This window comes from Chenopodium album, chromosome 11 (genome assembly GCF_948465745.1).
Source record: "Chenopodium album chromosome 11, dcCheAlbu1.1, whole genome shotgun sequence".
Lineage (NCBI taxonomy): Eukaryota > Viridiplantae > Streptophyta > Magnoliopsida > Caryophyllales > Amaranthaceae > Chenopodium > Chenopodium album.
The window spans coordinates 22,792,302-22,864,390 of record NC_137844.1 but is presented as its reverse complement, the minus strand read 5'-3'; the positions used below and the strand labels follow the sequence as shown (position 1 = coordinate 22,864,390).

The 72,089-nt window shown below is 36.2% G+C and overlaps 3 protein-coding genes across 3 annotated transcripts in view; 2 read left to right on the top strand and 1 right to left on the bottom strand.

Annotated features, from left to right (window-relative positions):
* The first annotated feature begins 13,817 nt into the window (after window positions 1-13,817).
* Window positions 13,818-19,154, top strand: LOC145568742 (uncharacterized). The gene is made up of 5 exons (XM_081628160.1): window positions 13,818-14,458; window positions 15,484-15,639; window positions 18,238-18,336; window positions 18,465-18,626; window positions 18,775-19,154. The coding sequence occupies exons 1-5, from the start codon at window positions 13,922-13,924 to the stop codon at window positions 18,904-18,906; spliced, it is 1,086 nt and encodes a 361-aa protein (XP_081484286.1). The 5' UTR covers window positions 13,818-13,921; the 3' UTR covers window positions 18,907-19,154.
* Window positions 19,155-20,236: 1,082 nt separating this feature from the next.
* Window positions 20,237-20,764, top strand: LOC145566453 (protein FAR1-RELATED SEQUENCE 5-like). Its single transcript, XM_081625869.1, has one exon. It carries the CDS (start codon window positions 20,237-20,239, stop codon window positions 20,762-20,764), a length of 528 nt encoding a protein of 175 aa, XP_081481995.1.
* Window positions 20,765-68,238: 47,474 nt separating this feature from the next.
* LOC145568741 (uncharacterized) overlaps window positions 68,239-72,089 on the bottom strand; it is a 5,460-nt gene continuing 1,609 nt past the window's right edge. Inside the window, exons 2-8 of the mRNA XM_081628159.1 lie at window positions 71,988-72,089; window positions 71,608-71,710; window positions 70,031-70,131; window positions 69,777-69,951; window positions 68,839-69,009; window positions 68,640-68,740; window positions 68,239-68,432 (exon numbers count right to left, since the gene is read on the bottom strand). The exon at window positions 71,988-72,089 is cut by the window's right edge and continues 95 nt beyond it. Coding sequence (XP_081484285.1) covers window positions 68,355-68,432; window positions 68,640-68,740; window positions 68,839-69,009; window positions 69,777-69,951; window positions 70,031-70,131; window positions 71,608-71,710; window positions 71,988-72,089 — 831 coding nt within the window. The 3' untranslated portion in view covers window positions 68,239-68,354. The remainder of the gene's footprint in view (window positions 68,433-68,639; window positions 68,741-68,838; window positions 69,010-69,776; window positions 69,952-70,030; window positions 70,132-71,607; window positions 71,711-71,987) is intronic.

The window sequence follows — 72,089 nt, the reverse complement described above, 5'->3', positions numbered from 1 at the left end:
ATAAAATAAAATATTTTGAAAATATGATTTTTTTTATTTTGGATAAAATCTTTTATTTTAGGATAAAATCAAATCTTGCAAAAGTTGTTATATTTGATATTATCCATATTTAAAATTGTTAAATTGGTAATTATCCATAATTAAAGTGGTTAATTTTGGATAAGATTGATTAGGATATTCTGAGCATATTCCAAAAGGATAATTATTGATTTAAATAATGTGATTATCCCATAATTAGATTAGGATAATTGATTTTAAAATTGTTTGATTGGCTAATAATTAGGATAGAATCTCCTAAAGTTGTTAGGATAATCATGGAAGATTAATTATGATTTATCTTTCTAGATTAAAATAAGATTTGATTCTATCTCATGCCTAAATTAAAATATATGATATTTTATGATTGGTCATGAATAATATATGATATTATCTAATTATGATTTAAAATATATGATATTTTATGATTGGTCATGAATAATATATGATATAATCTAATTATGATTTAAAATATATGATATTTTAGGAAATGCGTTGCCTTAATTATGAACCATTCGATGTTGTAGTTTAGACAAGCATGTTGAGTGATTTATTATATGGCACTTTTATAATATATGATATTGTGTTGCTGTATATATAGACTAGTATGACCCATAGATACTAAAATGCGATATGCGCATCGTGATGTATTTTTGTAATCTAAAATACGGTCTGCGTACCGTTAAGTATTTTTGTAACTTTTATTTAAAGTAAATAGATTAGTTATTTAAATAGTGTTAGTCCATAGAAGCTCATGAAGTGAAGGCCCAAAGGAGCAAGGTGGATGGAGATCCATGATAATTCAAGTAGGAGCTTTTCATTTCTAGTTTTCTTAGGACTAAGGGGCCATACTATGTCATATTTTATTGCATTAGTAGATTATGCATATTAGATTTTATTTATGTTGATTTATGATGTGCTAGAGTTCACTAAATGATCACAACATAAATGAATCTAGGTCCCAGTAATATTGAGATTGCTTTTCCAATTAGATACCCAACAATCCTTCGATCGTGAGTGATGGGTCGGCCTCAGCAGAGTGTCACTTGTTATCTTGCGTAATTTGGGGTAGATCACGTTCTACATATTTAATTGGTTATGCTCAACAAGGTTACCTAAAGCGTTTAGAACCTTGAAGCAAAGGGTAATAATTAAGCATGTGATGGTTAATTATTCAACCAAGAGTTACAAGAGTTGTAATCAGTAAAGAGTTTACTCACCTTGAAAATGTAATTCTTGATGGTAGGGCCTCAGTCCGGTCAACTATTACACAAATAAAGGATCTTGGAATCACTTAAAATTTAATTGGGATCATTTAATTATTGAATAAAGTGCTTTAAAGTTACCTAATTAATCGTTTATGGTACTTTAATGTTAAATTAAACATATTTATTAAACTTTGCCTTATATTGACATAGATGGGTAGCCGTAATCACAATGACAACAATATTTACAATCTTTGACCATTCCTTGAGAAGGATCGGTTGACAGGAGAAAACTTTTCCACTTGGGAAAGAATGCTAAGGCTCGTTCTAAAATCTAAAGGTAGAGAGGATGTCATTGACACCCCATTGCCAAGACCTCTGCCAGAAACTGCAACTACGGCAGAAGTCAAGAGGCACAAGGAAGCTCATGATAGAGTTGTGCCATCACTTGCTTGATGATTGCTACCATGGAACCTAGTCTTCAAAAGCGTTTTGAGGATCAGGATGCGTACACAATCATGCAAGAACTCAAAGCCTTGTTTAAGAAACAAGCAAGAGTTGAAAGGTACAAGCTGCGTCGTGAGATTCTGGATTGTAGAATGGAGAAGGGTGCCATAGTTCATGATCATGTTTTCAAAATGATCGGCCTTATTTAAAGTATGGAGAAACTGGGGCACCCATACAGTGATGAGATGGCAACAGACATCATTCTCTACTCACTCCCAGAAAGTTTTAACCAGTTTATCATGAATTTTAACATGACTGCGACTACAAAAACTATGAATCAATTGCACGCAATGCTGGTTAGTGCTGAAAAACAAATCCCTAAGGAACCTAAGAAGGAAGTTCTTATGATTCAAAAGGGAAAGGGGTTCAAGAAAAGGGGGAAAAAGGCTAATGCCAAGAGCAAGGGCAAGCAAGTTGCCAAGGCTCCTGAGAAGCCTAAGGCTAATCCAAGACCCAAAGCTACAAGTGAAAGTGAATGCTTTTACTGCAAGAAGAAGGGGCATTGGAAACGTAATTGCCAGAAATACCTTGACTTCCTCAAGAAGAATGGAGCATCAACCTCAGGTATTATGTTATAAACATTTTAACTTTCACTTAGGTATATGATACCAAGTTGTAGTGCTTAACATTATTAATGTTGTGCAGAAGCTGCAAAGAAGTGAGGCTAGCATGAAAATGGAGCTTGAAGGTGCATAGAAGTGTTTAAGTGGCCAGAGATAGCTTCATAGTTTTAATTTCTGAATTTTTATGATGATTTTAGAACAATTTCCAATTTTGATGAGACAATATTTCGGTTTTCTTTTTTGAATAATGAATTGTTTTTACTTGGCTTGGACAAGTGTTGATCCATGACCAAGGTGATAAATTGTTTCCATTTTGCTAGATATGAGTTATTTTGTTTTATGACATTGATATAAGTAGATCACAAAAGCAAAATTAGATGATTTAAAGTAAACTTACTTATAACAAAGTAATATTAGGTCACATAAACCATTTTGCACATCCAAAATTATATTGGGTGGACTCTTATTCTTATATGATTATGAATCACTTGAGAATTGGAAGCCATGCTTGATAAGGTAAGATGACCAAGTTGCCTTTTAGTTGAAAGGGTAAAAGAGCTAATGACCTTTTGGAACACAAACATATGATGTGTGTGGACCATAAGTTCAAGAATTAGCAAAGAGATTTAACTATTTATTGCTTTTACTAACGATTTAAGTAAATATATTGATAATTACTTAATGAAGTAAAGCATGGAATCATTGAAATGTTCAAAATTCCAAAATGAAATGTAAAATCAATTTGAGATAAACAATTTAAAACCACAATATGATTGTTGTGATAAATATTTAACTCAAAAAAAAATATAAAAATAAAAAAGTAAATGATCATCAAAAAGGGAATTGTTGAATTAGTTCACAATCTAGAAACATTACATTTAAAGTGTATGTTGAAAAGGGAATCAAACTTTTCTTGCCATGGTTCTATCCTAGGTTAGCTTTAATGATTTACAAATATTGTTTGAGGATATGAGTTACAACAACAATTGCGAATATACTAAACAAAAAACTTAACCAAAGTAGTAGAAAAGATGTCATAAGAGTTATGATTTAGAAATGTTCCAAAAGTTATCTTTTCTAAACAGGATTAAGGGTTATGAAATCAATGTAAAATGTTTACAAAGATGACATAATGCACCCTAAATCAGACAAATAGTTCTTCATGGGTTTTCTCATGGAAACTAAGAGGAATTATTCCTACAATCGCGTAGAAACAAAGTGTTTGTTGCTCGCGATAATGTCTTTATAGAAAGAAATCTCTTCCTACAAAGCCAAGTGGGAGTAAATTTAGATCTCGATGAGATTCAAGACAAGCAACAAATGGATGTGGATAACACTAGATAAGAGACGAAGGCATATGAAATCAGCTAATCTGATAAACCATGTGTCGAAGCAAGCTAATTCCACTAGCGAGGCTTCTATCGTCCCAACTTGAATGAAAGGCTTCAAAGAGTTGAAGAGAATAATTCTATTGTTGCTCATACCTATTGTAGGATCAAAACAAACAGTTTGTTGAAATTCTGAGAAAAGGTGGATTCTAAAATTTTCCTATTGGAATGGTTAGAACCCATGCCCTGCAAGCAAGCTTTGGATAAGTGCCAACTCAGGAAATGGCTTAAGGCCATTAAATCCAGAATGGACTCCATGTCTGTAAAGATGTGTTAGTCCATGATAGTCTTACAAATAGGGTCAAACCTATTAGATGTGTAAGCCTATTCGGATTCTTCTAGTGATTACTGATTTCGATTACGAAGTTTAGCAATGGAGAACAAAATCACCTTCATGAAATGTTCTTGATGGATGGTATGTATATGATACAACCTAAGAATTTTGAAATCCAGAATTCACAGAAAGTTTTGCAAACTTCAGAAATTCATTTAATGGATTGAAGTAAGCATAAGGGAGTTGAAACATTCGTTTCGATTAGGCAATCAAACAGTTTGATTTCGTCAAAGAACGAAAAAGGAATCTTGTAGAGACAAGAAGTTTAGTGGGAGCAATTGGTCTTCTTGGTCATGTATGTAGATGACATACAGTTCATATGAAATGACATATCAATGCTTGAATAAGTCAAGCAGTGGTTAGAGAGTTGTTTCTATATGAAAGACTAAGAGATGTTGAGTACATATTGGGAATTAGGATCCATGAAGTGAATATTGAAGAATGATTGGACAACATCGAGAGACTTATGTCGATAAGGATCTTGACAAGTTCATGAAGCAAGACTCTAAGAGAGGATGTTTTCCCATGTTTCATGGTAGTACGCTCAATAAAACTCAGTGCTTTCAAAAGCTAATAGAGTTGAGTTGTATGGATAGTGTACCTTATGCTTTTGCAAAAGGATCCATTATATGTGACATGATATGTACAAAGAAAAATGTTACATATGACTAGTGCATGTGTAGCAAGTTTCAAGTAAATTCAGAATAAGCGTACTGAAAGTTGCAAAGAGAAAATCCTTAAGTACTTGAGAAGGACTAAAGGAATTTTTCTAGCTAATGATGTTAAAAGTGAATAAGTTGTCAAAAGGTTATATGGATGCAAGTTTACCAAACAGGTAAGATGACTCTAGATGTTGATTTAGATGCACATTCGTGTATGTATGAAGAAGGACAGTAAGCTTGAAAGAGTTCAAAGCAGAATATTGTTGCATACTCATTGTCAGAATATGTGTTTTAGCTACAGTAAGAGTAGTTAAGGAGGAAATTTTGATCAAATTGTCTTGTGACTAAAAGGACACGTTTGCCAAAACAAAGGAGTCAGGGTCACATCACAAATCCAAACAAATAGATATGAGATATCACCTCATTTATGAGATCAATGACAAGCGGAATGTTGTGATCTGCAAAGTTTTATTATGAGTGAGAAGTCACTAAACCCCTTCCATAGACTAAGATATAAGAGTCATATTAAAGACTTGGATTGAAGCAAGTTATGTAATTCAAGTTGTATATGTTTTGAGAAAACATATTACATAAGGAATGCATATACTTGCAGAATTATGTTTAAAATAGAAATTTCATTTCTCTTATTTAATTATGGTTTTGGAAATTAAATAAAATGTCCAAAATAATTATGGATTAATGGGCTCATCAGGTTAATTTATTTAAATGACCTGGTGAATGAAACCCCACAAGTGAACAAAATTCATATATTATTTAAGTTCCTAGTTCGAAATCATTAAAGTGGACATAAATGATTTCAATAAATGGACTAGCATGTAAGATTGATTGGATAGCGCAGTTTCATGGGCTATAGGGGCATAGTGATGCTCGGTCAATCACTTGGATATGCATGAATGATGCATGATCGAACTATTGACCTACTTTGAAGTTCAAGTATAGAGCTTCCGGATATATTAGTGGATTCCTTTAACATGAGTGGAACATTGATTTCATTCAATGATTGATTTGACTATGGTACACTCAAACGTCTACCCGTAACTGGAGATTATAAAGTGTGTTTCTCGGTTAATTCAAAAGTTGAGTGGGAGCTTTGGTTGCCACAAGATTGGATTGAGTCTACCTATTAAATTAGGAAATGTGTCATGGTCGCTTGAAGAGGGAGAATTCAGAAAATACGTGGCCACGTTCAAATGCATTACTCAGTAATCATTTGGTTTTGTAATTCTAACTCAGATTTCGAGAAACGATTTGTAGATTAATATGTTCTTGACTTGTGATGCAATCATATTATCAAATCGACACATATTAACTTAAGGAATTTGAATATTGCACACTTGTCTCAGACAAGTGGGAGATTGAAGGATTTATGTCTTCGTCATGTGCAATTACTAGATATATAAATGGATCAAATTATGGAGATAATTAAGTTCGGACATTTGGGTCGTCGTTTTATCATAGCTAGAGGTACTAACGATCTTTGGGATAGTAAAATAGCCTAAAGCCCAATTGGACGGATCTTATAAGGTCACATAAAGAGTCTAGATCAGGCACGAGAGGACAAGGCCCATGATGGGCCTCATCCTCTAGTATGGCCGGCCACATGGAGTGGATTGAAGGGTTTTGGACTTCTTAACCCTAGTCTAATTATAATGGGATTATAAATAGACTAGGTGCCTAGGGTTTGCTAGTAGTATGCAATTATCTGATCAGTGAGAGATCAGACCCTAATTAGCAAACACGAGACCAACCCATCTCAAACTCTCCTCTATCTCACGTCTCTCTCCTCCTCCCTTGGCGCCAGAGTGGTGATTCGTGGTGGTGGTAGATCGTGGTGGTCGGTTAGTCTAATAAAGGTGGTGATCGCGGTTTTCCTCAATCACTCGACCAATCTAGTATTGGTGGACGGCTTGTTCGAAGCTTATGGACTAAGTACAGGAGCAACGCTTGGGGCTCTATTCTCTCCCTAATTTTTCAGTCAAATTGCTACGTGGAATTCATGCTTCAAAGGTATGATTATGTGTCTTGTGTGTTATGCATGTGTTCTTGGGATTAGGTACTTTTATGAATATGATTCATGATTTTCCGCTGCGTAGTACCTATAAACTCCTAAAGATAGAGCACAAGAGACCCCAAGGGACTATGCAATCATTGGAAATTCCTGGATGGAAGTGGGATTGTATTTCAATGGACTTTTTGACTTGCCTTCCAAAGTCAAAGAGTGGAAATAACACCATTTGGGTAGTTACAAAATCTACAATGTTCATACTAATGAAGGAGACTTGGAAGATGGAGCAACTTGCAAAAGCTTACATCAAAAATGTTGTGAAATTACATGGAGTTCCAAAGGATATTGTGCCTGGTAGAGATTCCAGGTTTCTACCAAAATTCTGGAAAAGTGTACAGGAAAACTTTAGGACAACACTTAAGATGAGTACAGCGTTTCACCCTGCCACAGATGGACAAACCTAGAGAACCATTCAAACCTTGGAGAACATGTTGAGAGCTTGTGTTATAGACTTCCAAGGGGGATGGGCATAGCTTGGATTTGATTGAATTTTCCTATAATAATAGTTATCATGCGAGCATAGGAATGGCTCCATTTGAGGCTTTGTATGGAAGAAAGTGTCGTAACCCCATTTGTTGGAATGACATAAGTGAAACAATGATTCTAGGGCCTCAAATGATCAAAGATACAGTGAAGCAAGTAAAGGAAATTCAAGCTAAAATTCAAGTAGCTCAAGATCGCCAAAAGAGCTACGTAGATTTGAAGCGTAGAGAAGAAGAGTTTGAAGTTGGTGATAAAGTGTTGTTAAAGGTGTCACCAATGAAGGGAGTGATGAGGTATGGAAAGAAAGGAAAGCTTAGTCCAAAGTATATTGGTCCATATGAGATACTGCAAAGGATAGGCAAAGTAGCCTATAGGTTGGCCTTACCTATGGAGCTAAGTAAAGTACATGATGTATTTCATGTGTCTCAATTGAGGAGATATATCCCTGATAAGTCTCATGTGTTACAACCTAAAACCATTGAGTTAGACTAAAGCTTAACCTATGAGGAAAGACCCGTCAAGATTCTTGACAGTAAAGTGTGTAGTACACGCAATAAGAATGTTAAGATTGTGAAAGTGTTATGGTCTAACCAAGAATATGAAGAAGCCACTTGGGAAGCCGAGGATGAAATGAAAAAGAATTACCCAGAGTTGTTTCAGGTATGTTGAGTTACGGGGACGTAACTCGTTTTCTTTAAGGGGGTAGAATGCGGTAGAATTTCGCGCTTTTTCCCTATATTTTTTTTAGTTATTTTTGTGCTTTTGCACAATTTTAACGAGTATTTTGAGTAAGAGACACAAAAAGGTAAAGGTATGACAAAAAGTACAGCAATATTATACAAAGTGAGGAAAAAGTTTGAATTTCGTTTCCCAAGTTTCGGGACGAAACTTCTTTTAAGGGGGGTAGACTGTAATACCCCGTATTTTTATACGTATTCTATTTTAAATAAGTATTTTGTGGGGTATTTAAATAATTTGAAATAAATTATTTATGGCATTTTAATTATTTATTTTAAATAAGTTTGGAAATATTTTATAAGGAAAGTTTTATTTAATTAATTATTTTATTAAGTTGGGATTTAATTTAGGAAAGTTTTATTTTAGTAAAGTTTTATTAGGAAAGGGATTAGGAAAGATTAAAAAAAGGAAAGTTTAGGTAAGAAGAGTTTCTAGAGAAAGGGGTATAAATATTCAACACTTTGGCAAATTAAACTTTGCCCAGAGTGGAGAATACCCAAGGTAAACTTTCTCTCCCTTCTCCTTTATTTTCTTTTTCTTTCTTTTTCCCCTTCCCCTTTTTCGGCACTCACCACCGCCGTCCACCACCAGCAGCAGCTGGCAGTAGCGGCGGTGCCACCAACAGCACAGCAGCCGGCAGTAGCGGCGATGCCACCAACAGCACAACAGCCGGCTGTGGTGCTGTGGCTGTTGTTTGGCCACCCTCTTTCGAAAAAAAAATTATTCTTTTTTATTTCTCTTTTGTTTAATCCTAGATCTAATTATAAATTATGAGTTTTGTGATGATTTTATGATGATTGGTTTTAAGTATGGTGCAAATTAATTTTCAGATTTTAAATCTAATTAAAAAGCCCCAATTTTTGAAACCCTAGATTTATAAATAATTGATTATTGAAGGAATATGATTTAGGGTGGTTTAAACCTTTAATTTAAGGGTTTAAAAAATATAATTACAACAAGTTTTCATGAAATAATATTGCTGGAATTTTTGTTAATAAGATAAAAATTAAGTTTCTTGAAGGGATTTTGACTATTCATTAATTGGGATTAAAGTATGAGGTTTTAAATTAATTTTCATCTTGTTTTAATTAAATTATGAGTGGTTTAATAAGAGTATATATTGCTGGAAATTTGTTTGGAGTAGCTTTTAATGCCATATTATGATTTTGGTTTGTAAGAGAGTTTGAAGTAAGTGATTTCTATTAGTTGTGGCGATTTTAAGATCATATTCAAGGTACATTCGCGTACTTATCATATTTTTGATGATGTAGTAACATGCTAGGCTTGATTAATTAATCCTAAGTAGTATCATGCTAGATTATGATTGAAAATTGTAAATTGGTTGATATTGGTGATTGAATTATGAAGCATGATTTATTTGTGATAGATTACTGAATAGAAATAATTATTTTGGGCATGTTGTATATGAACCACACTTTTATTTATGGCGTGATAAAAAAGCATGTTTAATTAAACTACATGTTTAATTGAGTTTTGAATATTGAGAATGAATATTATTATGGTTCATATAATTTTATTGATGCTTTAAGCATGAGAAAAGAGCTATTTAGTGTCTTTGAATACGGGAATAAATTATATGTTGATGCCTCATTGCACTTAAGGTGTTTTCAACACCGAAGGATAGGATTTGTGGCCATTATGCGTTTAAGGTATCTTTGACACCGAAGTAGATTTAAAAAGGGTTCAATATTAAATATTATGTTGTCACTAATTACTTAAGAATTAAATTGGTATGCTTGATTGTTCGAATAATTATTCTGATTGAATGATTATGGTTTGAGAGTCATCACCAAGTCTAATAATATGTAAATAACGTAAAGTGAAAGAGATTATGCACCAAAACTCTTGAACGTATATACCTTGAGTATGAACATATGGGGAGTTCTGGGGTTTTATATTTAACCATAACTTCTACTGGGAGTACAGGACGCTGTATTTTCCTTTTATTATTATGCGCAGGAATTCCGCCATTTACGAGTGGTTATTTTATACTGGCACAGTTAGCTCCCGTGCTACTACCCCTTTATTGTGGCAGGTTAGGGGGGAAACCCGTTCGATGCGTAATCAAAACTAAATAAATTATTTAGTTACTTAGTTGAGAGGTCTTGTTGTATGTTGTGTGCTTGTAAACAGGTATAACGAGGTAAGTTGTATGTTGATAGGTGAAAGCATGTTAGTGCGTTTTATCTACGCTTATGTACTCAGTTTTGCTGATTGTGTGTTTGTTGGCCTTGTCTTTATCTTGGCCCTATGATGACCCATTTTTAATGGAGAGTAGTGGAAACAAGTACAGAAAGGCATTTCAAGTGATGAAGCATATTCATGATGGGTATGAGTGAAGAGCGAATTATACTAGTTTCCATAAGTCTATGATTTGTTTACTGCTTTCATTATTTTATTACATTATGTTTGTGAGACTAATGCAAAGGTTTTGAATTGGTTCAGTTTTGATAAGGGCTATAATGGTTCCAAGTTGTAGGTTGACTTTGTTTTACTTTGGTTTGACTTTACTTCCGTTGGTTGACTTTTTAAGTTGAGTCGTTTTAAATGTTTTTAAAGATAGTCTTCCGCTGTTTGTCTTTGATAGTTGCCTTAGCCGTTTTCACGGTGGCGGTAATGTCTTAGATTTTCCTATTTTGAGTTTTAAACAGAGTAAAATAGGCATTTTAAAAGAAAGGAATTTCTAGGGTGTTACATTTTGGTTATTTCCTAAAAAAGGTTTTATTTAGAGTAAAAAGAGTATTTTAAAAGGGAAATTGCTAGGGTTTTACAATCAATGTAGGATAATTAATAATTACATGTGTTGATTCAAAAGTCTGTTTTTGTGTTATTTTGTATTTGAAAAGGTATATAAATTTTTTTACGGCTATTACACCAAATGCCACCGAATACTTTAATAATTCAGCAAATGTCATCAACATTCTCAAAATTCACCAAATGCCACAGAGTTTTTACAAAATTCACCGAGTGCCATTAATGACTAACGGCCGTTAACTCTGTTAGTCATTAGAATTAAACCATGACACATGTCATGATATGATATGATTGATTTGGGGGTACTTTTCTCGATTTTCATGACGAAATTTGTTCGGTAAAGTATGTTTTGGGGGTTATTCTGATCCTTTATGAGTTCAAATGAAGCTCAGAATTAGCAAAATAATAACGTAAAATGCCCCGTTTTGTGTGTCGAAAAATATCTAGATTAATGAGTCATTATTTTTTAACCATGTAAATTGATCGGGTAAGGTTTTGGAGGTTATTTTGACCCTTTTATTCGACATAAAATTAACGTCAGCCCCATTTTGCAATTTTTACGATAAAAAATTACGATCTTAACACGCAAAATAGGCGTTTACATTAATTTTTTGCCAATTCCGAGCTTATTTTGGACCCATAAAGGGCCCAAATGACAGCCAAAACCTAACCTGGAAAACTTATATATAGTTAAAAAAAACCGATACGCAAATTGAGATATTTCTTGACACACAAAACGGGGCATTAATGTTATTTTTTTGCCAATTTTGAGCTTAAATTTGAACCTAAAAGGTTCAAAATGACATTCAAAACTTTACCCTGTCAATTTTCATGTTAAAAAACTAACAACTTACTAATCGGGATATTTTTTGACACACAAAACGGGACATTTACGTTATTTTTTGCAAATTTCGAACTTAATTTGAACCCATAAAGGGTCAAAATAACCCCTAAAACTTTACCCGAATAATTTCGTCACAAAAATCGAAAAAATTACCCCCAAATCAATCACATTATGACATGTGTCATGATTTAATCCTAATGACTAACGGAACAACCGTCACTCATTAATGACACTTGGTAAATTTTTTAAAAACTCGGCGGCGTTTGGTGAATTTTGAAAACTGTAATGGCATTTGGTGAATTATTAAAGTAGTTAGTGGCATTTAGTGAAATAAATATATTAATAATTTACAAAATAAAATATTTATTTTAAAAAAGAGTTTAATTTTTAAATTATATATTAATAATCACAAAATAAAATAAAAAGTTTTTTATTTTTTTAAAAATGTTAACAATTTTTTAAAAAATGTGGCTAAACCGCACCAAACCGCATTCGGTTTGGTGTGGTTTGAAAAAAATGCAAACCGCGGTTTGGTGTGGTTTGGATCCAAACCGCACCGCGAACACCCCTAATCCTAACAAACTTAAACTAAGCGAAACATGATCTCCTAGATAAATCAAATTGAAGGATCAAAGGTTGGATGCTTAATATTTTAAACATGGTAGGAAGATACACCTTAAAAAAATCAATCCTAAATACCTATCCAGTACTTGCTATGCAAATTACTCACCTTCATTAATAATTATCAATGAGTTCGAAAAGTGATGTAGGAATTTTCTTTGGAATAGAGTAGATGGTTTCTGATATATTCTTAGAACTAGTAGGAAGGTTATTCGTGTTCCTATTAACAAAGAAGGCTTTAGAATTAAAAATTTAAAAAGATTTAACCTTGCTTTTTACAGCAAAGTTAGGTTGGAAGATCCTTAATCAACCTTCAAAACTTTGAGTTAAAATATTAACTACAATATACCTTAACTACAAGAATTTTATAAACAACATTAATCCTAAGAAAAATGATTCACCAATTGGGAGAGACATACTACGTGGTCAAAATCTTTAAATAAAGGAATGATCATAAAATTGAAAATGGAGAAGACACCTTTATTAGCAAAAGGGATTTTCTAAACCTAAGGGAGCACCTTCAAATTACCTATGTGTGTGTATGTATGTATGTATGTATGTATGTATGTATGTATGTATGTATGTGTGTCTAAGGATTGGAGGGGTAACCCTAATCTGTCTATCCATGGTCTACTTAGCTGAATTCTTTGCTTCTTTAAGCTTTGAGATGATTTAACACTTTAATTTTGAGCTTGAAAAATGATGGTTGGGATTTATATGGCTTATTTGAATTTTGAAGAGCATATTTGAATTTTGAAGAGTGTATATGAATTTCGAAAGACAATGAAAGGAAAACAATTATCAACATATCTATTGCACCTAATCCCCAACCAATTAAGACAATTGCTTCTCATCGTTGAGCACCAAAAGACACAATTTTGGTGTCTATAGTATGTAGCCAATAGCATAGGCTACAAAGTGGTTTGGATAAATCGTGTCATAAGTTGTAAATGGATTCAAGTATAACAAGTCACAGTTTAAAACAATCCATGTTTAATGGGGTGTTTTTTTTTTTTTTTTTTTTTTTTTTTTTTTATTGAAACGGTTTCAGGCGAAATCAGTTAGAAAAATTTAGTTTTGTTTGAGATTTCAAGTCATCAAGCTTCGAATTGATTACATGTATAGTGGGTCATAAATGATTCAACAAAAATCCAATTTATTCTATTTCAAGTAAATATAATCCGTTAGGATTAAATTTCAATTTCCAAATAATAGGTTGTTAATGGTTTAATTCTTGTCAAATCGGAACAATAACACGCAATTTCACAAGTTCAAAATAAAATTCAACATTTGACGGACACAACACAATATACATGTAGACACAACACAATATACATATTCCTTTGTCCCTCCCTCCCTCAGTCCCTCCCTCCCTCAGTCCCTCCGAGCAAAATACAAATACAGTCCTACACTCGTACAGTGGTACCCTGGTAGTCTGGTACTGTATATTGATACACAAAAAGTGGACATAATTAATTTTTAATTACCAAGAACATGGAAGAATATCAAATAATAACAAAAATTAATTACACACCATTAGTACAACTTCTTCTTTAAAAAAATTTCCCCTAAATTCCCTCCCACTCAATCCATCCATATTCCATTCCTCCCTAAAAAAAGCAACACTTTCCCCTCTCTTTTCTTTTTCTCTCTCCAGAACTTGCAAATTACCATCATTCATGGCTGCAATTTCATCTGACCACACAATTGCAGACCATCTCAAATGCCGTAAACCCAGAAATCATCATTCATCAGATCCAAATAACCCTCAAATGCCTTCAATTATCCAATCTACTCGCTGTAAATCCTCCATTTCTTCCCTATTACTCTCTACTTTTTCAACCAACCATGAAACCGCGAAATTCACCCCCAAAACACGAAGTTTACGGGGTTTCGGGTGCGCGGCTCGACCCGAGGTTACCGTCCCCGGTGTTATAAGGTCCTCGGCTGATTGGGAAACTAGCCGACAGAATAAGAGTGACAACAACAACAATAACAGTTGCAATAATAATAACAATAGTAAGAAAAAGAAGAAGAAAAATGGTAAGAAGAAGAATGTTCAACAATTGCAAGGTGCTTTAATGGAAGACCCAATTGGTGTTCAAGATTTATGGTGTGGTGATGCTTCTGCTGCTGCTTCTGTTGATTGTGTTAGACCTCTTTCTACCAATTTCAACCGTGGTAAAATTGATCTTGATAAATTGCAACATAGAGAGGTTATTATTTTCTTTTCTTGGGTTTTTCTTGGGGCAGATTGATTCTAAATTTTGATAGATTTTGGGTCTTGGGTTTCTATTTTTAAGCATCAATTTTTGTTGAACTTCTTTTTTTTTTTTTTTTTCTTTCTTTTATTTATTTTTTAAAATAGAATTTTTGGTGAAGTTTTTTGAATTAAGTGATTTTCCTATAATTTTTTTAAAACCCTGAAATTTGAGCCAATATTCGTGGAAGATGATGACATAATGTAGCCGGGTTAAAATAAAATTCCTTCCTTTATCTCGAATAAATTCTTTCCCTTTGGACCGCAATTTCTCGAAACAGAAAGGAATTTTAGAGACAGATGATATAAAATTTTAAAGTAGAGGAATTCAACATTAACTATGCGAAGTAATAATGTCGAGAATTTGTTAAGACTTACGAGTACTAAAGTAAATTTAAAACCTTTTTGTGCGTAATAATTTGTTTTAATCTCTTGGATTAGATTAGATGAAATTACGGGCATAAATTCTTAAATATATTATTTTTGATTCGAACTTTATACCTTAAGATTGGTGCTGCTTTTTGTCTGGGAAGGCGGAAGGCATATTTTTATGTAGTAGATCATTTTTTTTATCCTTTGTTTGATTTCAATAATGCTAAGATAGTATGTAGTTTTCCCATCAATTTGTTGGGATTAAAATAACATATATAAATTGGATGGCCAAACTTAAGTCTTCTTCTATTTGTCTTAACTGAATAACTGATTAGATTAATTGGTTTGATACAACGATACGCGTAAAATGGTGCTAATTTAGGAATTAATGATACAATCACACGTTGGTTGAGTTTCGGGTATTCTGAAATTCATGTTACTGAGGAGAGTTTTGGCCTAATTTGTACATTTATTTAATTTTTATTGCTAGTTGTTCGCTTGAGTTGTATTACTGTCTTTTGGTTCGATTTCTAGCCAGTATCATTTGACTGTGTTTGACTACAATCTGTCGTTAATTCGTTGTATATTTGTCTACTTGACTACTTGCAGAGAGCCTCTTATAATTCTAGACAAAGAGTGAGTGCTGAGCAATTCTCTGCTCCGGGCCTGGATTCTGCCTTTTATATTCCCCCTTTTGGGCCGGATGTTTTTGAAGCCCGTTACTACCATCATTTGCGTAATCGATCCCCCGAGGGGCTAGCTGAGGTTTGTTTATATGGTGCTTATATGACTTTAGTTATCAAATCTACTTGTGGTGAATACCTCTGGTTGCATTGTAGGTTAACCTTTATGAAAGGCAAAACTTTGCTTAGCAATTTAGTAATAGATTTTGAAAGTGCCAATTCATTTGTTTGTCAAGTGACTTTTACTTGATGATGTTTTAGGCTTTTAGGTATGATTTGTCCCCTAAACCAGAAATATAATTTCATGTGCACCGTCTATCATTACATTAGTGTCCTGTTTTTTTTATGGTATTTTTTCATGAAAAATTATATATTTCAGATTAATCTATATTAGGTGTAAAGTAATAATCCACCAAGATCTGTCTTGTTGTTTAAACATAAAACTATAGGGCGTCCCAGTTATCATTGTTGACCCCAACCCTACAGTCCCCTTCACAGGATTTGTTTGGTACAACTAGAAAATATTAGCCTATATTGATTTTAACCATATGTATTTTTTTCGCTATATTATATGGTAAATGTTATAATCCTGCTGAAGTACTTTCTAAGATAAAATATAGAAACCTAGTTATAATATTATAACGCGACACTCACTTAACTTGATTTAAATGTGACCAATTATCTTATAACAAAGTCCATAGTTGAGAAAGCACACAAAGTTTAATTTGAAAGGATTTTTATAATATGCTTATGGGCCTCTCACCAAGTATTTAGCCAATTGTTTACCTTTAAGCCCAAGAAGAAAGAGTGGTTTTCTGTAAAAAAAAACAGCATTGTCTAAACTTTTTCCATTATAAAAATTGAGAAGATTTGACCATAAAAATCAAACATATCCTCTGATTTAGAAATGGGATGTCAAAAGATTTAAAGTTTCAATTTGCCAATTCTAATTGCTGATTTTAGTGCATAAAAGCAGGTAAAGTGGACTTGACTTTTCTCTTGTTCTCAACCTTGAAAACCACATCTTCATCATAATGCCCTTAATTCTTTATTTCTCTAAAGATTCTGTTTTGCTTGGGAAAACTATTAATTACATTCAGTAGCTTGCTCGTGAATTTATGTTGCTACTTTAGACCATCACTCGAGGGATTAAATAATGATTTGTTAGGCAATGTCTTGATTATATCCTCATGTGGTTGGATGTTTATAGTGTCACAGAATCATTCCTCTACTTATAGCAGTATATTCTAATAACTTATATTGAGAGTTTGACTTTTGTGGGTAGCTACCTGAAAAGTAAACAATAATGTGTGAAAAAAAATGAGAAAGTTATGGATGCATTATGGCCATTATCTATGCTTAGGTTCTAGCTGAAATGGAGGACAATTTACTAAAAACAAAAATGGAATTACAGTGTTCTATTTATGTGTAATCTCTGTTAACCCCTAGAAGAAAGGAAAAAAGAGAAAAAAAAAAAAAATTGAAAAGAAAAAGCAAGTGACTAAAAAATTTGAAAAATTTAATAAAAAGCTGCATGGATTCTAATAGATTTTTTATTTCCTGCTTCACATAAGTAGTCCCCATGGCTGTGATCTATATTTCCTAGAAGATTGAATGGAGCTCTTTATTTATTTAAATTTATTTTGGACAGTTGAAGATATTATTGAAGTAACAAAACCAACACAGTTAAAATGGAGAAAGGAACCTTGAATTCCCGTTTTATTGACTTGATTAAACAAATTCCGATATTGTATGGTTATTTGGTGTAAAGAATGTCGTCCCAGATGTCCCATCCTTTGTTTTTCTTTCTCTCTCTTGAATCATGATGGTCGTCAAATTATATAGACTAAATGAGTCAGCTACATTGCATTGGCCCAGAAAACTTATAAAGTTGTCGGGTGTTTTGTCATTTGAAGAAAAACCCTCAAAATTTCAAGCTAGTCTTCACTCCACCATTTTGTTAGAACACTATGGTCACAATCATCTTTGTTCTCATTCCAACTTGATGAAGTGATTGCTAGATGGGTTTTTAGAACTACGCTTTGTTGATATGGATTTTGGAGATGTGCTATGATAAATAGCTTGCTGTAAACTTATTCTGGACCCTGGCTTTAGATACAAAATAATTTAGAAAGAGATTGATAAAACATAAGATCTACTTTAGTGTTCCTATAGGAAGAAAAATTAGTATATTAATTAAATTTATGGAGAAGTTGGGTTGGTGGTCTTCATCTTGTACTTCTGTAATTCATTGGCTTTGGAAGATTTCATATCAAATAATATTTGAGTTGTACTTTGAATGGGAAATGCCTGATGTCATAGAATGATTTTTTTTTTTTTTTAATTGAATCTTTGAGGTCTCTTCATTTATCTCCACTCAGCAATTCCAAAAGCCAGAAAATATACATGTAGCTCTTAGTGGTTTATTTATTTATTTATTATTATTTTTTTTAAATAATAAATTTTATGCAAGTAGTATTCAACCTGAAGTCTACTGTGGTTACTCTTTTTCTAACCACCTATGATGTTTCTGTACTGACTACTGACTACTGACTGCTGAATCCTCCCATTGTTTTTGTGCTACTTGTTAGTAATTAAAATTGAAGCAACTTATGTTTCAAAATATCATGTTGAATAAATGTGACACCTGACCAAACATATGGGTATGTTGTGTACACAGATCTTAATGTTTCAAAATGGTCTGTTGACGGGCAGAAGATCAGGTATTGCTGATAGATACCGGGATTTGAGACTAGATGTTGATAATATGACATATGAAGTATGACTATCTTTTCTCATTCCCTTGTGATCTTGTCATTGCTTTTCATTTTCAATTAACATATAGGCACGAGTGTGGTTTCAGTTTTGCTTATATGTTGCTACCTATCTTTCTGATGGTCCAAACAGGAATTGCTTGAACTTGGTGATAGAATCGGGCATGTGAGTACTGGACTGGGAGATGATCAGATTGGTAGATGTCTCAGGAAAACCAAGCTCTCTATCCTAAATGAACTTCCATCACAATCCCACATATCTGCAGACATAGAAGGAAAATGCAGCATTTGTCAGGTCAGTTTGAAGTTGCCACTACATAATGTTAATATCTCACAATCCGTTCATGTCATTAAGTTAAAATAACTGAAAACAATAACAAACCCTAAATACGATAGTCACATGAAATTAAAGTTGCAAGTTGTATTTGCTGTCAATTATGCAGGAAGAGTATGAAGCGGAAGAAGAGGTGGGGAAACTGGAATGTGGACATGCTTATCACTTGCATTGCATAAAGCAATGGCTTGTGAGGAAAAATGCTTGCCCTGTTTGTAAAGCTGAAGCATCTTCTCTTTAGGATTCCGAGTTGGTTATATTATGTGATTATTGATATTTTCCCATTTGTATAGATTTAAATTTGACGGTCATTGCATAGTAGGATAGTGTGTTTATTGCTGTGTTGTGAGTTTGTTGGCTGTTCAGAAGCTTGGTTTCCTACTTCAACCGATTGGGAAACATTATCAAATGGGTTTTTTTTTCCCTCTTATATTTGTCTTCCCTGCTGAGAGATTCATGAGCTACATTAGAGAGTTTTGTTTTGTGTTATTTGATCCATAAATTTGCTGATTTGGCCCATATTTATACCTTTGTAATTCTGTTCGATTTCATTTTGGGTACTGGAGGTTAAAATTGCATTTGCTGAGCTGGTATGATATTTGGAGTGAATTATTAACACTGTTGGGTTGAATTTCCCAACCCGAGCTAAAAAGTAATGACTAGTATGAACTGATGTTCAATGATAAGCAAATCGACAATACAATTAAGTAATTAACCTAATCTGCTTTTTCGTACACAAAAAAAAAAAAAAAAAAAAATAAAAAAAAAAAAATAACATGCCTTTTTTTTTTGAAAAAAAAAAAAATTATTTTTAATTTTACTGGTAAGGACAAGATATTCTATTGAACCAACATCTTCATTGGTCAACCGGCTTAGCTATATAAATCAACGCTTAAGAGTAGAGGAAGAGGGTAAGAAAATACTCAACTCCCAACCAAATATAGGTAATGGGGCGTCCGGATCCTCTAGAGTTGGAGGAAAACTCTACCATGTAGAGTTGGGCTTATCACAGCCCTCCATGCATATCAACGGTTATTATCACTCAACCCTCCTTTTACTCCCAAAAACAAAAGAAAAAGAAAAAAAAAAGCAATTAGCGGTTACCGAAGTCGCCTAATTAAATTGCTTAGCTTATTTTCCCATCAAATTTTCAGCAACAGGATTAATTATTTTCCCACCAAAATCTTCACTACTTTGATCCGTAATACTATGAACCTATATCTCCACCATTGTTAAGCAAATTATTTTTTTTTAAATTTGCTTCCCCAACTTTTAAACCTACAAATATACCCATTAAAAAAAATTAAAGCAACAATTATCTGGCATTGACAATAATTCAAGTCGCAACATTTGATCAAGAAGTCTACAATTTGTGATTTTGTGTTTTCATTCAACCATTGCAAGTAAGATGAAATTGCTCCAATATATGCCCTATTTTAATTTATATTTCAATTGAAAAACTTCAATTTTTTTATATCTTTTTTATTTTGACGCTTTAACTTATTTATAATTTGAATGATGATCTTTAATGATTCATACTAATAGCAACAATAAAATTTATTTGTCTTAGAATGGCCAAAAGTAACGACGAAGTAGAAAATTGGGTTCATCGGGTAGGCGTGGAATTTGATTCGGTGGAGGATGCTTGGAATTTTTGGTTACAATATGGAGGGAAGATGGGATTTAACGTTCGTAAGCATTATGAGAACAGAGGCAAGGATGGACAGGTAACTTCTAGGAGATTTGTTTGTTCAAAAGAGGGTTTTCGTCAACCTGACAAGCGAGACCACTTGACAACCAATTTTCGAGCTGAAAGAAGAACCGGATGCAAGGTCCGGATTGGTATTATATTAATTAGATCGACAGGAAAATACCAGGTTCATGATTTTGTATTCGAACACAATCATGTACTTCATCAACCGGAAACTAGCCACTTGTTGTCGTCGCAGAGAAAAATTTCTGAAATACAAGCTATTGAAATTGAACTTGCGGATGATTTCGGAATTCGTCCTAGAGTAGCTCATGAGTTCATTGGTGCTTATGTGGGTGGATCTTCTAATCTTGGCTACACTCATCAAGACCATAAAAATTATCTATGAAGTAAGCGCCAAAGAGATATGATGTATGGGGAGGCAGGAAGTTTATTAAAATACTTTCACTTACAAATAGTGGAGAACCCTTCATTCCAATACTCAATTCAACTGGATTGTGAAGAGCAAATAACAAACATATTTTGGGCTGATGCAAAAATGCTTATTGATTATGCTTTATTTGGAGATGTAGTTGCCTTTGATACTACCTTTGATACAAATAAAGAGCATGGACCACTTGGTGTATTTGTTGGTTTTAACCATATCAGGGAGACAACAGTTTTTGGCGCAGCTCTTTTATACGACGAAATAGCTAAATCTTTTAAATGGTTGTTCGAAACATTTCTAGCAACACATGGTAACAAGAAGCCTAAGACTATTTTCACTGACCAAGATATTGCTATGGGAAAGGCCATTTCAGAGGTGATGCCTGATGTGTGGGCATGGATTATGTACTTGGCATATTACAGAAAATGCAACCAAGCACATATTACGTGATGGATTAGATGTTCTTCGTGCATTCAAAGCTTGTATGTATGATTACAAAGAAGAAGCGGAGTTCGAAAAGGCATTCGAAGCATTACGTGGCCAAGTCACCAAAGGTACTTGGTTAGATAGTATTTATGCTTTGAAAAGAAAATGGGTAGAATGTTACATGACAAATGTGTTTTCTTTGGGGATGCGAAATACTCAGTTAAGTGAAAGTTTTAATAAAGACGTAAAAGGCTATCTAAAATGCAACATGAATATAATGCGCTTTTTTAAACAATTTGAGAGAGTTCTTAGATTAAAGCGTCAAAATGAGTTGCACAATGAGTTCAAGAGAAAAACTACCAAGAACTAAAATGAAGAGAACACCTTTACTCAGGCAAGTTAGCCAAATATATACTCCTAATATTTTTGAAGCATTTTAAGATGAATATGAATGGTCAACAGCAGCTTATATTAAGCCACGTGTTGAAGGTCAATTTACCAATGAATATAGAGTTGTAATTTCTGACCCTGAGAATGACAACTGTATTGGAAAAGAATATAAAGTATTGGGTGATCCTTCAATAGAAACTGTTTCATGTAGTTGCAAAATGTTCGAAAGATTGGGGTTATTATGTTCTCATGCATTAAAGGTCCTTAATACTATGAAAATTAAATTAGTCCCTTGAGAAATATATTTTGAAACGTTGGACTAAAGAAGCTAGGAGTGAGGTTGTGGAAGATGTTTCTGGAAGGGCTATTCTTGAGGACCCTCGATTGGATGCTACTCGTAGATATAAATCAATGTGTTAAAAATTTGTGAAAGTTGCTTGGAGAGCATCTAATTTTGAGGAATCATCATCACTTTTAGAGAATGAGTTTACTAATTTGATTTCTGAGGTTGATAAGTTATTTATGAGCCTTGCTATCGAAAAAGGTAGAGTTTCTTCTGAGGTGAATTCAAGTGAACAGCTACAAGCATGTGTTCCTAACAATATTACTTTGAAACCAAAAGAGGGGAAAAAAGGAGGAAAGCGAAGAAAAAGTTGGACTGAAAAATTTCATGATGCAAATACCCAAGCCTCTAGGTCAAAGCAGACAAAACATAACAAGAAGAAAGTGCCAAATCATTCAAATACAGAAAATATACCACCACAGGTAAGCCATAATCATAACTTCATAAAATAGTTAACATTAAATTAAACTTTTTTTTAATATATTTTTTTGTATTTTTTCAGCAAGGAGAAATTTATAATATGCCACATGAGATTAATTATGATAATCTTGAAGTCCCCTAGAGCAATTATACACAAGTGTTGTTGGTAAATATCATTAAACAATTGAATTCTTCTTATTTGTTGTGCTCTGTCACTGAATTTTGTGTTTTGTAACATAGGGTGAATCTTATGGGATTGAAGCTTCATCTTATTATAACACATGGAAACAGGTCCTATCTCAAACTCAGCTGTATTTGTAAATAATATAGTTTGCATTTTGATGTAATGCCTTATACTAATACATTTTCAACAACTTTTTGTAGGCTATGAATGTACCAAATTCTAGTCTTGAGCTCAATCATCAGACCTATTTTAGCAATATGTCAAATGTTGACCAACGAGGTATATTAAATGTTATATAATTCCTACAAATTGTGTGATACTTAGGTAGTACAAGCTGTGTGTGAGTTCACATAGTGACTTTTTTTTTTACATGGATGTAGGTATGTGATGCTTAAGGTCCCTCTGAGTTGCTTTACAAGTTGAAGCTCAAGTGCAAGTTTGATGAAGAAAGAGTCGTGTTTTTTTTTATTCTATGTAATCATACATCATTATGAATTTATCTATATGCTTATTTTAAATAATATTATAATCTCAATTAGTTTTATCATAACTCAAACAGTTCTTCGTTATCGTGTAGCCTATGTAGGATTTGAACCTACTTCATTGTGTGCTTTAGCACATCGCTCTACCATATTGAGCTAATAGGCTAGACATTAGTGGCATAGAAAATTCAAGTAGCCGAAGTAGGTAAGCTCTAGTAGGAGAGGTAGTTATCATACTACTATAAGTGAAATGTAGTTTGTCATATACTTGAACATAAGTTCCGGTAATTACAACTATATGTGAAGTAGAAATTAGGAGCAAAATTCAACAGTTTGAAAAGTAAATTAAAATGGGTGGAAAGCAACAAAAGTTCTATTAAGTATTACGCAATTGCTTTGCAAAAATTAAGTTCTATTAAGTACTACGCAACAAAAGTACTAAGCAAAATTCAACTTGTAAACTCCTAAACCAAGTATAAACTAATTAACCATGATATAATCAAGATAATATTTCCCCAAAATTTCTAATTAAAATATAAGAGCAACAAAATTAAACCCATCAAGCTCCAATAAACGAAAAACCAATTACGAAGTATTATTTTAGCACACAATATATCAACAACAACAATTACGCAATTGCGGTTCACAAAGATCATAGAGGGAATCAAAAGCCCCAAAATTTATCTCATTCAACCAAAACAAAACCACCAAAAATTAAAATTTCAAGAAATACATACCTGATTTAATTAGATGCCAGGTGATACATTGATGGTTTTCATTGACGGTCGAAAGATGAAATTGCCATAGGTACTGAGAATTTTGGTCATCTAGATTCTAGAAGACAATGGAGAATGAAGACCTATGAGAGAGATTGAAGTGAGGGAGGTGAAAAATAAAAAAAAATGAGTACAGCATGTAATTGGGGTGAATAATGATTTTTTTAAAAGTTTTTTAATAAAGTTAGTGGAGGGTTGAGTGATAACAACCGTTGAAATGCATGGAGGGCTATGATAAGCCCAACTCTTCATTGTAGAATTTTCCTCCAACTCTAGAGGATCCGGACACGGTAATGGGGCTTAAACTTGTAATTTCAAAGCCATAATGTAAGTTTTCCACCACCTCCGCCAAAAACGCTTGTTTGGTTATCTACCTAATTTATTTGCCACATCTAATTATCAATAGTTTATCCATTATCCGTGAGCATCTACGGTGAGTCGGTGATTACGATGTCAAGAAAGTTAATACTGTAGCTATCATTCATGCCTCCTTGAATTAAAATAATTGAACAACCAATCAAATATTATTTTAGGTGTAAAAGGTGACTTTTTAAAATCTTTCTATTATATGTTACTAGCTTAATACCATGCAACGCATGGATTTGACAAACCTTTATACGAAATAATAAACTAGTGTAGGTCATATGCCATGTACGGTAATTTTTAGTGTTATTATCAATTTACAATCATTTTAATCATTGTGAAAAATTGTCAAAAATTAGTGTGAATTAAATTAATAAAACATTTACTAAAATGAAACATAGTCATGTAAAAACCGATTAGCTTGTTTGGCATTGTTTTTTGTTTTCGGTTTTTTGTTTTTTTGAAAACAAAAAACCAAAAACAGGAAACAAGAAAAGGTGTTTCCAATTTTTGTTATCAGTTTTTAAAATTAGCATGAATTTAATAAATTTGACTAATTTTTTATTCATTATATGACATGTATCATATGATTTTGAAAAACAAAAAACAGAAAATCAAAGTAATGCCAAACGAACCCTATATGTGCTTTAAAGTTAAGCACTTGAGCATATAATTATTTATGTATTTTGGTGTGGTATTGTTAAAGTGATATTATTCTTTGTCAAAGTAGGGCTTAAATCTTACCCTCATTCATTGATTAATCATCAAATATATAGAGTACATAGTTCCCTAAAAACATAACAAACAATATATTCAAGATATATCTTGAGCCTATAAAATAGAAAACTAAGTATATGATAATAATCACAAAGATATGATAAGATTTCCTAATAATATTCCTAACACCCCCTCAAGTTGGAGCAGGTGGAGTGAAGAAGCCCAACTTTCTAAGCAATAGATCGAATTGAGATTTGCCGAGAACTTTGGTAAAGATGTCGGCAAATTGCTCATGGGTAGGAACATAGGATGGATCAATCAAACCTTTTGAATAGCATCTCGGACGAAGTGACAATCGACTTCAATATGCTTCGTCCGTTCATGGAAAACCGGATTCTTTGTAATGTGCAAAGCGGATTGACTATCACAAAATAGCTTCATAGCCTTAGGATGTTGCACTCCCAAGATCAAAAGCAGCTGTTTTAACCACTTCAACTCACATGTAATAGCGGACATAGAACAATATTCTGCTTCCGAAGAACTTGTAGAGACAGTCTTCTGCTTTTTGGTTTTCCAAGAAATAGGTGACTTACCAAGGAATACTAGCCACCCTGTCAAAGATCTACGTGTCAAGGGACACGCCGCCCAATCCGAATCGCACCAACCCTGCAAGGTTAATTCACTATCTAATTGTAGTAAAATACCTTGATCAGGAGTTCCTTTCAAATATCTGACAACTCGTAAAGCTGCCTCCCAATGTTCTGTTCTTGGAGCATGCATGAACTGAGACAAAATATGAACCGAATAGGCTAAATTAGGCTTAGTGATGGCAAGATAGATCAACCTACCAACAAGTCTGCGATACGGTTCCGGATCAAAAAGAAGTGAACCACTAGCTAAGCCAAGCTTGTGATTCTGCTCCATAAGAAAGCCAGCTGGCTTTGATCCCAACAATCCTGCTTCTGAAATGATGTCAAGAGTATATTTTCTCTGACAAAAGAACAAGCCCGAAGAGCTACGAGCCACCTCAATAACCAAAAAATATTTCAGAGTACCAAGATCTTCATATGAAAACAATCACTAAGATATGCTTTGAAAGCCTTCAACGCAGCGGAATTATTTGTGCAGTAGAATTATTTCAGAGTACCAAGATATCCATATGAAAACAATCACTAAGATAAGTGAACAAAGAATAATCAGAGTACGATTGTTTGAAACCGTACGCCTTCAAAGATGACGTTGGTTTGGCAAACCAACATCGAGGAGCCTGTTTTAGACCATACAAAGATTATCGAAGGAGACATACCTTATTCGGACGAGAATATTTGAAGCCTGGGGGAAGTTTCATGTACACTTCTCCTGAAAGATCACCATGAAGGAAGGCATTGTGAACATCCATTTGATGTAGCTCCCAATTTTTAGAGGCTGCAATAGCAAGAAAAACTCGAATAGTGACCATCTTAGCAACATGTGTAAAGGTTTTCGAGTAGTCAATGCCCTCTTTTTAATGATTCCCAAAGACGACCAATCTAGATTTTAATCGTCCAATGCTGCCATCAGAATTGTACTTCATTTTATACACCCATTGACTTCCAAGAGGTCGTTTTCCGGGTGGAAGATCCTCAATTGTCCATGTTCCATTTTTTTTTTCTAGAGCCTGAATTTCAGTTTGCATTGATCGTCTCCAACCTGCATCTATCATGGCCTCCTTAAAAGACCTTGGCTCTTTGCCAGAAGTAATAGCTGCAATATAATTTCTGTAATGTGGAGAAAAACTGTCACAATTAATATAATGTGCTACAGGGTAAGGAGTATCTAAGGGATGCCTCGGAGACGGAGTGTTAGGAGAGAGAGATGGAGATGGATTGTTTGTGATAATTGTATGCGTAACATAGTCTCGCAATTTGACGGAGGGAATTTTCGGTCTCATACCCCGGTCTAATTTTGCATGTTACTCAGTGTTCGAAGGCTGCTGGGTTGCTTCTAGTTGCTGCCTTGGCACAGCAGTGGGCTTCGCGCCCCCCTACGGTCAGCAGGCTCCAGCCGCGGGCTCCCTGTGGATTGGTTTGCCTGGCTGTGGGTACCTACTGCTTGCTGCCGCAGCACTGCAGGGGACTCTGCGCCCTCCCCACGGCCAGCAGCGTCCTGCCGCAGGCTGCCTGCGGACTGTACTACCTGTCCGTGGGTGCCTGCAGCTGGCTGCTATGTTGTGAGCTGCTCACGCACTTGCTGCGGGGTTGCTTAAGGCACATCACCTCAACCCTCACCAACCTCGTGAAACACCATACTCACATCATCAAAATCATACGGCACATCCATATGTATTAGAACAATTTTTTCCGGAATGATATTTGTGGAAATTGGATTAAGAAAAGGGAAAACATCTTCAAAGAATTTAACATCACGAGACACAAAAATTCCTTTGAATCAAGATCAAATAGTCTCCAACCTTTCTTCCCAAACGGATAGCCGACAAAGACACATTTTCGACTCCGACTTGCAAATTTATCACCCTTAGCTTTTAGATTGTGAGCAAAGCAAAGACACCCAAAAGTACGTATTGTAGAGTAAGATGGGTTTGTGCCAAATAAAATTTCATAGGGGGATTTATTGTGCAAGAGAGGGGAAGGAGTTTGGTTTATTAAATGTGCGGCAGTAAGGACACTTTCACCCTAAAAATATATAGGCAAATTAGCTTGAAATCTCAAAGCTCTACCTACATTTAAAATATGTTTGGGTTTCCTCTCAACTCGACCATTTTGTTGCGGAGTGCCAACACATGATATTTGAAATAGAATGCCAGTTGCATTAAAGAAATCACGCAAACAATTAAATTCGGTGCCATTGTCACTTTGAACTACTTTAATTGTCTGAGAAAACTGTCTATCCACCATTGCCATAAAAGACATAAACATACGGAAAACCTCCGTTTTATCAACTAGCAAATAAATCCAAAAAGCACGAGAGAAATCATCAACTATATTAAAAAAATAACGAGCACCACAAGATAATGCATGTCTATAAGAACCCCATAAATCACAATGAATTTTTTCAAATATTCTAGAGGCTTTATTCTCACTTACAGGAAAACTAGATCTAGGGTGTTTAGCACGAAAACAAACTTCACATGCTTTATTTAAACTACCCTTACAATTATTAACGGGAGGGAGAAGTTTCACAACTTTTTCCGACGGATGACCCATACGCTTGTGCCATAATTCTAACAATGCTGAAGATTCAGAAACAGCCACATGTTGCACCGAAGCTTGTCCTTCGAAATAAAACAGTCCATCCCGCCTAATACTCGTTCTAATCAGCTCCCTCGACTGGTCTTGTATAACACACATATTAGAGTTAAATTGGACAGTGTAATTTGTATCATCAATCAATTGAGGTACCGAAATTAGATTGCAACACAAATCAAGAACAAATAACACATGGTTAAGAATAATTTTTGATGATAATTGAATTGAGCCTTCCTTTGTGGCGATTACTGTTTTGTCATTTGAAAGTCCTACCAGACAATAAGAGATGGTTCGAGTATCAAATAACCATTTGTCATCGCTTGTGACATGTCTAGATGCACCTGTATTAACAATCCACAAATCGTTGTCAAACTCACCATTCAAGCGATCATCAGGAATTTTTGTATTACCAAGAAAACCAGCGAGTGCTTTCCATTTTTCTGCGGTAAATGTTTGTAAGGGACCACCCGAAGAGTCCATATTGCTTGCATTAGAAGACCCTATTGCTGTTGCATTTGCCCAAGCTTGAGGTCTCCCTTTGGCGCCTGATTGTTGTGACTTACCACGCTTACAGGGATTCGGCCACAACTCCGGGTAGCCCTTTAATTCGAAACAACCGGAAACCAAGTGGCCATTTTTATTTTAGTAGGTACATTGGAGACCTGATTTATCAGGTTTGTCCTCCGTGGCTGCGGACTTGGACTTCCCTGTGCTCGTGCGAAGAGCAAAACCAACGGCTTCAGAGGGCTGCTCGTCAGGAACCTGTTTAGCAAGTCGAACTCGATCATCTTGTGAGGCCAATTGATATGCTCAATCAAGGGATGGCAGGGGGTCTTGTGACAAGATATTGTTGCGAGTCTGAGTATAGTAGTCCGTATATAAACGCATCAAGAACTCATGTAGACGAGTGGTCTCACGATGTTTCTCTTGTTCTAAACCTGCTATGCCCTTCTCACAACAAGAACAAGCAATAATAGGCTCATGATTATTCAATTCCTCCCATAAGGCAGTCAATTTACCAAAATAGGAGGCAATCGACATATCTCTCGACTGCTCACACTTCGCAATGGAGGCCTTCAACTGTTGAATCCGAGGACCATTGACGGTGGTAAACCTCATCTTAAGAGTCTCCCACAACCGCTTCGTATCCTTGTACTTGGATAAAGTGCTTTTTACCTCGGGTCAATGGTGTTCATGAGCCACGAAATCAATATAGCGTGGATTTTATTCCAATCCGTTTGAGTACACGGAGAGGATGAAGTTGTGATAGTCCCGTCAAGAAAAACAAATTTACGGCATGCCTCTAACGCGGTTTGAATATCATCGGCCCATTCATCGTAATTTTCTTCACGAAGTCGGGTCGGAGTTATGAAGTCCCCTGGTTTTTCATGAGGACCTAGGTAATAGGGAGAAGTAATGTCAATTCCTGGTGGTGGTGGTGGTGGAACATCATAACCGGCCATGGTTATGTTTTAGATTTTTTCTTTTTTTTATTGTTTAGAATTCCCTGGCTCCTGATACCATGTCAAAGTAGGGCTTAAAGCTTACCCTCATTCATTGATTGATCATCAAATATATAGAGTACATAGTTCCCTAAAGCATAACAAACAATATATTTAAGATATATCTTGAGCCTATAAAATAGGAAACTAAGTACACGATAATAATCACAAAGATATGATAAGATTTCCTAATAATATTCCTAACATTCTTGTTAACTAAATGTAAAATTTTAAAGTTATGTACTAACCTTACTAATTAATTTTCTTTGTACACACTATGAAAATCACTCTATTATTTCATCCAAAATTGTGCAATCTAAAATAATATTACTCCGTATTACATATCATTCCGACACCATATTATTTCTTATTTGTAGGCGTCATTCGAAGCGCGCCTACTTGAGCATGTTGTGAATATGTTTGACACTCTTAGAAAGTGGAAATTAACATACGATTAGGGACAAATCAAAGTAGGGAGTAACCAACAAGTTTTTAAGGAACTTGTAAACCGTTCACAGATCATTAGAAGGAAGCCACGAATAAGGGACAATGACAGGCAACAACGATTGACCCGTGAAGGTAATGGGTGTCATAAATGGCACCCATTTGATGAGTATTTAGGCTGTTTTTACCTTCTTTTCATAGCTTTATTTCTTAATAAACGCTTAGTTTCATGCTTTTGCTCTTTGCTCTATCTTTTCTCTCTTATTTTGTGGTTTTGTGCATTTCTATGGTTTTTCTAGTCTTTTCTCCTTTATTTGCTCTCTTTTCATGGTTGTAGGTATTGTACGAGGTTCGGGTCTTGATATGGATGGATTACTAAGGTGGAAGATGATTTTGGAGTAAGCTCATGGCAATAGGAAAGCTCAAGATGCAAGGAAGTGGATTCTCCAAATTCTAGCTCTTGCGCTCTCAAGCCGCGCTCTCATGAAGGAGTGATGTTGAACCCACTGTCAAGTGCTTTTGGTTCTGCTTCCTTGGTGTCCATCATCATCATTCGGTGCGCTCATTCGAAGCCATTAGCGAACGCACGAAGCCTCGAGAAGAACCGAAGAAACCCAGAAGAGCGCGGGCGCGCAACCCACGGGCGCGGGCGCGTTGCCCAGCCGTGCGGGCGCGCCACCAGCCCGTGCGGGCGCGCCTCTCCAGGTCCCTGTTTTTATCGGCTTCGTTTCGCACCTCCTATTTATACCTTGTAACCCGATTTTTGGGAGGGTAATGAGAGGCAATTAGAGATAATTTATTTTATCATGTTCTTAGCTTAGTTGAGAGCTTCTCTTTCCAGTTTTAGGGTTAGTTTAGGAGTAGATTTAGAGAGAGAAAGTGAGGAATTTCAATGGTGATTGAGAGATTGAAGATTCAATGGTGACAATTGTATTGAAGATCTTCTCTATTATCAATGAGCATTTCTAACTCTATCTCATTTTATTGCTTTGTTTAATATTCAAGTTTAATTAGATTGATTTTGATGTTTGATGCTTGATTAGTGTAGTTATTCTTGATATTTTGTTGATTCTTGATTTCATTAGTTGTTAGTTGATTAGATGATGTTAGAGTAGTTGTTTGGCTAGGGATAGGGTGATACTTGGATGATTGATTGATTGTGCTTAATTTGGGGATTGTGTTGATTAATTGTTGAGATTAATGTGATTAATGGAAATTGTGCATGTGTGTAAATCGATTAGGCCTTGAGAATTATGCTAGATTGCATTGTGAGTCTACATTGATACGGACCATTGATTTGTAGCTCACAATTTTCGATCAAGTTCGGTTAGTGACGTGTCTAGTTAGAGTCTCTCGTAGTTGGCGCTAGCTAGACCTCTAGAAGATAGCTTGTCGAGCTCTTTGATTGCTCTTACCATTAGTCTTCGCAACCATTGATTTGCATGTTGTTCCCGAGTTGCTAAAATTATCATGATTACTTGTTGATCCCCGTTCCTAGTGTTTTATTTCCTTGGTTGTTTGTTTTGTTAGTTAGTTAGTGTTTACCTTTTATCCTTAGACTTCGACCTAGCTTAGGCATTGATTGAAAGTGCTTGAACATTACCGTTCCTTTTGGGTTCGACCCTTGACTTGCCTCTATACTTGTATTTAGGTTTGTTAAGTGTTTATAAATTTGTTTGGCTCTAGGGAAGATTAGATAACGACCTACATTTTCCCTACGTCAGAAGTTTACACCTCATTCATAATCCATGAGATTACTAACTCCATATGGTTTGGAACCACGAAAGGAGGATCAGGGGTGATGGTACGAAGTGAGTCATGGAGTCACATTCGCCATGACATGGTACAACGTGTCGTGACACGGCAAATCAGTTTCCTAAATTCAGTTTAAATTCATTTTATGTTTTTCGTAAGCATTAAGCACGTGATAATTAGGCGCCGTTTTAGCTATTCCGGACTTTTTTCAGGCTTAGGTTTTTACTATTTACTAATAGACTTAATTAATAAATAAAACGAAATGAATTAAAAAGGGCTTGGGTTGAAATGTGAGTTGACTGAGTTTGACCAAATATTTGGACTGGTCTGTTGACTGATTTGTAAGCTGTGTTTGACTGAATGTGGGTTTTAAGCACTCTTAAGATTAAATACTCGACCCGACCAATAATGGCAGTGAAAGGTTATTCATCATCAGATTTGATTTTGGCGAGACATTTTTAGGTGTCTACAAAAACCACCACTTTGACTAAGTTTGTAGAAACGTAAATTTCAAAAACGATAGTCAAAGTAGTCTATTGGGACGGAGGATGATTTAAGATGTTTTGCGATCCTAAATCACTCTGTATATGTCGATACCTGCTGAAAAGCGTTAGTTCCACGGATAAAAAGAGTGAAAGGTATAGAATGTGTATCTAACACCAGTACATGGCAGCAAACACGTTTTGGTAGTTTTATACGCCTAGAGAAATCCATCGGATGATAATTTTCCATGCCTCGGGAAGATTGATATAAGATGATATTTTTCCATGGCACAGAAAGTTTGTTAAATGATATTTTTCCACGCCTCGGGATTTCTGTTAGATGATATTTTTCCACACCTTAGGAAGACTAATATGAGATAATATTTTTCCACACCTTGGGAATCAATCAATGGGAATCAATCACTGACTTATACGCCTCGAGAAGTGTGCAACGACAGACAATTTTCCACGCCTCGGGAAAAACTTGTCTGATAATGAGAAATTACATGTCAACGCCTTGGGACAATCGCCTGTTGGGTTTTGGAAAGTCCGACTTTCCGCAAAACAAAACCCGACCCCAAGACCCGCTCACAATTATAACTAAAAAGCATAATTAACAAGATAAAGAAAAAAGACAATATTATCCTTGATGCGTGCTTCGCTCGCTTGATGAGCTCTTACTTGGAAAGTTTCGAGTCCCGCACGTGCGTAGACCTCCAACGGAAATCCACCTGCAACTCGACTCGTCCGGTCTCTACTTGGAGTTTAGCCGAGCTAGACCAAAAATAAACTTACTCGAGTTTTAACGAACTTAAAGGTTTTCTCTCTTTGGAGATGCCTTATTGAGTTCAACTCAAGTGGGTTTCTCAAATCCCAGTACATGGGTATTTATAGAGAATTCCCACCAACATTCCTCTCTCCCATCAATGTGGGAGAGTTAGTAAAAAATCATTTTTCCATTTTATTTAATTTTTAATTCAAAAACAAAAGAAAAAAGCAAAGCAAAAATTAATCAACAAGTGGCAAGCAAGGAGGAACACAGTAGGTGATGACCACAACGGGGGGGGGGGGGGGGAGAGACCAAAGCCTTACTCCCCAAGGATCCCCAAACGGCCTCACACATGCCCTAAACCGGATCCACTCACACGGCGCCACGTGGCACCCAACCTTAGGCACCAAGGCGCGCCCAACTGGCGGCCTTGTGCTCGGCTGGGCCTGCTCGTGTGTGTGTGTGGGATCTGCTTGCTGCCTCGGCCCAACAAGTCGCGCATGCTTGCGGACTGCTGGCCGAGGCTGCTTCGTGCTTGCTGCTAGCTATGTGCGCGAGCCAGCACGCTTGTTGGCATTGCTAGCATTGCCTTGCTAGCATGCCGTGCCACGCTCTAGCCAATATTGCTAGCAGGCTCGGCTTGGTGCGGCGCGCATGCTATTTGCCATGCTAGTGATAGGAATGGTGTCCTTCGAACAAGTGTATTATTCCGTTAGAGGGTTCAGAATTATTAGAAAGCTAATTATTCAGTAAGGTCAAGTGATCGGAATGCCTAGGTGGGGGCCGCTTCCGATCAGTTTTATTAATATATAATTAATTTTACAGCTTAATCTTGATTGAACCTTTCGGGTCATACCCAAGCAACTAACGATCCGACACGACGAATTAATTCGGAAGGAATTAATGAGTCGCTCGAGTAATTAATATTTAGACGTCGAAAATCGAGCTTGGAGCGTCGAAACCGAGCGTCGTAAGTCAAGTCGAATTTATTAAAGACGAGACGGTAAAATCACTAATTAATCAACAGTTTACCAAAAATACCCCTAGCATCGGAATGCCCCGTGCAAACCGAGTGATAGGGGCAAAATGTGCTTAGAGCACATAACTAGTATGCACCAAGCCACGCACACAGCAGCAGCAACCCACATGTGCGTGCGTGGCCTGCTGCGGTTGTGTGCGGGGCAGGTGTGCTAGGCCGTTGCTTCTGGAGCGCCAAGCACAACACACCCATCAGCAGCCAGCTAGTAGCGTGGCGTGCTGGGCTGCGTGTGCTAGCACTAGCTTAGCAGCAGGCTTAGCCAGCAGCCCGCACTTGTGTGCGTGGCTTGCTGGGCCGAGGCAGCAGCATTCACCCAAGCAGCCACGACAGGGCCCAGCCAAGGCACTAGGCCGCCAGCAGGGCGCTCCTTGGTGGCCAAGGCTGGGTGCCACGTGGTAGCAGCCAATTTAGGGGGTGATTGGTGTATGTGGTCGGTTATGGGGAGAGCTTGGAGATCAAGTTTGGTCCCCTCCTTTCCCTCGTGGTCCTTACCTAACCCTTCCTCTAAGTGTGACACTTGTTGATTAATTAGTTGTTGGCTATTTAATTTTATTTTTGATTTAAAAATAAAAGGAGAATATTGATTTTACCAACTCTCCCACTTTGATGGGAGAGAAGATTTCACTAATGAGTTTCCCTATAAATACGCAACTTGGGGTATGGGAAAACTCACTTGAGTAAGAGTTAGAAAAGGCATCTCCACTTGAGAGAAAACCTTTAAACTGATAATTACTCGAGTAGTTTAGTCGGACTTTGCTAACCTCCAAGTAATAGAACTAGTCAGGGTCGTGTTGCGGGTGGATACCGTAGGAGGTTATCGCCCGTTGCGAGACTTAAGTTTTCTCAAGTAAGAGCTCGGTGAACGAGCGAAGCACACTTCAAAGGTAATCTCGTCTTTCCTTAATTCTTGTTAATTATGTCTTTTGATTATATTAATTGTGAGTTTGATCTTAGCTCGGGTTTTATTTTTCGGGATGAGTCAGACTCATCAAAACCCAATAGCGGTATTGCAGCCTTGCTCATTTTTTTTCTAATCATAATTTTCAAGGTGTTTTTATGGCTTTATTTTTTTTGTTTTATGTTGCTAATTAGATTAGTAGCTCGGTTTTATTAATTTTAAACCCTTTTTAAAGCTGATTATGGCCCCGAACCCAGATTTTCGCCCAAAATTAGTGAATTTTGGGTGAAAAAGGCATTCTGGAAATGTTTTCTCCCTTTTAGGATTGCGTTTTAGGCCAAAAATCTGACCAGAAATGCCTTTTTTGAGGGATTTTTTGTTTTGACGAAAATTTTTAAGTCTTTCTGACCTTGAATCTTAATGGCATATTTATAGTGATTATGTATATGGTTCTTTCCTTAATGTTTCTGCAGTTTTGAACCTCTTTAAGCATGGTTACTTGGTAGTAATTAGTGCTTGAAAGATTGGTTAAAATTTTCATTGCAAATCCATTGCATTAGTGTGAATTTTTTTTTTCTTTGACGCTTCAAAGTACTAAAGATTCAATCTTTAATTATTTTAGGTGATTGAAACTTTGAGTTACTAAAATGCATGAATTTTTGGTTGAACTTTTGATTTAATCATGTATTAAGTTGATTGGAATCATAAAGTTTGAATCTTGTGATAGAAATTTCATTTATCTTCATATTGGAAGATATAATATTTCAAGGATTCACAAGTTAAAGTTGGAATCTTTATTTGAATATTTGTGTTCATAATTCCAACTCCCCTTTATTTTGTCAAAATCTCATGATTAATTTAAATTAATTAAATTAATAGTGAGTAATTGCCCTTGTTTATTTTATTGCACCAAGTTGAACCAATTTTATTAAAGAATGGTTCTTGGGAATAATTTTGGTTGTGGGCACTTTGATGATTTTTTATTTAAGCTGGACTTGTAATAATTTTTCATTTTTGCTCATTGATTGAATTCTTAAAATTAATTTGGAATTAAGTCACACAAAATTTCGGGTTAAAACCCGAGAGTGTGGCACGCAAACCAAGGCCCAACACCCTCGGCCAGTCGGGCTGCCTAGCAGCCCACATGTGGCTGCCAAGGGGGTTGGTGCGTGCCACACACCCCTAGCATGGCTGCTGCCTGCTAGCAGCATAGCTCGGCCAGCCAGCCAGCAAGCCGCAGCTAGAACAGCGCAGCAGCAACAAGTTGCTAGTTGTGCGTGGGCTTGGCTGGGTGTGCGCTCGTGTTGCGGGGAATGTATGGGTTGTGTGTGTGTGCATTTTGGTGCATTGCGAAGGGGAAAGCAGCCTTGTGCGTGCTGCCTTGCACCTTGCAACCTGTAGCAAACACTACTAGGCTCGGCCTAGCTAGTGTTACGTGGAGTGGCGCGGGAGCACGCACCAAGCCTCATTGCCCAAGGGGTGCTCGGCACCCTTGGCTAGCAATGGTGTGCCCTAACTAGTCTGTTGGCTACGTGTTTGCTTATTTTGCCGTTTTAATTATTCTAATTAATATAATTATTTTGGTTTAAATATTTTTAATTAAATTTTTTGAGGCTAGGCCTCGGTTTTGAGAGGCATTGGCAAAATTTTATTTTGGCATAATTTTGGGTTTACCGGCTTAATTAATTGGATTAATTAAGATGGATGCGGAATTTAGTGGGAGCCTCAATTTTAATTGTGCTAAATTACATAATCGATTAAACAACTTTGACTAGTTTTAATTAGGGGTGTTAATCGGATTAACGACATAAATTAGTTACTAGTTTACGCGTGTTTGTGCATTGTTACTTGTTTATCATTGTAAAATGCATGGGCCATTCACAAATAGTGAATGGATGAATGGAATGTAAATTCTCCCGCAGGTTTTATAAAAATGGCAACTAGTGGGGCCCGATTAGGATAGAAAATACGGACTGCGTTTCGTGATGTATTTTTGTAAATCTAAATACGGTCTGCGAACCGTTGAGTATTTTTGTACCTTAATATTTAGAATAGTCTTAATCGTAGATACTAGTGTTTGCATAATTTTGGTCATGTCTTGAAGATGGAGGTTCTTGGAAGACGAAGCCATGAAGTTGCAAAAGACGACCCTTGAAGACTTGAAGACTCAAGGGGTCATGCTAGTTGTCAAATGCATCATTATTTATGTTTTCGATATATATATATATATATATATATATATATATATATATATATATATATATATATATATATATATATATATATATATATATATGTGTGTGTGTGTGTGTGAATTATATGTTAGATGCATGTCTAGGATTTCTAATGTTGCGATGATTAATTAAGTTCACTTAAATCAATCTACATAGAAACCCTAGGTCCCTAAAATATTAAGTGAAATTGTCGTTCCAAAACAACACTTATCGACCTATTGAGAGTAGTGATGGGCTACGCCAAAGAGAGGCGTCACTATTACTCCCTAGGGTACGTAAGGCATACCGGGTATGCAAGTTGGTTTTGGTTATACTCAATGATATGAGTGATGAAGTCCTAACATGTCGTGGAAAAGTGGATAAGTTGTTGAGAGGGAATTAGATGCGACGATTTATTCAACCAAGAGTGGCTTGGAGCCATTAGCAAAGAGTTGGTTACCTTAGAATATTGAGTGTTAAGACAAGCTAAATCATGCTTAACTACTCATTGTTTCATTGGATCTTGGAATCGACTTATTCTCACTCAATGGGGACAATTTATTGTGTAAATAAGACATTTAAATAAGTTTGATTAAAAATGCATGATTTCAATCTTATTTAAGTATTATGAATGGTTTTTTATTTCAAATTCTTTTAATTGTAGAATCATGTCTTCAACTAACAACGACAACAACCTAATGTGTCTGGAACTTCCTGAAAAGTTACCATTTTGCTTGAACTTGGTGAACTTTAAGGAGTGGGAATAAGAACTCCGAAAGACCCTCCGAAATTGCTACCTAGAGCACATTCTTGACATACCCATCCCGAGTTTCTACTCAAAAGGGGTTATGAGCGATGAGGCTCATGAGGAGTGGAGTTGTGATTGCAAAAGAGTCTCATGACTTATGGAAAACTCCATCCTGGAACAATGGAAGGGTAAGTTCTCCAACTACTTTCCGGACATGCTCCTCAAAGCTCTAGAGGATATAGTCAATTTGAGGGTCACCAAGAGCATCAATGGCAACTATGATGGTCTCATGGAGGAAGTGACTAGGTCACTCTCCAACATGAAGATCAAGCCACTGCAAGAGGGGTGCCTAGCCAAGGAGAGAAGAGGTATGGGGATAAGTCTACAATGCTAGACTAAGACCAGGAATGTCACTTCAAGCCCACGTGCTTCGAATGACAAGGCTATTCACTCACTTGGCTCTCAATGGCAAGCTAGTGGAGGATGAGCAAGCTGCTCTTATGCTATTGAGCTCTCTCCACTCGGGCTATATCGCATTGAAGATGCGGCTAACTGCCAATCGTGACAAACTCACTTTGATGGAGGTTGTCAATGAGCTTCAAATGGTCGACCCTTGCAGAAATGATAGACTCAAGCTTGCTCTGATGGCAAAGAGGAAGGAGTTCAAGAACAAGGCAAGAATACGATGCTTCTACTTTAGTAGGCGGGGCCACTACAAGAGAGAATGCAGCATGTACCTAGAAGATGAGGCTAAGGGAAGAGAAATCTCCACCTCAAGTATCTTCTTTAGAAACTACACTTGAATACAAGCAAGGTATTAGATACCATTAATGACTCACTATATGCTCCTTTTTCAGGAACCAAATGAGAAGAGCTTGCCAAGTGGATGTGGATATACAAGCGGAAGAAGAAGTTAATCTTTCCGGAAGGCTTGTAATCACATAGTTTGTCTTGACGTAGAACTTGTTTAAGTTTTTGTTATCAACCATACATTGATCTTTTGACGTTGGACGTCATGGTTTTGTTTTAATCTCTAGACTATTGTTTCAAAATTCTTGATGTTTATGGTATGACATGTTTTATCTAAAATATGTGCTTTCTTTATACAAAAAAGTTTATAATGTAAATAATACCGATAAGAAAACTAACACCATGGAGTTAAGTCAAACGTACTCGTGGCATTGTCGTCTTGGCCACGTTAACATCAAACCCATCAAGAAACTTGTACAGGATGGTGTTCTTGACTCATTCGATTTGCAATTGTTTGAGAATTGCGAAGGATGTTTATTAGGCAAGATGATTAAGCAGCCATTCTCCAAGTTTAGAGAAAGGGAAGGAGACTTGTTGGGCCTAATACACACTGATGTATGTGGACCAATGAGCTCTACCACAAGAAACGGACATCGATATTTTTTCACCTTCACAGACAACTATAGTAGATATGGCTATGTTTACCTTATGTCGCATAAATCTGAATCGTTTGAAAAGTTCAAAGAATTTCAGAGTGAAGTTGAAAATCAGCTTGGCAAGAAAAATAAAGCCCTTCGATCGGATCGAGGTGGTGAATACTTGAGCCAAGAATTCGATGACCATCAGAAAGAAAAAGGTATACTTTCAGAATTGACACCTCTAGGGACTCCTCAATGGAACGGAGTATCCGAAAGGAGAAATCAAACCTTGTTGGATATGGTACGATCAACAATGGGTCTTTGTGATCTTCTTATCTCTTTCTAGGGACTCGCACTTCTAACTGCGGCACTAACACTGAACCGTGCTCCCTCAAAAGTTGTAGAAAAGACTCCATACGAGTGATGGACGAAGAAACCTCCTAGCTAGGTTGTTTATTCTAAAGATATGGGGATGCGAAGCATATGTCAAGAAATTGATTTCTGACAAACTTCATCCCAAATCTGACAAGGTTTACTTTGTGGGCTACCCAAAAGAAACCAAAGGGTATTACTTTTACAATAAATCCAAGAACAAAGTGTTTGTTGCACGCGATGGTGTCTTTTTGGAGAAGGAACACTTTTCTAAAATGACAAGTGGGAGGAAAATAGAACTCGATGAAGTTTGAGAGGACGAGCAACAAAATCAAATTGATAGTCAAAGTGCTCAAACAACATCTATTGACGCTGGTCAAAATGTACAAAGTTAAACTGACAATGCAAATGCTCAGTCCATTACCCCGCGTAGGTCGCAAAGGCCGAGGTCTCAACCTGATAGGTATCTTGGTATTATGTTAACCGAGAATCAAGACATCCTGGTGATGGATGGAGACGAACCGGCAACCTACAAGCAAACGATGGCAAGCACCGACTCTGCTAAATGGAAAGAGGCCATGAGATCTGAAATGGATTCCATATTTGAAAATCAAGTCTGGGACTTGGTTGACTTACCCGAGGGTTACACACCTATCGAATGTAAGTGGATTTTCAAATTGAAAACTGATAAAGATGGAAATGTATTCATTTACAAAGCTAGATTGGTAGTAAAAGGTTACTGGAAAATTCATGGTATTGATTACGATGAAACCTTTTCTCCGGTCGCAATACTTAAATTCGTTCGAATCCTCCTAGCGATTGCTGCATATTACAACTATGAAATATAGCAGATGGATGTCAAAACCGCCTTCCTCAATGGGATTTTGGAAGAAACTACGTACATGACACAGCCTGATGGTTTTATCGACCAAAACAATGCTGGGAAAGTGTGTAAGATTAAAAAGTCCATCTACGGGCTAAAGCAAGCTAGCAGAAGTTGGAATTTGTGATTCGATGAAGCCATCAGTAAGTTTGGTTTTATCAAGAATCTAGATGAATCTTGTTTTTACAAGAAGGTCAGTGGGAGTGACATTGCCTTCCTAGTCTTATATGTCGATGACATATTGCTCATTGGAAACAACATTCTAATGTTAGAGTTTGTAAAGGCCTGGCCTGGAAAATGTTTTTCAATGAAAGACTTGGGAGAGGCTCAGTACATATTAAGCATCAAGATCTATAGGGATAGATCGAAAAGGATGATTGGATTGAGCCAGAGTACTTATATTGATAAGGTACTGGCAGGATTTAGGATGGAAGAGGCCAAGAGAGGTCACTTGCCCATGTCACATGGAATAACCTTCAGCAAGAAGCAGTGTCCAAATACACCTGATGAGCTAGAAAGGATGAATGAGATTCCATATGCTTTGCTAATTGGATCGATCATGTATGCCATGATATGTACTAGGCCAGATGTATCGTATGCCTTGAGTGCTACGAGCCGATACCAATCAGACCCAGGAGAGGCGCATTGGACTGTGGCCAAGAATATCTTAAAGTACCTACAAAGGAACAAGGATAAATTCATTGTATATAGTGGTTCAGAAGAATTAGTTGTTGAAGGTTATACCGACGCAAGCTTCCAAACAGACAGAGACGATTTCAAATCATAGTCTGGATATGTGTTCTGTGTAAATAGAGGAGCGTTTAGTTGGAAGAGTACCAAGCAGAGCACAACTGCAGATTCTACAACCGAAGCCGAATACTTGGCAGCTACTGAAGCGGCTAAGGAGGTTTTTTAGATTCGTAAGTTCGTTGGTGAACTTGATGTTGTACCTCCATCAAGGGTCCAATAGCCCTCTATTCTGACAAAAATGGAGCTATTACTCAGGCTAGAGAGCCAAGGGAACATCAGAAGGTCAAACATGTCAAGCGACGATTTCACATGATAAGAGAATGGAAATCAGAGGGTGAAATTAGAATTTGTAAAGTTGGAACGAAAGACAATGTAGCTGATCCACTTACTAAACCTTTGCCTCAAGTGAAGCACAACAAGCACGTTGAGGCAATGAGAATCAGGCATGTTGGAGATTGGCTTTGATTTCCCTGTTTAGTGTTTTAATTAATTTTGAACATTTTAATGTAAGACACTAAGATGAACCATTCAGGCTTTGGAGTAATTTAAATTTCATGCAATTTTATCGCTCTGTTTTCTATTTAATTGTGGTTTAGGATTAAATAATGAGTCCATTCGATTCTAAGAATATTCAAAATAGGGTATCAAGACCAGTCTTGATAACGAAACACATATTAAGTAAACATTGAATATTATAATCGAAAATTATTCCTAATCGAGGTCATTTAAACGATGGACGATTAATGACCGCTTGAGATTAGGTTTTGGTTTAGAACCATACTGGACCGACCTATGAGAATACTTTAAGAGATTTAAAAATCGTTATAAGTATACTTCTCATTATGGCTATCGGAACCTCTTTCCTCGACCATGAGTATTGTGAGTTCTCTTATTGGAGTACTAGTCCGTTTTAATGTTAGTCAAACGTCTGCCGTACATAGAGATTATAACGGCAACACTCAGGCAGCTAGGTCCTCTCAGTTTGAGAAGCTACATTACAAGACTGGGAATGTCCCCCTACTAATAATAGGGAAGATGTCTTTATTGTTTACAAGGCCTCTCGAAGAGCGAGACTGTGAAAATGCATGGCCATGCTCGGATGGATTTTAGAAATCATCTGTTTGTTGACAGTTGGACTCAGATATCGAGAAACACTTCTGGACGTAATAAGGATGACGAATAAATCTTACCTTATAGTTCATGAAGAGACATTAAGTGACATAGGAAAAAGGCAATACACTAAAAGTGCACTTGTCCGGAAGGACAAGTTGGAGATTGATAGGAATAGTGTCCTTTGAACAAGTGTATTATTCCGGTAGAGGGTTCGGAATTCTTAGAAAGCTAATTATTCAGTAAGGTCAAGTGATCGGAATGCCTAGGTGGAGGTCGCTTCCGATCAGTAATATTAATGTATAATTAGTTTTACAGCTTAATCTTGACTGAACCTTTCGGGTCACACCCAAGCAACTAATGATCCGACACGGCGAATTAATTCGTAAGGAATTAATGAGTCGGTCGAGTAATCAATATTTAGACGTCGGAAATCGAGCTTGGAGCGTCGTCAGTCGAGTCGAATTTATTAAAGACAAGACGGTAAAATCACTAATAAATCAACAATTTACCAAAAATACCCCTAGCATCAGGATGCCCCGTGAAAAATGTGCTTAGAGCACATAACTAGCATGCACCAAGCCACGCACATAGCAACAGCAGCCCGCATGTGCGTGCGTGGCCTGCTATGGTTGTGTGCGGGGCAGCTGTGCTAGGCTGTTGTTGCTGGCACACCTAGCACAACGCACCCAGCTAGCAGCGTGGCGTGCTGGGCTGCGTGTGCTAGCACTGGCTCAGCAGCAGGCCTCGGCCAGCAGCATGCACTTGTGTGCGTGGCTTGCTGGGCCGAGGCAGCAACATACACCCAAGCTGCCACGGTAGGGCCCAGCCAAGGCACAAGGCCGGCAGCTGGGCGCGCCTTGGTGGCCAAGGCTGGGTGCCACGTGGCAGCAGCCAATTTGGGGCGTGATTGGTGTATGTAGCCGGTTATGGGGAGAGCTTGGAGATCAAGTTTGGTCCCCTCCTTCCCTTGTGGTCCTTACCGAACCCCTCCTCTAAGTGTGAAAATTGTTGATTAATTAGTTGTTGGCTATTTAATTTTATTTTTGATTTAAAAATAAAAGGAGAATATTGATTTTACCAACTCTCCCACATTGACGGGAGAGAAGTTTTCACTCATGAGTTTCCATATAAATACCCAACTTGGGGTATGGGAAAACTCACTTGAGTAAGAGTTAGAAAAGGCATCTCCACTTGAGTGGAAACCTTTAAATTCATAATTACTCGAGTAGTTTGGTCAGACTTGGATAACCTCCAAGTAATAGACCTAGTTGTGGTCGTGTTGCAGGTGGATACCGTAGGAGGTTATTGCCCTTCGCGAGACTTAAGCTTTCTCAAGTAAGAGCTTGGTGAATTAGCGAAGCACGCTTCAAAGGTAATTTCGTCTTTCCTTAATTTTTGTTAATTATGCCTTTTGATTATATTAATTGTGAGTTTTATCTTGGCTCGGTTTTATTTTCCGCGATGAGTCGGACTCATCAATTCTCCACGCCTCGGGAAAAGCTTGTCTAATAATGAGAAACTATAAGTTTCTACGCCTCGAGAAACTTGCAACGTGAATTGTACTCACCTCGGGAGATGATCACTAGGTGTTTGATAAATGATAATGGTTCGATTGTCATCGAGTGTGGGTTGTAGATTATGATAATTTGTTTGATTGTACTTAAGACCTGCAAAATAGAATTTTCCTAAGGACTCACATGGACTGTGATTGACTTAACCAAGATTAACTTGACACGACATGACATGTGTGACGTGTGATTTTGTGTGTATATGCGTAGTTTGAGTGTGTGCGTAGACACAAACAACTAAAAATGCAAAAAAAAGTAAGAGTTTTTGAACTTCCCTTGATGAAAAAATTTTGAAAAAGTTTTTTAAATTTCCTAAAAGAAAAGACATTTAAAAAGGAAGAAGTTTTGAAATGCCACGTTGAGAAAACCGAGATTAATCGCATGGATTTCCTTCTTGTCAAATTTGATTGCTTGTCTTGAAAATAATGTATGTATGATGAATGTTCGTACGCTAGGAGGATAAGGATAATTACATCATGTGACACGATCAATTAATGAACTTAGGTCATGAAGCTAAGCTAAGTATAGTATAATCGTAGTTTATTGTCGGTGTATGTTGGTTAGGTAAGGGAGCTAAGCATCATATATGGTGTATTAAAAAACAATCTTGAACATCTCTTAGGTCTAGAAGCCAAGCACGTATACAATGGTGATTGCTGAGTAATGCATGAAATAGTGAAGGTTGCTTAAGTGAGGGAGATAAGCACGATATATAATGTATGAAATAATGAATGTTGCTTAGGTCAGGGAGCTAAGCACATCTTACATGAATCTTGGTGAGCGTTACTTAGGCCAGGAAACTAAGAAAGTATACAATGATGCTTGTTGGATGTAGTCTTGAAAGATGATGAAGCATGTGCGTTGATGAAACAAGATTTCATGATTAGGGGTTCCTAAGGGAAGGAGAATATGGCCATGTATGTGTGAATGAAGTGTGTGAATGTGATACTAAGGCGAGGCTGCAAAGGCTATGGTAATGGAAAGAGATGTGGGAAGAGTAAAAGACGATGACTCTTTAGGATAAGTAAGCTAAATGATGTGGGTTCAAGCTCCCAAGTCTAGCACTATATGGCTAGGAATAAGCATTGGATATCCTTAAACGCAATCATGCATTAATATGATTGTGAATATAGCCGCACCTTGATGAGAGGTTTCCTATGTATCCATTACAAATCAGGCCGAACGTAGCTCTAGCCAAACATTGAACAAGTGTATGTATATCTCAAAGAGGTCTTTCAAGGCTAGTAATGTGGTTAAGCTAGTGGTTTGAAGAAGAAAGGGTGAAAGGCTCAAGACCTGAGAGAAACCCCCCAAGATGCGTAATTGCGTATTTGAGATTTAAATTTGCAAGTTTTATTTTTCACACATTTGTTTTGCTTAGAATTTTGTTCTTTTTATTCTTTTGAATCAATGTGGGTTATCTCGGATCATGCGATCCATCACTCACTTAGCATTATTGTTTCTTAGGCACGGTACCAAGTGATAGGGGAAAAACTAGGTCGTTGACTAATCCTCCCTAGTGTCAAACAAAATTTATAATTACTTAACAAACCTAAATACATGTATAGAGGTAATTTAAGGGTCGAACCACTAGGAACGGTTATGTTCAAGTGCTCTCAATTATGCGCCTAAGCTAGGTCAAAATTGAAGGTGAAGAGGTAACACTAGACAACTACTAAAACAAAGAACCAAACAAATGAAACACTAGGGAATGGGGATCAACAAGTAATCATGATAATTGCAACAACTTAGGAAGAACATGCCAATCAATGGTTGTGGGACCAATGATAAGAGCTATCAATTGGAATCAAAGAGCTATCTCCTAATCGTTAAGATAATGGTCTCTATGAATAAAAAACTAGGAGAATCACAATCCAAACCAATCAACAATTGCAATTCCTAAATCAATGGGTCGTGTCATTAGAAGTCACAATGCAATCTAGCATAGTTCTCAAGGCCTAATCAAACTACACACATGCAAACCTACATTAATCACTTTAATTTCAACAATCATAATTCCTAGATTAATCACAGTAAATCAATCATACAAGTTTCACCCAATCCCTAGCAAAACAACTACTCACTACAATCCATCATCTAATCAACAAACAAGTAATGAAATCAAGAATCAACAAAATATGAAGAACAACTACACTAAACAAGATTCAATCATCGTAACCAAATCAAACAAACATGAAATTAAACAATCAATAAAATGAGATAGAGTTAGAAATACTCATTGATAATAGAGAAGATCTTCAATACAATTGTCACCCTTGTATCATTAATCTCTCAAATCACCATTGAAATCTTTCTCTCTCTAAATCTACTCCTAAACTAACCCTAGAACTAGAGAGAGAAACTCTCAACTAAGCTAAGAATATGATGGAGAATAATGTCTAAAAGCTTCATCCAAAAATTGGATACAAAAAGGGTATTTATAAGAGGCGGGAAATTGAAACTAAGAAAATTCGTCACCCTTGCTGTGCGGGGTGTGCGCGCCCGAGTACAAGACTTGCATGCTCACTCACAGGGCTGCTGTAGGTGCGCACCCGTGCTCTTCCAGGTTCCTTCGAGTCTTCATAGCTTCGCGCGCTCGCAAATGAGTCTTTCCGTGCGCTCGCAAGGTCTTCATGATAGCCACTAAGCATGGCAGATTCGAATGGACTTGACGGTGGGTTCAACACCATGGTTTCATGAGAGCGCGGCTAGAGAGTGCAAGAGCTAGAACTTGGAGCATGCCACTTTCTCACATCTTGAGCTTTTCCAATGTTATAAGCTTTCTCCAAAGGCATTTTCCAACTTAGTAGGCCACCAATATCAAGACCCGAAACTCGTACCCCTATAACCATGAAAAGAGGACAAATAAAGGAGGAAACACTAGAAAAACCTTAAAAACACAAGATAAGAGATAAAAAGGAAAATAAAGAGAAAATGCATAAAACTAAGCATTTATTATGAAAGAAAGCTATAAAAAGAAGGTGAAAACAACCTAAAAACTCATCAAATGAGTGCCATTTATGACACTCATTACCAAGCACTTGAGGAGAGACGCAATTCGAGATGTGTTCATATCAAAGACATTGGAACACTTACCCTTAGACATTGTTTATTTATTTATTTTCTTTTGAACTTGCTTTTAAACGTCACACAAATACACATCTTCCCACACTACTAGAAATAGGCTTATTTATGACGGAATTGTTCCGACGGACATGAATTTCATTCGGTAATTTTGAAATTTCCGAGGAAATTTAAACTGTCGGAAAATTCCTTCAAAAAAGGAACTTTTCGACAGATTACCCCTCAAAAATTTTCCAATGGAATTAATTTCTGTCGGAAATTAATAGTTTCGACGGAATATTCCCTCGAAAAATAATTTCTAACGGAATATTCCGTCACAACTATTAATTTCGGACAGAAATTAATTCCGTTGGAATTAATATTAAAAAAAAGGGAGGCTTTAGATTTGAATTATTAGCCTAATATAAATTATTAATTATCTTATTAAGCGTGATTTCAAGTACAAATTCCCTTTAAACTTGCAAGAGAGGGCATGATCGAGCAATAACAATAATATCAAGCAACATAATAATATTGATACAACAAATCATCATCATAACAATCTCAAAGCATAATAACATTAGCCAGATCCTAGGCATGATACTAACAAGATTAATAACAAATCATAGCATGTCACTAAGCAATAAAAAAATCAAAGTTTTAACCCTAACATGATACTAGAAGTTAATAAAAATAATCTAGACGTGATTTCTAAAGAAATAGAGCAATTAAATTAGGTAATTAAATTACTCACTTTGAAGCCTCGTACCTTTTTCTATCAAAACAATACACACGTTAATAACTTCAATAAAATATTTAATCAAACAATAGTAATAATTGAAATTAGATTTGGGACCAAATCCTCAGAACTATCAACCTTTCACGTCAAGGTCTAAGGCAACTTTGAGCTTGGCTAGGTGTATTCGAATCTCGTGAATGAGGAATTGTGTATTTTGTAAAGGGTGTAGATCGAAAGGCTTAGAGAGAGAAAGAAAGAATAAGCTTCTAGCTTAGAGAGAGAAAGAGAAGATGATTGTTGATGATTGAAAACGGGGAAAATTGACTCTATTTATAGAGAAAATCGGCTGTAAACAATAGAAAAAGAGTCAGAACAAGACTCGAAGTAAAACTGGCTCCATCGCGATGCGACAGCTCCATCACGGTGCGATGGACCTATCGCAGCGCGATGGTTTCCTTATGATAAAAATTCCGTACAGAGTCCTTCTCCTAATCAAATTAGGTTACTTGGAGTCCGTATTTATCTTTAAGTAAACCGGATTTAATCTTTCTAAAACACTTGTTTCATTCTAATTAGAATTCTTTATCTTTCCAAAATCAAATATAGTTATAACTTATAATTAATAATCTTAATCCCATTAGAACTCAAAATAACCTTCTAGAAGATTCTAGAAGACTAAGAATAAATCCTAATGACTTTAGGAATACAATTAAAATTAATAGATCCTCCACATGATCATTGGGTCGCCCATAAAACTCATTTAGGACCCAGTTTAATATTTTGGCCATAACTTCCTTGTTATAACTCGGAATTGGGCTTATAATGTATCGTTAGAAAGGTCTTTTCAAACCCCATCCAACTTCACAATTATTGGACCCATATTGTGGACCAAACTAAGCTGGATTGGACGTTGTCCATAAATAGAATACGAAATGAATGATTTTTGAAAACAGAAATGAATTATTTTTATTAAATCATTTTAGAAAACAGAAGAAATCACGAGACTCTTCAACATTTCACCTTATTCGATATTCAATGACGTGAAAGGTACTCATCACAAGGTTTGATTTTTGGGGAGACACAATCAGGTGTCTACACAAACTATCTCCTTTTCTTTGGGAGGGTCCACTAAGAGTATAGCTGTTTTCCTCCACCTGTTCAGATAAGCGGTGAAGCCTTCATTCTCTTTCTATTTGAGAATGGAGAGTTCACGTTAAGAAGTTCTAGCTTGAATGTTACACTTGTAGTGATTCATAAAACTTTCAATGACATCTTTCCAGGTTGCAGTATGTTTGGCATCTAGAGAATAAAACCATTATTGGCAAGCATGCTCTAAAAGGGAACATTGTAGCGAAGAGTGTTACATCTTGTCCTTTAAGAGCCATGGTTGCAGAGTAGGCGTTCAAATGGCACATTGGGTTGTCAGTACGCTTGAACTTCGGTATATCTGTAGGACTTTAGATACTCTAAGCGGAATTGCATGAATCATATTCAAAAGCATCTAATAACCAAGATCATTGCATAACACATAAAAAACACATAATTGTACCTTTAAAGCGTGATTCCATGCGTGATTGAGCAAGAACAATAAGGAGAATAAGAACCCCAAGCGTGATTCCTCTACTTGGTCCACGGGCACAAATTGAACCTCCACTAATGATAGTTAGTTGTTACTGAACTTTTCAATCAACCTTTTATGGAGAGGAAAGGAAACAAACAAGCCACGAGCCATCACCACCACCGTGTGAAAGGAATGATGTCCTTCGAACAAGTGTATTATTCTTGTTTTGCTTGCTAATTAGATTAGAAGCTCGTTTTAATTAGTTTTAATCTCAATTTTAATATAATTTTGGCTCAAGAACCTAGATTTCGACCCAAAACTAGTGAATTTTGAGAGGAATCGATGTACTGAATCAGTTTTGACCTTTTATGAGGAGCCAAAATCAGCCCAGAAATGCTATTTTCGAGGGTTTTTTTTTTTTTGTTTTTGACAAAAAATTTTAAATCTTTAAACCTTGATTTTTTATGGCATATTAACTGTTGATTATGTGTATGGTTACGTCACTACTGCATTAATAAGCCCCTTTAAGCATGATTATAAAGTTATAATAGATGCTTAAATTGGTTGACTCATTTTTCACAATATTGCATAAGTGTGAAAAATTTGTAATTTTGAAGCCCTTAAGTTTTAAAGATCTAAACTTTAATTATTTTATTAGGTTGGAACTTTATTTTACTAGATTCCATATTGTATATTGAACTATTTTGATTTAATCATTTTTCAAGTTGATTAAAGGCATAAAGGTTCAAACTTGTGATTGAAATTTAATTAATCTTCATATTGGAAGATGTAATTTTTCAAGTATACACAAGTTGATGTTGGAATTTTTTCATTGAATAATTGTGTTCATTTTTCCAACTTCCTTTTTATTTTGTCAAATCTCATTATTAATTTATGTTTGGATTAAATTTATTGTAAGAATAGCCCTTCAATTTTGTAGCATCAAGTTGAACCAAAAATTATTTAAAGAATAGTTCTTGAATTAATTTTGGTTTGTGCACTAAAATTGAAATTTATTTAAGTTGGACTTGTTTTATTTCATTTTGCTCAAATGTTGATTCTAAATTAATTTAGAATTAATTGTATATGTCACACAAAAATAGGGAAATAAACCCGAAAGCACAAGCACGCAACTCGAGGCACAATAGCCCCGAGCATGCACTCGGCCAGCCGGGCTGCTTGTGTAGCTTGCATGTGGCTGCCGAGGCTGCTGGGTACTACCTCGTGCGTGCATGTGTGCGTCGTGTGGGAGCAAGCTGGTGCGCTGCATGGTGCGCAATGGCAGGGGTGTGCGAGGGCTGTGCGGGTAGTGGCTGCCAGGCAGCACAAGCCTAGCATAGCAGCAGGGGCTGTGCGGGCTGTAGCCTCGCATCCTGCTTGGTGCTAGGCACTCAAGCACGAAAGGGCTCTATATTTTGCGTTTTGCCGTCTTATTTATTTGATTAATTGTTCATTTTAATTAAAATGAGGCAAAATTTGGGTTTACCGGCTTAATTAATCGAATTAATTTAGTTGGATGCGGAATTTAGTGGGTGCTTCATTATTTACTTGAGCTATTTTATTACGTTAAATCACATAATTGGTTAATAACTTTGACTAGTTTTAATTAGGCGAGTTAATTGGATTAACCACCTAAGTTAGTTACTTGTTTACATGTAATGTTGCATTATTACTTGTTTTTATTGTAAAATACATGGGCCATTCACATATAGCGAGTGTATGAATGGAATGAATATTCTATCACATGTTTTATGAAAAGGCAACTAGTGGGGCCCGATTAGGATATTAAATACGGGTTGCGATCCGTTATGTATTTTTGTAAATCTAAATACGATCTGCAAACCGTTACGTATTTTTGTACCTTAATATTTAGATTAGACCTAATCTTAATTTCTAGTAGTTGCATAATTGATGGTGATGTCTTAAAAGACGGCGTTTCTAAGACATAAAGTTGCAATGAAGACCCTTGAAAACTCAAGGGGTCATGCTAGTTGCCAAATGGATCTTTTACTTATTATATATATATGCTTATATATGAATGATTTTTTAGATGCATGTTTAGGATTTCAAATTTTGTGATGATTAATTAAGTCCATTTAAATCAACCAACATAGAAACCTTGGGTCCCTATAAAATTGAGTTAAATTTGTCATTCAAAGATTTACCGAACTAATGCGCATAGTGATGAGCTATGCCCAAGCAAAGCATCACTATTTTCCTAGGAATGTAAGGTATACTAGGTATACACGTTGATTTTGGTTAAACTCAACAATATCAGTAAGGAATCCTTAGATGTCGTAGCAATGTAGGTAAACGTCATAAAAGCATCAGATGCGATGTCTTATCAAACCAAGAATAACTTAGAGCTATTAGAGATTAGATTGTTTACCTTAAAATACTAAGTGTTAAGACAAGCCAAAGCATGCTCAATTACTTTTTTATTTATAGGATCTTGGAATCGTTTTATTCATTCCTAAAAGGAACAAATTTAGTATGTGAATAAAACGCATAATAAGCTTGAAATATGCATGAATGCTTTAAATTCAAACTTATTGGTTTTATGAATGGTTTTTCATTTCAAATTCTTTCGAATTGTAGAAACATGTCTGCAACTAATACTGACAACGAATTTATGTGCCCGAAACTCTCGGAAAAGTTGGAAATATGTCTTAACTTGACAAACTTCAAGGAATGGGAAGAAGAACTCCGGAAAACTCTTCGGAAGTGCTCCATGGAGTACATTCTAGATACTCCCATTCCGAGCTTCTTTTAGAAGGGGATAATGACTGATGAAACTCATGAGACTTGGTCCTTGGATTGTGACAAGGTCTCATAGTTGATGAGGAATTCCTTTCCGGAGGATTGGAAGAGGAGATTCACTTCATACCTTCCGGACATGCTTCTTAATAGCCTCAAGGAGCTTGTCACAATGTCTTCCGAGACTAGAGACTTGAATGTTCATAACTTGACTAGATCATTTATGAACATGACGATCAACCCTCGGAGGAAGGTTGCCTATCCAAGAAAAGATACTAAGTGTGGACTAAGGTCTATAATGCGAGACTTAGACCCGATATGCCACTTCAACCTCATGTGCTTCAAATGACAAGGCTCTTCAAGCAATGGAGCTCATTGGTACGCTGTTGGAAGATGAACAAGCGGCACATATGCTATTAAGCTCTCACCACTCAGGCTATGTTGCATTAAAAAAGGCCCTTGACAGCAAATCGGGAGAAACTCTCTTTGATGGAGGTTGTTCAAGATCTTCGTAGAGCCAATTCTTGCAAGGGTATCAGGTATTCATTGAAAGCTAAGAAGAAGAAGTTCAAGGACAAAGCGAAGATTTGATGCTTCTATTGTTGTAATACCCCGTATTTTTGAAACGTATTTTCTAATTAGTTTTCTCTTAAAAAGTGTATTTTAGTAATTTATTTTACTATTTGAATTTTGGACCCAAAATGATATTTGAATTTCGGCGCCTAAAGTATTTTAAAACTCAATTATAATTTTTTGGATTTTAGATAAGATTTATTATCCATTTATTTTATTTTAAAAACCGGATTATTTATATATATTTCGAATATTTTAATTAAACAAAATTATATTTTATTATTTATTTAAAAGGGCCGAAAATTCCTAAATTATTAACTATGGTTTTCGGATTTTCTATGTGTAGAAAATCTAATTTTCTTAGTTATTTAATTTAGTGAATAATTGGTATTTTCCTAATTAATTATTTTATACAAAATATATTATTTACGCAATCATTTTTAATCCTTAAAATCTAGCAAATATTTCCCTAAAACTATAAGTGGAGGTCCGAAAATATGAGCATAGATATGCTCAATATTTTCGGCCACCATATGCTAATTTTGGGTTAATTATTTTGTTAGTTTTTTATTTTAATTATCTTCCTCAAATTCCTTATTTTCTTAATTCCTATTTTCCATCTCACAAAGATTTGATCATCTTATTTTCCTACCCTATATCTTCCTAAATTCTCCAAGTAATCTTCCTTGTCATATTATTTTTCATGACAAACATACCTTCCATATTCTATTATACACAATCACCTTAATATCAAAACTTTCCATATTTCTTTACAACTTTCCATATTTCTTTATTCACTTCTCCAAGTAATTCCTTAATTCTTTTTACCATAATTCTTCCCACATTCTCTTGCCATAATTCTTGCACGAGCTAGCCTATAAATACCCATTCATACCTCTCATATTCTTCACACAAAAACTCAATTCTCTTCTTCTTTCTTATTCTTCTTCTTTTCCCTAAACCTTTTCATACTTTTCTTCTCCTCTTTTTACACAAATCATCCCGTTTACCTTTGAAGCCAGTTTCGGGCACTTCTGGTCAGTTATTGGGGTATTGACGTTTCACAAAAGATTGTTCATCTCAAAAAATCCTTGAGGTTAGGCTTAAGAATCACCCAATTCGGAGTTATATTGAAGGAGTTATGACCTCTGCAAGTTCCGCCCATTCTTTCCAACGAAAATTCAATTCTCTTTAATCCTATTCCTTTATCTTCTTTATGGTTAGTTTTCTAAAATACAAATACCTATTTCAAAGCTATAATTTTATATTAAAGTATTATTTTAAAAGATTTTTATAGCCCATGTACATTAGATTTGAGTTTATGTTCTGATAACCTTATGGTTATGGTATTTGCAAGGTGTATTTGTGGTTGAACTTTGAAATTGCGAAATATTGATTGATATTCGGAATCAAGGTTCTTGAGGTTCTTTTTGTGGTTTTTCTAGCAAGGATCAAGGTACGTTTAGGTGGCTAGATACCTTTGAAAGTGATTGGTTTTAATAGGTTTGAATAACATGTTTTACATGTTTTGATTGGTGATTGCATTAAATTGATTTGAATTATGATTTTGAAATAAATTATGTTTGAAGGTATTGATTTTAATAAAAGTATTTTGCATGATTGATTTTTAAATCATGTTTTGAATGGTTTGAATTACTTATCATGTTTAAATAAAGGATTTGATTTTAAATGGTTTGTTGAATTAAATAAAAGGTTTTTCAAGGAAGAGTTATTGATTTTGAAAAGTTATTAATATGAGATTTTATTCTCAAGTATCTATTTAAAAGGTTTTGATTTTGAAAGTATGTGGAATCATTAAAAAAGAGTTTGAATTATATTGGAATTTATTGGATATTAAAAGGATTTATTGAACCATTGAATTATTATTATTATTAATGCTTTATAAGCATGTTAGTAATCTCACTATGCGGATTTGGTTTATTGATAAGGCCTTGGACTTTGTATGACCGGGTCTTTCCTCAAGAATAGCCTTGTAATATAAGGAGACTAACTTGGGGTGTGTGCACACTTGGGTGAGGAATTGGATTAAAAGAAATTGGTTCTTAATAAAGGAATTGGTTTTATTAACTATTATTTTGAATATTGAATTATTGGAATCGGTTTTGGAATAATGAGTTTGGAATTTATTGGATTAATTGTTGGAATTGATTTTTAAAGCATGTTTGCAAATAAATTGAGTTTACATTATCTTGAACTTATCGTACTTAGCATAATTTGCTAATCCGTATTTCTTATTTATTTTGGTTCGCCCTGTTTACTGTAATGGAAAGCAGTGTTGACTATTTTCAGGTGGAGTCATGAATGAGCATATGGGAGTCTCGGGATTTGCTTCACCTAGTTTAGGAATGTTGGTCTCGTCTTTATTTTGAGTACTCATAACAATGTTACTATTTTTAAGTATTAATAAAAGCAAGTTGAGTTTCCGCTGCAAGTTTTGTTATTGAGTTAAGTATTTTGAGTAGCCTTGCGTAATCACGCGGCGGTAATACGCCTAAATCTATCTCTACTGTATAGTTATACGTATTATACTAGTATTTCCGTAGAGGGAGATTTGGGGGTGTTACAATTGTAGTGGTCTTGCAAGGCCACTACAAAAGAGAGTGCACCGTATTCAAAGAAAATGAGGCGAAGGGATCTATGCTCTCTACTCAGGTATCTTCGTTATAAACTAACACTTGAATAAAAGCAATATCATAGGTATTAGATACCATAAATGACTCACTATATGCTCCTATTTCAGGAACCAAGTGAAAAGAGCTTCACAAGTGGATGTGCATGTACAAGTGGATGAAGAAGATGGTCCTTCCACCGAACTTGTCACATTGGTTATCTTGAAATAAAACTTACTCTAGTTTTATAATGTTTTGTTAAACCATCGAACGTATTTTGATCATTTGGCGTTGGAAGTTAAGTGGTTTGATCACGAGACTATAACAAGTGGTTGTTTTAAAAGTCTTGATTGTATGTTTCATGGTATTCAAACATGCTTTCTCTTGACAAAAACATTTATAATGGTAATGATACCACCAAGAAAGCTAAGACCGTTGAATCAAATTAAACATACTTGTGGCATTGTTGTCTTGGGCACATTAACATCAAACGCATCAAGAAACTTCTACAAGAAGGTATTCTTAACTCATTCGACTTAGAGTCGTTTGAAAATTGCGAAGGGTGTTTATTAGGCAAGATGATAAATCAGCCATTCTCCAAGTTGGGAGAAAGGGCCATTGACTTATTAGGCCTCATACACACGGATGTATGTGGGCAAATGAGCATGACCGCAAGGAATGGTCATCGATATTTTATCACCTTCACGGACGACTATAGTATATATGGATATGTCTACCTTATGTCGAACAAATCTGAATCATGTGAGAAATTCAAAGAATATTAAAGTAAAGTTGAAAATTAGCTTAGCAAGAAAATCAAAGCCCTTCAATCGGATCGAGGTGGTGAATAATTGAGCCATGAATTCGATGATCATCTGAAAGAACATGGTATTCTTTCAGAGCTGACACCTCCCGAAACTCCTTAATGGAACGGAGTGTCCGAGAGGAGGAATTGAACCCTATTATACATGGTCCGGTCAATGATGGGTCTTAGCGATCTTCCTATCTTTTTCTGGGGACACACACTTCTAACCGAGACACTAATACTAAATCGAGCTTCGTCAAAAGCTATCAAAAAGACTCCATATGAATTATGGACGAAGAAACCTCCAAGGTTGTCTTTTCTTAAGATTTGGGGTTGCAAAGTATATGTCAAAAGATTAATTTCTGACAAACTCACCCAAAATTAGATAAGTGTTTTTTTATGGGATATCCAAAAAAACCAAGGGGTATTACTTCTACAATAAATCCGAGAACAAAGTGTTTGTTGCTTGTGATGATGTCTTTTTGGAGAAGGAATACCTTTTCAAAATGACAAGTGGGAGGAAAATCAAACTCGATGAAGTTCGAGAGGACGAGCAACAAAGTCAAAATGACATTCAAAGTGCTCTAGAAGCAACTATTGACATTGGTTAGAGTCAAAATGACAATGCAAATGCTCAGTCTGTTACCTTGCGTAGGTCGCAAAGGCCAAGACTCCTAGTTGTGGATGGAGATGAGCCAACGACTTACAAGCAATCTATGAAAAGCCCCGACTCTGCAAAATGGCAAGAAGCCATGAAATCCGAGATGGACTCCATGTTTGAAGATCAAGTATGGGACTTGGTTGACTTGCCCAAAGGTTACACACCTATTGGTTGCAAATGGATTTTTAAGTTAAAACTGACAAAGATGGAAATGTATATGTATACAAAGCTAGATTAGTGGCAAAAGGTTACATGCAAATTCACGGCGTTGATTATGATGAAACCTTTTCCCCAGTTGGAATCTGCAATTCGACGAAGCCATTAGTAAGTTTGGTTTTATCAAGAATCCAGATAATTCTTGTGTTTACAAGAAGGACAGTGGGAGTTACATTGCATTCCTCGTTTTATATGTCGATGACATATTGCTCATTGGAAATAGCGTTCCAATGTTAGAGTCTGTAAAGGCTTGGCTTGGAAATTGTATTTCAATGAAAGACTTGGAAGAGCCACAGTACATATGTGGCATCAAGATCTATAGAGATGGATCTAGGAGGATGATTGTATTGATCTAACGTACTTACATCAATAAGGTACTAGCCTGATTCAGTATGACAAAGGCTAAGAGAGGCCACCTATGTCTCATGGTATAACTCTCAGCAAAAAAACAGTGTCCTCAGACACTTGATGAATGAGAAAGGATGAATTAGATTCTATATGCTTCGTTTATTGGATAGATAATGTATGCCATGATATTTACTAGGCCGGATGTGTCGTATGCCTTGAGTGCTACAAGCTGATACCAATCAGACCTAGGAGAGGCACATTGAACCATGACAAAAAATATCCTAAAGTACCTGAAAAGGAATAAGGATGAATTTCTGGTCTATGATGGGAGTAATGATTTGGTTGTTGAAGATTACATCGATGCAAGCTTCCAGACAGACATAGACGACTTTGTAGGGAATATTTCAAGCATCCCACACTTGAGCCCCACTGTGATCATACAGTTAAGCATGGTGGCATCCAAAGGGAAGGAAGCTAGAGCAAAAGAGTCGCCAACAAGTTTTAGGAACTTGTAAACCGTTCACAAGGTGAAGGTTACACCCCTTCATGATCCATGAGATCGCTAACTCCATAGTGATCTTGAACCATAACCGGATATTTGGGGATGAAGGAACAAATCCAACCTAAAAGAGATTGAACCAGCCCTAAAAATAGGCCTCTACTTTATTCTTCTCATATTCATGTGCGCTTACTGACTAACATACAATCAATATATTAATCCTACACCTATTTAATTTATGTTGGTTGAATATTAATACACAAACAAATCTATTATTGATGATCACTTGAATTAAAATCACATTAGCCTAAAGAAAATTATTAATTATCTTATCAAGCGTGATAGTACAAATTCCCTTTAATCCTACAAGAGAGGGCGTGATCAAGCAATAACAATAATATCAAGCAACATAATAACAACAATCATCATAATAATATCCTCAACAAAGCATAATAATATTAGCAAGATCCTAGGCACGACACTAACAAGAGTAATAACAAATTCTAGCATGTCACTAAACAAAGCATAATAATATTAGCAAGATCCCTAACATGATACTAACATGATAGAAGAAATAGGAAGCAACCTAATCATGATACTAGAAATCAATAAAAGACATCCTAACATGCTACTAGGAATCAAAATAATCTAAGCATGCTTTCTAAAGATACAGAGCAATAAAATTACTCACTTTGTTACCTCGTACCTCTTTCTATCAAAACAATACACAGGTCAGTAACTTCAAGGAAAATATTAAATCAAACAATTAATTTAAATAATTGAAATAGGGATTTGGGACCGAACCCTCAGAAATTATCAACCTTTCACGTCTAGGGCGAAGGTAACTTCAAGCTTGGTTAGGTGTGTCTAAGACTCGTGAATGCGGTATTGTATTCTGAAAAGGGAAGGCTTAGAAAGAGGGAGAAAGAACAAGCTTCTAGCTTTGAGAGAGAAGAGAATTGAATTAGATGATTGTTGTTGATTGAAAACGGGGAAATAACGCCCCTATTTATAGAGAAAACATCCGGAACGTTTAGAAAAGAGTCAGAATTTGACTCGAAGTAAAACAGCCCCTATCGCAATGCAATAGAGCTATCGCGATGCAATAGGCCTATCACGATGGGATAAGCCTATCCCGCCGCGATAGACTCCTTGCAGCGCGATAGTGTGACTACGATAAAACAACTGTACGGAGTCCTTGCCCTAATATAATTAAACGATTAGACTCTGTGTTTATCATTAATTTAAGATTAGTTTATCATTAAAATATTTGTTTTATTCCAAATTAAAATCATTATCTTTTCTAAAAAAAATATATTATTATAATTATTAATCCTAATTCCATTAGAACTTAAACTAACCTTCTGGATTATTCTAGAAGATTAAAGTAATTCCTAATAACTTTAGAAATAATAATTAATGGGTCCTCCACTTGATCATTGGGAAATATAAAATCATTTTGGGCCCAATTCAGTATTTTGGCCATAATTTCCTCATTATTCATCGCAATTAGGCTTATAATATATCGTTGGAAAGCTTTTTTCAAGCCCTATCCAACAACACTATTATTGAACCCTTATTATGGACCAAACTAAATTTTACTAGTCATTTTCCATAAATAAGGTATGAAAGGAAATATTTTCGAAAATAGAAAGATGCATTTGTATTAAAACGAGTGCATCACGAGACTCTTCCACATTTCACCTCGTTCGATAAATCAATGACGTGAAAGATATTCATCATTGGGTTCAGTTTTTGGGGGACACAATCAGGTGTCTACAGAAGCCCCCACTTTGACTGAGTTTGGAAAAACGCAAGTTTCGAAAACAAAAGTCAAAGTAGCGATAGGGACGGAGAATGATTTAGAACGTTCTGTGATCTTAAATCATTCTTGTACCGCCAATACCTGCAAACTAGAATTAGTTTAAACAGATAAAAGAGTTAATAAATGTGTATCTTGCACCCTCGAGCAAACGTCTCTAGAATAACTGATTTTATTGCTGCATTTGTGACGACCTTCCTCAAGCCAGGGGAATATCGCCAAAGACCGCTCCGCTTGTAGCTGTCTAAACTTTTTGCTGTGACAGTCCTTCGTAAGCTAGGGAACACTGTCAAAGATTGCTCCGCTTGTAGCGATCTTCTACTATTTTGTGACCATCTTCCGCAAGCTAGGGAACATCGTCGAAGATAACTCCACTTGTAGCCATGTCCGTTTTCTTGACAATTCTCCACAAGCTAGGGAACATTGTTGAAGGTGACTCTGCTTGTAGTCATCTTCAGTTATTTGTGACAACCCTCCACAGTTTAGGGAACGTCGTCGAAGCTTGTAATGATCCTCAGTTTTCCTATGCTTTGCTTGAGTATCTGCTGTGCTATTGCTTTGCTGTATTTTTCTATGAACCGATATCTTTGGTGCTTGCGATAAACCAATATCCTTGTGCTTGGGATGAGCCAATGTTAGGCGCTTAAGCTAAGTGAGACAATCATCATCAGGTCGATCACTTACTGCGATTGTAGTCGAGCCAAGTACTAATCATGTCAACTTGTTTATAGGGGCTAACTGGCGTACCAAGGAACCCAATTTGCTGAATAAGGTCCGCATAAACCAATATGGGGCCTAGGGAACTGCATCGCCGAGGAAAGGAGACTATCGCCTGCTGCCACGTGCCATCGCGATGCGCTAGGGCTTATCGCGATGCGATAGCCTTATCGTGGCGCGATACGTTTATCGATAGAATCGGGATTTCAGAATAAAACCCCTTTTCTTCTCCATTTCGTCATTGAACTTCATTTTCGCTCATTTCTGCTCGAAGTTTCTCTTGGCTCGTTCTCCTTCGTTTCTCAACGAAATTCACTCAAGTTTTTTGCAAATCGAAGCTTGTCTTCTCTAGTTTGCTAATCTATGTAAGTTTTTCTCAAACTCACTCTATTTTTGGCGAATTTGGTGCTTTTTGCTCGCGGATTTTTGAAAAATTCGAAATCAATTTTTCTTTGTTTGTTGAATTTCTTGCCATGAAACCACTTACTTATGTTAGTATATTTCCTTGGGAGTATTTTGAAACTTGTTTGGTTCAATTTGACGAAGAAACGAGCAAATTTCCATTGTTGAACACCTTGAGTTTGTGAACATAATGTGGCTTGTTCTTCATGTTTTTGCTTGCTTTTTATGCTTAATTTGTCACAATATTTGCCATAATATTGCAAGAAATTATTTGATTGCTCAAAAATGCTTGTTATTGTTGAATAAAAAAAATGCTCTATTTTATTACTACGTACTCTGTTTTTGACGAACATAGTATCATGCGGCTAGGCGAACTTTAGACACTATACAACCATCAATTTACTGTTTTTTATGTTCTTGAACATGATTAGCATGACTCGTCGTCCAGGTTATGGCTCTCGTTCTCGCGAGGCTCACCGAGAGGACGAGCTCGTCGATGCGGATGAGGGGACTTCCACTAGCCTTGGGGAGTTCCCTTAGTGGGATGGGCAGACTTTGTACTATGCGCCCAGGTTCCACATTTCGGAGCGTGTTCGGCGCGGTATGATCGATGAGCGGGTTCGCTGCCATGGTTTGGGCAACGATACCATTGGTCACTTGTACGACACCTACTTCATCAACAACGCGGAGCTACTTGACTCATTTGCTGCAAGCCACTAGGGCTCTCTATTCTCTGTGGTCGAGCCGTTTCATCATACGAGGTTTGATGGGGTTCTTTTGGGACACCACCAACACGTTCCATTTTCCATGGGGTGAGATGACCGTCACTCCCCTCGACTTCTCCGTCATCACTGGACTGGAGTTTCAGTCGACTGTGGTTCCTTTGGGTAGGGATATTACCCTTACGTCACCAGATGTGGATGAGCTACTGGGTCCTATTGTTGTTCGGGCCCATGCTGAGTTGAGATCAGTGCAGAGGAGCGGCCGATTCATTCGTCGGGCTCTGCTTGCGGAGGCCTTTCGAGATGATGTGACCACCCCCGAGCAGCGGGTGCGCATCTTTGTTCTGATTTTGTTATCAGAGACCTTTTCTCCTAACAAGGGTAGCCGAGCGCTACTCTACTATCTGCTTGCTCTTTGCGACCTATGAGCGGTCGGGATCTTTGACTGGGCTAGCTTGGCCTATGCTGACTTCCTGCTTGGATTGCGACTTGCCTGTCGTCATCGCAACTGCAGGGAGGAGGTCACACTTTCTAGCTTCTAGAGGATCGTAGAGGTATATTCTACTTTCAGAAGCTTACTTTTGATATACGTTAGCTTTTGCTGACCTTTCCCCGTTGTTACAGGTGTGGTTCTACGAGAATCTTCCATCTTTGGCACCAGCCAGGCCTTCGCCACTAGGGCTTCCCGTTTCTGTTAGTTGGGGAGGTTGTTATCCTGGCTTGGATACTACTGCACTTGTTCGAGAGGTGCTTCTCTCGGTATGCATCGTTGTTTGTCATTTCAATTTGTCCTGTTCAACAAGATTTTGACTCATGGGTATCTTTCATAGGAGCCTGAGCCTCTTCTCCGTCCATGGGCTGAGTTGGACGTTCCTGCACGAGCCGCCGCGTATGCGACCCAGCTCGTTATTTCTAGGGGACGTACAACGTTGTGGTGTACTTGGGTGAGAGAGTCGTGATTCAGCACTCTACGGAGTTTTTTGTAGTTCCGCGACGTCCTCCACCACATATGATGGGTCAGGAGGCTCTTCGGACTCACATGGAGAGATCAGCGACTGGTGAGGGTTGGTAGAGATATAGCCATCCGTCCCAGTACTATGCTAGGAAACACTTGCTGCGATTCGCTCCACCGCCTTGTATATTGGAGGAGGAGGAGGTATGCTTTATTTCTTTGGTTTGTTTGTCTTTTGATAGTCGTTGACGACCTTAACCGTTAGAGTTTATTTTCCCAGGATACGGCTGCTGCGGAGTTTGTACCTTCGCCTATGTCCATCGCCTACCAGGGGTCCTTCGGGCCCACTTAGGAGATGATACCTCCAACCCCCGAGGAGTGGCGTCTAGTGGAGAGATCGATTCCCCGCCGTCAGACTTCGGTAAGCTATCTTTGATTCTTTTCTATATCCATTTTCCGACTTCTTTTAACCTCTTTCACTTTTGCAGTTTTCTTGAAGGTGATGACGAGGATGGCGAGAGCTATGGACGTCTTCCGTTACCAGCTCGTGAGGTTGAGCGACCAGGTGTCGTGTCGTCGTGATGGCGATGTGGCAGAGGTATGTCTCTTTTCCCTAATTTGATTACTTTAGTTTTTTTTTCTCTGTATTTAACTTGGCTTACTTTTCCGTTTCATCCTGTCCCTCTGACGCGTACTCGTATGAGACCTGAGGGTAGGAGAGAGAGGTCTGGATCTGGATCGAGTCGTCGCCACACCTCGGTTGAGACTAAAGGCCGACGGGAGGGGTTGGATCACACTGTTGTTATATAGGGTTCTGGTTCCTCTACTGAGGAGGAGGTGAGGCAACCCCCTGGTCAGGATGCTTCGGTGCCAATTCCTTTCAAGGCTGGCGGGACGTACGAGGTTGGCTCGTCGTCGCGGCAGCCACAACAGCAGGAGTCTCCGCAGGGTGAGCCAGGATAAGCTGGCCCTACTCTTTCAATTCCTCCGACCAGGGAGACTGATGTCGAGCAGGAGGTGACTCCCCGGACTTTGCGATTTTACGATACCTTCGGGATCCGTCCTCCGAGATCATAGATGTACCTGTTGTTTATTTATTGTTTGACATGTATAGGACTTTTCTATTTGTGTTATTGACACTTATGTTGTATATACATACTTTTGTTATGCCTATTCTGTTTCTTGCATTTTATTTTTATTTTTTTGTGCATGTGAGTGTGTGAAAGAATTGTGACAAATTTTTGCGCAAATATTTCTGTCATTTTTATTACTAATGGAGGGTATCCGACTTTCTTCCCTAAAAGAAAAAAAATGAAAAAAAAATAAAATGAAGCTTGATTAACAATAAGCTTAATTAATTAAACTTAAAAATAATCAATATGGGATATGTTCATATAAATTTGGACATAAATTTGAGCATTTTCTAAGAATATAAATTGGGCATATAAATTTATATAGGGATTCCCTAGGATCAAAGTTCAACTAGGTTAAAATTAAAGTGTATAAATTAAAGCACACCCTATTTTTTCAAATCACAATTTACACTTAACAACAATTACTTTATTACAAAAGAAACTTTGAAAAGTAGATTACTAAAATAACAAATGCATTACAAACACTTTGCAACAATCTTATCTTTGATTTCCTGCTAAGCATCTGTTTGATCCTTCTGATGTTGCCAATTGTAATGTTAGACTGCTAATATCTGTGTCATCATCAGTAAATAGCAAATCAGCAATTGCACTACAAACCACTCACTCATGAATCAAAAATTATTCATTCCACTTAAACAAACCCATATACCAAGCACACAAGCAATCATTAAAACAACACAAACTAAAAGCAAATTTTACACCTTTCCCAAAATTGACATAAGGCAATTCCATCCTTTTAAACTTCCCTTCACTAGCCAAATCAAATACGACAATACATTTATCCTCCCTTATTGCAAAAACCCAATGAAAAGTTTCTTTCAGCAGTGCTCCAATTCTATTAACCTAGTAATCTTGCAATACCACCTTATTTTCCTGATCTTTTTGCAGTGTTTCTTTAATTTTCCATTCTCGGGTTTTAAGCAGGTATACAAAGACAACTAACTCGAAATGAGTTAAGCACTCTGGAAACTTAATAGCAATAGTGTAGTAATCCTTATGAGATGAAACATAACCAAACCCAAAACAAAGATTTTCATATGACAATGATTAAGTAGGAATATGAAGTCCTTGAGGATGTTGAATCTCAATTAAAGCATTAGGGTCTTGACCAACAATAGGATTATAAACCACAAAACAAAAATCAGAACTAAAACAATTATAAAGAACCAACAAAGCTAAACCGTTACAAGAATCAAACAAAGAATTAAAAGGTGCATAATTTAATTTATCGGTTTCAATCATTTCATTCACAACAAAAACTTAATTTAGTTCACTTAGAAATAACTACAGCAATCTCTTACAAAATATTGCCATTCATATCAAGGCACAAAAAAAGATTGTTTGCCACCTACTTATAATAAACCACAAAGTTAACAGATTGTTAATCTAATTCACTAAACAATGAACCTTAGCTTATCTAACAAATCTTAGAGAAATTGCTAGCAGTATGCCAATAACCATTTGAATCAGTGGCATCCTTTGACCCATTGTTATCTTCATAGCCCATCATCTCATCCCCACTGTCGCTGCTAGAAGACACATACCCGCCACGATCATCTCCTTCAGCATCTGAAACCTTCTCCTCAAAACGATCCTCCTCGGCTCCATTCTGTACATCAACTTCGTTTTCACCTTCTTCCTCTGTAGCATCTTCCTCACCATCATCACTAGCATCTTCCCCAGCCTCATCATTAGCATCCCCCTCCTCTATTTCCTCTTCACCATCACCATTTTCCTCTTCTGCATCACCGCCTTCACCGCCATCTCCATCAAACTCCTCCATGTCAGCATCAACTCCATCTACGTCATTCTGTTCAACAAGACCTCCTCCATCACCACCATCATCTCTCCGTTGCACGAACCTCCTGCAACACAAACACTACCCCTGTCATCTCAATTAATCACCTTTGCAGGTTGCATATTTTCAACAACTGCTCAAATTACGCCACAGGCTGCCCGAGCCCTTTTGTTACTTTCCCCTAACTGCCAAATATAGCTCTGCAATGCGCTGCTCCCAAAGCCGCTACAACCGTGACGACAGCACCCTAGCTTCTTCTAACTTCACCGTATGTGCAGCTCTGATGTTGGCTAATTCTTCAACCTTAACCTTCTCCTGTTCTCGAATGTCTGCCATCTCATCATAAACAGCATTAAGTTGTGCTTTCAACTCTTGCAATTCCCTCCTATCAGCCATTGTTCACTTACACAAGAAAACGGAAAAAGATTACAAACCAATTGAGCAACACAGCCGTAAAAAAGGAAATTGATGAAAAATGTAAAACGAAATTGATTGAGAAGCACAAAAAAAAGGAACTAAACTGGTGGCTTAAATAAACAACTTTGTAAAGAAAGAGAAATGAAAAGGCAACTTTGAATGAAGACTAAAAGGGTTTAAGAACAGAGGAGAGAGAACTAACAAGTTAACAAAGGAAGAGAAATGAAAAGACTACATCAATCAGGTTTCACAAGTCATCTGCTGCCAAATTCAATTCTTTTGCATAGAAAACAACAAAAAACAAATTTCCTAAAAATGATAAAACAATAACTATACTACTTGCCTTTCCATATTAGCTATTTTCACAAATGTCCAACCAAAAAATATACATAAGCAAAATTATTAATTTAAATATTTACACAAATAAAAAAAATATTTAATTATGTGGAGAATAAAAAACACAAGTTTTAATCAAATGTTTATACCTTTAAATAATTTTATTACAATAGGTTAAAAGCACAAATTATACTAAAGTACGATTTAATTTATAACATTACTATTCACATATACATTGATAGTTACAAAGTATTTAAAAAACACTATTCCTCATATAATTCCGTATATCTAACATTCATTCACTAATATTGACTCTTTAACTATAAACCCTACAAATAAATTTACAAAATTATTGCCTATACATAAATTAAAAATTCGACGCCGTTGACCTCAAGCTCCCTTTCATGAATCACTCAAGATCCTTCAACAATATTGCACCTTCAGCTCCGACCATGGCAATGCACTAAAAGATTTCGTTCACCTTAAGTTCCATGATTATACCTATATTAAGAACCAAACAAAGGGGAAAAAAAAAATTTAAGTAAGTTATACTATAAACTCACAAATAATAATATTTAAACATTTGCAACTTATCAAAAACATTATTTATACATAAACCTCATTTTTTTTTTTTTTATTGTTAATGGTTCTTCACACATAGCAACTAATTAGACAACCACTAAATAATCAACCCACCCATAAACACTTTCCTAAGCCAAGCCCAATTCACAACACAATTCAACAATTTCAAAATGGGCCATTAAAACATCACTTTTCTAGCTTTGGTCCAAGGACAAAATAATCCATATTACTTGGTTTCCAAATCAATACCTTCACATAGAAAATAATCATACAAAATCTCTTAAAATATTACAACAAACTATATCCTTTTTTAAAATATAAAAATTCCTATCATTTCAAATATAATCAAAACTGTTGATTCAAACTCACATGCAAATTGAAAATTGACTCTAAAACCTATAATGAACACAAAAATAGCATAACTATAATAGATTACAATTCATTTATTCACCTTATCAAAGGCATCATTATCATTTGTCATTTAAAATACCTACAAAAAATTCAATTCAAACTCATAACCTTCTTACAAAACAAAATAGACAATCCCCCATATTGCCACACCTCAAACAAGAAAAACATGCCGTACTTCAAACTAGCATCGCTCGCGTAGCACACGCGTGCCACCCTAGTTTAAATAAAAATAAAAACCTACCATCCTTTCCTAATAACAACTACTTCATAACTTCATTAACTTTTTTTCATAATTTTTTTACTAATATATACATGTTTTTCAATAGTTTTAAAATTTACACCAACTAATATTTACTATTTTTTAGAAGACTAAATAGGAGAATATAGCTTAGTTTCTTATATTGCACACACACGCATTGTATGTATTTCTTACCTTATTCATCAATATTACAGATGTTAAACCATAAAATTAAACTGGATGATCTTTACAAAACAACTATATGTTATTTACAAAAGAGTTGTATGTTCTTTACAAAACAGCTGCATGTTCATTCCGCGTTTTTTTGTCAGTACTAAGCATGGTATAGCCGTCTGTACCTTAAAAATTTCAACTACTCTTTACATCTAAATTTCTTGTTGATACTTGATGATGTAGTTTGAACTATGAATGTGACAATTATATCAACATAGAAAGCCGATCATTAAATCCCTAAATAGCAGCCCTAAAAATAGCAGTCCAGAATTTCTCACAGAGACTCTACCCTGATGCCTAATGGACTGCAATGAGAATTAGACAGTAGTTTCCACATTCCAGTGGTGCTGCACTTACATGGTAGTCACTAATGGAATGCTCAAGATGTTATACTATTATATATGCAGACAATTCATTATTTACTGTAGTTTCATTCCTTTTGTTTTCAAGGATGTGAAAAATAATACAAGTATGTGTGTATATACATACAGAAGAAATGAAGAATAATAAACTAAAAAAAATCAGCTTATCTATTTCCCTGTGTACTGTACAAATAAGATCTTTGTATGTGTCCCATGCCTTATGGATTACTCCTTATACTACGTAGGTTGTTTAGATGAAAAAGCAAGATACAGCGACAGAATTCAGCCCGCAAAAGATGTATCAAGTTCATCATGAGCACTGAGAAAATTAATTATACATGGATAAACCTTCTTGGCAGCCTGCATTCCGAAAAGAGTGTGAGATTAATACCATTTTATGCCAACAGAAGCCATTCACAGGAAGCAAAAACGAGACTATTATGTTATTTCTGGACGAAGGGAACACTATTCTTTTGAGACTTATAGAGCACCACGTAAAAGTGAAAAATATATATGCTTGTCCGTCAGTGACATAATACAGAGAAGGCATTAAAGAAGAAAGCTTACGAAACGGCCTCCCACTAAATCATAGTGAGCATAATGTGGACCACCAATTTCTCCAAAAACTTTGTATGTAATCATTTTATCTGGGATCACCTTAACAGTTTCTGTTACATCATATTTAAACACCTAGAAAATCAATATTGAGAAATAAAAGTAGTGTACATTTTTTATACACATAAGAACTACTGGAGTATAATTATACCGTATACAGCTTCAGGGGGACAGATTAAGTCGCGATCCCCAGCAATGGCCAAGATAGGGACATTGCTCTTATGGAGATGATCCTTGTACAAAAATGTTCCAGATCGATCACGTAAACCAGAGCTCTCAAAGGCTGTTGCTAATTGTAAGAGGAGTTTTGCAGGTATTGTACCTATAACGCAAGTTCATGAATAATTTGCATTGCAGTTGGAACTTTTTTTGACGAACATGCTGAATGAAACATAGTGCTATGTCTTCAAAGTTATGGTTAAAATTTGCATGAGATGCAATAATTCATCAACAAACAATAATACTTTCAAGACAAATGACACCAATCACCAAAAAAATAAAAATGATGGAAGAATGAAAAAGGCAGAGCTCAGACATGATTTTTTTTTTTAAATATATTCAAGATAAGTGATTTGACTTTTTTTTTTAACACTATGGAACACAATATTCAAATAGTTCATTCTACTTGAGTTCAAATGTAAATATTATTTCTTTCAAGACTTTAATTTAAAAACAAATATTGTTGTATCAGTTTTTAATTTTTCATTGCAAATGGTCGAGGTTCCACCATCAAAAGCATGCGGATGTGTGTTGGTCTCCTGGATGAGCATTAGTATCTACCTCTGTATCATTTCATAAGTGAACAATAGCCAATCATGCACTGAATCATGTGTTTAGCGTATGACATAGTGTCAATTCATTGATCAGCGATAGTTAACACATAGTGAGGTTATTTGAAAGATAGCTGTAGATATACAAGGAGGAAATCCAAGTTAATATCTGATAGAAACAAGGAGTGTTTATATCAGGGTATGTCCGTAACTTCACACTTTCACCTAAAACCTCAGAGAAATAGATTAAGGACTAAATGAGCAAAGTGATAAAGCTGTTTACTGTCACTACAAATACAAGGAAAAGTCTATTACTCACAGAAGTTCTTGAGCACAAGCCTGTCAAACAATTCTGGAAGCATCATGTCCTGAGCAGATATCTGAGAATTAAGCCAGGACAATATAAATGGAGCACGAGAAGCTAGAGGATGAAGTGCTGCAAATATAGTGCCCATGGGAATCGATGTGATATTTAAAGCCTCTGCAGAATCCGTCTACAAAACAACAGTGTTATATAGTAGCTTAAAAAACATATTTACCTGAAAGCCAAGTTTACTCAAACAGTATTCTTACCAAAGGCAAGAGTAGTTCTATAGAAGATTTTGATGATGAATAGTCAAGCGTTGATGCTAGTGTAGTAACTGCTGCAAAATCAGAGTCTCTTCCTTCAAATCCTAGGAAAAAATTTCGATCATTTACGGATATCATAAACCTTACACAAATACATTCTATACAGCTATAAGAGAACACCCAAAACATTCAAATGTGACACAAATCAGAGGCATTCACTATTTAGAAAGCAACTACCAGAATAATTGACTTATGGAAGCCTTTATTTCTGTGTAAAATCTAAATAAGTAATTTATTGCCAAGTCTACAAGATAAAGCTACGGGAACCTCGGTGTATCTATACAGGAAGCTAATGAAGACATCGTGATGGCATCTAAAATATGCAAACAAATTAAAATGTTCATTTACCCCAAAAGGTTTGTTGATGAACCTCAAATCTGATTTCCTTGACATAAAACCAGAAGAGGCTTGCCTAGCTCTTTTAAGGGCATGTTCAAATTTGAAGTCATATAGCATCCGCTTGGATTTCTTAAACAACACCCTTTTTGATGAATCAAAAAGTTAATCAGTGGCTGCCCTACTTTCAAGCACTAGCCTTCTTTCTTGCCATCAGTCGCAAAAATCGCTGATTTATAGACTATCCTATCACCAAGTTAGTTCAAAGTTCCAAAATACTTCCACGAAACTTCCAGATGCACTATAGAAATGCATAAATCAGCCAACATTTTATCTTTAACTGTTGTCGAACTGTTAATTAGATCTATGCTTTGTGGGGAAGACAGAATGAACTCAGGGCAACTAAAAGGTGTAAATCCTCCCCAACTCAGGACTATATAAGGCCCTAAATAGCATATTCAGCCTGATTGTGAATCTTCAACAGTAAAGTATAGTTGCTTTAAAGGCCAGTCATAAAATCTACCTTCTGTAAAGTTAAAGAAAATATAAATGTTATAAGCACAATACCTGATAACTTTTATGCAACTACTTTTACATACTCCATAAGATTTATAGCAAATTCTTGTAAAAGATGGTCAGATAGGCTCTATTTTGTAGACTAGGCATAAGTTAAACTAACTACCAAAAGGGGAAAAGAAAAAAAAAACCTACACTTTAAGCAAAAACAGTAAAAAGATTAGCTTTCTACTAGTTTAAGGGGTTATGTCGAAATTACTAAAATAAACCCTAAAGTTAAAATAAGGTAAAGGGCTCAAATAGATGTTTCATCAAACTTTCTAACAAGAGACTAGCCACTAGCTCAATGAATCTATACTTTTGGGGTTTAAATTATTAATTAAGTAGAAAATTGGGAATAAAATCTCTGAATAAAGTTAAACTCGGAGCAGTTTCTGTGAAGGTAAAAGCAGTTCTGATTGTTCTCCAGAAATTGGAATGCAGAAAGTGAAAATGAGCTTGTATAATAGCAGTAGGAATAAGAATCTTAAGTAATTTGTCAATCAGCTATTCAGCTCAAACCAAAAGCTAATGTTTTATCGCTCCCTCTATTGACATGCAATCAACCAGTTAACCACCAACAGTTTCAGAACACAAAACACCGCAAACATGAAAAAGTGTTCACATACCACACAATGAGAGCACTGCATACAGCAAAATACCACCCATAGAGTGCCCAATGGAAAGCAATTTCCCATCACGAGGGTTGCATTGCGTCTTAATGTAGTCTACCTGCAAAAAGAATTATTTTGCAGATGATCAGCTTTACACACTATTTATAACTCATTCTATATAATGCTATCTGTTTATCATAGTATTTATTGCACTCCTGTTTCAAACTACATGAATCTATCGATTTTCATTTATAAAACATCATTATTTTTCACCACAGTATACCATCAAAGAGAATTTTTATCTTCATCTTCTTTGACATTTGTTGAAAGTCACAGTTTTCGGACCTAAACTGTTTCTGATTTAATGTTTAAGCTAATGAAAAAAAAAACCTTACCACTAAAGGCAGATCTTCTTTTACGAGCTGATCAAAATCCCATTCACTGTCCAAAAACAGGTTTAGCTGCCTTTGAAGGTCTTCTATCATCGGCACAAGTTG

Bases quoted from the DNA above. Each gene is read 5' to 3' on its own strand.
- LOC145568742 (XM_081628160.1), top strand. From the start codon at position 13,922: ATGGCTGCAATTTCATCTGACCACACAATTGCAGACCATCTCAAATGC. The intron at 14,459-15,483 runs GTTATTATTTTC...GACTACTTGCAG, and splicing joins ATAAATTGCAACATAGAGAG to AGAGCCTCTTATAATTCTAG. The intron at 15,640-18,237 runs GTTTGTTTATAT...TTGTGTACACAG, and splicing joins CCCCCGAGGGGCTAGCTGAG to ATCTTAATGTTTCAAAATGG.
- LOC145566453 (XM_081625869.1), top strand. From the start codon at position 20,237: ATGGCCAAAAGTAACGACGAAGTAGAAAATTGGGTTCATCGGGTAGGC.